Raw genomic sequence first — 72,089 nt, forward strand, 5'->3', positions numbered from 1 at the left:
AAATGCCGTCATTCCGTCAGCATTTATTGGTTTGTTGGTTCCTAATATTTGTCTTGTGGAGCATAGAAAAAAGAACCAAGCTTCACCTCCATCCTCAATGGATAGAGGAGAGAAGTTTGTCCCCAGAGGATTACACTGCCATTCTATTGCCAGGCACGGCTGGAAGCATGAAACTATTGTACAAGCTTGTTTACCTGGATGGTCACGAAGGTTGGCCAATTCCCTCTGCATCGTTAATGTTTCCCTTCCATTTCTATAGTTTCCTTATTAGGGAGTTTCCCACTCTCCAAACCTGAATCTTTGAATCACTCTTTTAATTGTCCTTAAATATATTGGAGCAGATTTCTGCACATTTCTCTAGTTATGTGGAAAAAAATTATTTCTTCTGTAGACAATTTGATCAAGGGTTTTAATTCAAACTACTCAGTTTAGCATTAAGGATTCCTTTCCTGCCCTAAGTTTGGCTCAGTGGATGGAGTGTCAGCATGTGAACTGAAAGTGTCCCAGGTTCAATTTTGGTCAAGGGCACATGCCTGGGTTGTGGGGTTGTGGGCTCGATCCCCAGGTGGGGGACTTGTAGGAGGGAGGCTATGATGATTATCTCTCATCATGGATGTTTCTATATCTCTCTCCTTCTTCCTTCCCCTATGAATTATATATATATATATATATATATATATATATATATCTATATATATATATCTATTCCATGTATATATGGGTTTTTTTTTAAAGCAAAAAACAAGCAAGTGTATTATTAAAAAAAATTTCCTGCCCTAGATGGTTTGGCTCAGTGGATAGAATGTTGGCTTGTGGACCAAAGGGTCCCTGGTTCAATTCCGGTCAAGGGCATGTACCTTGGTTTGATTCCTGTCAAGGGCATGTACCTTGTCAGGGCACATGCAGGAGGCAAGCAATTGATGTATTTCTCTCACATCAATGTTTCTATCTGTCTTGCCCTCTCTCTTTCACTCTAAAAAAATCAATGGAAAAATATTCTATGGTGAGGATTGAAAAAAAAAAAAAAAAGAATTCCTTTCCTTTCCTTAAGCTTAGATTTAATAAATGTTAGTTTTTAATTATTGTTGTGACCCTGACCACTCTGTTTGGCTTTATTATTAATATTATCATATTAAAATACTTCAGCATGAGTATCTTGATGTGAAAGAGCAACTTATGTCTATTCAACCCTCTAGGGTGATTAAATACCCTGTAAGGTATTCTAATCAGAATCAATACTATGTTTGTCTAATTAGTAAGATTAGGAATAATTTTAAGCTGATGAAATTTTTTGTCTTTAAGCTATACAGTTAATGAGAAATAGCACAACATTCTACCAGCCTTACATGAATAAGGTATAAGAAAACAACCAACCCGGAAATCTTTGCAGATTGTGGAGCATTTAATGTCTAGGGCCTAGCAGTCCTACCTCTACATTTCAGATTGGGTTCCGCTATCCCTTTTGCCTACAGAACCCTGGACACCATCCTCTGGGAAGGGAGCTTGGGGGATAGTGGAGGGCCCTGAGGCCGCCTCCCCCAAGCTGGAGCTTATGCCTGCTTGCTGGTGGCCTTCTGGGATTTGGTCTAAGACTTGACTAGAAGGGTAGCCAGGCTCCAGGGAGTGGGAAGGTATCACACCTATCTCCTACCACCGGAACAAAGTCTGATCAGACTTCACTGGGACACCACACTGGCTTAGGTTGGGTTTCTTTACAAATCTCCTCTATTCCTTGCCCATGGTTTGCTAATTCATTTCTCAATCAGTTCTTTTGTCCCTTACCTTCCTTAAGCCTTGGGTTAAAACTTAGCCCATATAAGAAGCTTTCTTTTTGTGCTTTATAAAGTCTCATTCTGATGGAAAGAACCTATGTGAACATAATGATTGATGGAAGATATTACAGGTGATTTACTGACTTTACAATAAATAGTAATAACATTTACTCCACATATTTATTGAGGAAAATGCCAAGATTCTGCATTGTGTTTAAAGACATTTCCCTTATAACTGAAATAGGAAGAAAACATTGTTTTCAACCTCAAGAGGATCTGGCCAATTCTTTTATACTGTTGGAATTAATTGTAACTCAGTGATTTAATGTAATTTTCTATCTCAAACAAGTAAATGAATAATATGGATTTAGGGATAACATGGACTTGACAAGTAACCACTGCAGTTAAAGTAGAATTTCACAGGACAGCTTTTTATAAACCAACTACTGAATTTTATGATGACAAGACACAGAATAAAGAACTTTCAAAGGAACGGGCTTAATGTTTAAGTTCTCCATAAATTCAAAGTAAATGTCATGCAAATACTTTTTAGTCACTACTACTATCTCTGTGACAACCACAACGACTTAGTGATTATATTTTCAGTCTTGTGCCAATAGCTCAACCTTACTGGGTCTTTTGGTATTACAAACCTGATGGCCTTTGACATCGATTTTAAGTTAAAAGAATTTGCTAAGTTAAAAAAATTTGCATCTCATTACTTTATACTCTATATTTTACAGTCACAAAGTGCATTTAAAATATATATTTTGACTTCAGAGAGGAAGGGAGAGGAGGAGAGAGAGAGAGAGAGAGAAAGAGAGAGAGAGAGAGATCAATGATGAGAGAGAATCATTGATTGGCTGCCTCCTGCACACCCCCTACTGGGGATCAAACCTGCAACCCAGGCCTGTGCCCTGACCAGGAATCTAACCATGACCTCCTGGTTCATAGGTTGACGCTCAATCATTGAGCCATACCGGCTGGGCACAAAGTGCATTTTACAAAGCTGCTCCCCTCCCACTCAGGAAGGCTGGCTGGAGTAGCCTCTTCTGGAAGTGAAAAGTGGGAACATTGACTCTTTCTGGTCCTCATTTACATAACAATGCCACTGCTGGCCCCTCCCCCCCAACCCTCCCATGGTTGATTGCTGGGGGCAACAGGAGTATGGGGGAGAAGGAGGCATGAAGATGAATATTTCAAGATATTATCTTACTAAGCACATGGGCTCACGGGCTCCTCACAGCCACGCAGCAGGTGTGGGGGGTCATCTGGTATCCTCCACATGTCTAAGCTCAGGGGCATCAGGGATGCTCAGGTTCAGAGAAGACAAGGTGTAACAGCCCCAAATGACCTGTGCTCTGATCTCTCTCGTACAAACTGCACATTAGCCACGTAGCCCGCAGGGACGGCAGGGGACATGAACTTCCACCTGCTGTCTACCTCAGCGAGGGAGTGAGACAGAGAAGGGTACCTGGTGAATGGAAACCTCCAGGAGCTCTGATCTACTGAGATCCTGTCCTGGGAGAGCCACACAGGTGCTGGAAAACATGCACATTAAAAACACGGACAACTCACGCAGCAGTCGCCTGAGACAAGGCATCTAGGCAAAGACTATAACTTTCCTTCACGCGGACCCCGAGAGCTACTATCATGGTGGTGCTGTAACACTCCAGGAGTCGAGTTTTTCGAGGCTGCCGTCTGATGCCTGCCCACTCTTCGAATTCTGCCAGGGCCTCTCCATTTTGAGGCATCCCCTGCGCGTTCTCTCTGTCTCTCAGGCTGCTGTTCCAACTCCGCTGCCTTTGATCGCTAGTGAGCTGGGCACGTTGTTTTCCAAGCGTCTAGTATTTTTGATCTTCATCACAAATTCTTCCAGCGCGCTTAATACAATGTTTTAAAATAGCCTCCCGGATTCCTGGGAGTTATTAACTTACAGGGTGACGATTAATTTACCCCCGAACCCTCATGCCTACGTATTTTTTTTCAAAGTTCTATTTTCAAACATTAAATAACTATGTGATGAGCATCTTTCCTATGGTATCCTGTTCCACAGAGAGGCTGTAGGATATCTGTCTCCTGCGCAAGTGGGGAAGGGAGTGGGCTGGGGTAAACGAGTATAAAACGAGAAAACAAATTGGCTTTTAAAAATCGTAGTAAAAACAATACATAAAATAAAATTTACCATGTAAGTGAATAGTTCAGAAGTTCATTGCATTTGTCAGCTCAGGCCACTAACACATTAGCGGAGACTGGGTGGCTTAACCAACAGAAATCTGTTTCTCATCTCTGGAGTCTGGGAAGTCCAAGGTCTGGGTCCCTGAAGGTAAGTCTCATTCTGAAAACTCTTCTCCTGGCTTGTAGGCGGGTGCCTTCTTGCTGTGTGCTCACAGGGCCTTTGTGTGGGTGTGATGGAGAGAGAGAGAGAGAGAGAGAGAGAGAGAGAGAGAGAGAGAGAGAGAGAGACAGAGAGAGAGAGAGAGAGAGAGAGAGCGCTTTCAGGGATTTCTTTTAATAAGGCCAATAACCCCAATCGTGAGGGCTCCACCCTCAAGACCTCATCTAACCCTAATTACTTCCCAAAGGTCTCATCTTCATATACCACCATTTCGGGTCAAAGCTGCAACATATGAATTGGGAAGGGGCACACACACTCAGTTCATAATAGTTATTTACCTGATGGCTATAAAGGACACATTAGAAATAGCGGGGACGGGCAGCTTGCACACGGCCACGTCATTGCCTTCACAGAGGCCTGGCAGGACCCTCAGGGCAGCATCAGGATCGTTATTGTCCGTGACCCCGAGTCAACAGGGTGAACAGACAGGCTGCCTGGTTCCTCAGCTATTTCCCACACTAGCTGGCTTATCGTCTTCCCCCTAGACCAGCTCCTACTAAGCTTGCATCCTATGGAATGCTGACGGACTACATCAATTCAGACGGGAGCACACTGAGTTGCTGGGACAAGGGGGGTGGGTAGTCGGAATTTCGTTGGCTGGTGCCCTCCATGGAGGTTGTGCCACCTCATTCCACTAATACCAAAGTTGAAGCACATCCCTTCCCTGACACCTGCAGTACCCATGGCCACCTATGTGCACAGAGTATGGCCCAAGTTTACTTATGCCTTTCATATGCAGGGAAGATGTATCTTGGTTTCATAGGTTTGCATTTTTATTATCATGAGTGAGGTCACACATGTTTTACCTATGGTTTATGTGTACTGTTTTTTTTTTTGTTTGTTTGTTTGTTTTTTAAACCCTCACCTGGGGACATGTTCACTGATTTTGAGATTAAGAGAAAGGGGGAGGGGGAATGGAGAAAGAGGAAGAGAGAAACGTTGATGGGTTGCCTCCTGTACACACAGGGCTGGGGGTTGAACTGCAACCTTTTGGTGTTCAGGACGATGCTCCAACCAACTGAGCCACCTGGCCAGGGCTCTGCACTATTTAGAGAGAAAGGGAATGAGTCCTTTGTCTGTGATAAATGTGAACAAGGTTTTCCCTCATTATGTCACATGTCTTTTGCATTGGTTTGGGATGTTTTTCAATTCAGAACCTCTTTATTTTTTCGGACTGTTTCATTTTGATGGAGTCAATCCAATCAGTCTCTTCTTTAGGGCTTACTGACTTTTGGGAGGGAGTAGTCATAATTGGAAAGGTCTTTCTCACTGCAGGGTTATTTTAAATTGTTTTTCATATTTTCTCAGTTTCTAGATTTTTAGTTTTTTAACATTTAAATCTGTTATCATGTAAAATTCATTTTGGCATTACAAGTGAAGTAGGGATTCCTCTTTTATTTCCATAATTGGCCATGCATATCATTAGATAAATGGCTCATTTTCTTCTCGGATTTGTGGTGAAACCTTTAGTACCTATGAAACTCACAAGTGTTTTGGGGGTTTATTTATGTGCTCCCCAATTTTGCCCATTGATCTGCCTATCTGCTCAATCATGAGTGCCAGGGATTGCGATTCCTGCAGCTTTATATGTTTCCTTAGGGCGCTGGTCCTGGTTCCTGCTCTTCATTTTAGCAATGCCCCAACCATCACTCATGCTTACTTTTCTACTTACATCTTAGAATATATTTTTTCTAGTGTTATTAAAATTCTATTTGTACCATTCATTGCGTTTATTATAGATGAATTTAGGAACATTTGAAATCGTTATGCTGTTGAGTGTTTTTAATCAAGAACATTCCATTTATTTGATTTTTAAAAACTTTATCAATTTCACTTTAGATTTTTCTTCATAGAGATTTTGCATATTTAAGTTACATCTATTTCTAGGTATTTTATCCTTTTTTGTTGTTGCTACAAGTAAAGTAAGTTTTCCATTATGTTTTCTAATTTCTTGTAGTTTATATGTCAAAAATTATTATTTATGTTTTTTTAATCTAATTTACTCTTTAATGTGGTTGGTAATAGTATTAAATTTTATTCTTTTGTGTTCTTTTAGAGTACAATCATGCCATTTGCAAATAGTGGTGAAGTTGCTTTCTTTCCCACCCAAGTTTTATGCTGTATTTTTCTTGTTGGTATTTAATTGTTTTAGTATCTTCAGATCAAAATGAAATAATGACAGCAATAGTGGACCAAATAAAAACATGTGGGCTGGCAGTAGTTTTATTGTGCTGTTTCTTTCGCTGCACTGAGACTGAGAATGGAGATACTGTCAGTACACGTAGGAACTGGATGAGAATTTCAGTGTGGTCTATTCTCTGACAAGTTCAGTGAGCCCTTCCAAATATCTATTTTGTTTCTGGATTATGAATTGAATATATAGAAATTAGATCTACTTTAGCATTTTATTGTTATATTTTCCATATTTTTAATAATTTTTGGTACACTTAATATGTCCTGAACTGAGAGAGGTGGATTGAAATCTCTCTTCACTACTGTATTTTCCCTTCGATTCCTAGTAGTTTCACTTTGTGATTTTCATGCTCTCTTACTTGGTGCTGTTATTAATTATCGAAGGAGCTTACTGTGAAGTCATTCTTCAGAAATATAAAGTGATCTTCTTTGTCTTGTGTGCTGCTTTTTGTCCTAAATTCAAACTTGTCTGGTTAAAAATTTATTTTGTATATCATATGATTGCATTTGCCCATTTTAAAAATATTCAACACTGCTTAATCACTTTGTTTTAGATGTGACTTTTATATGAAGTGAAGTATATAACTGAGTTTTACTCTTTGCTCAAACATGAGAGTTTTGTTCTTGATATGGAATCTTTATTTACATTTATCTATTTGATAGGTATATTTGGTTTTTAGGTTCTCACACTATATCTTTTTATTTATTCTCTTTTTCTTATTTAATTGAACAATTAGAGTAAAAATATTGTTCCCTTCGAACTATTTTTTAAAATATAATTATGGATAGTTCTTCCAGATCTCTTTTATATTTTGACTACAGAATATCTATCATTTAAGGCTATTTTGAACATACGTTGTGAAGGAGCAAACACACGTCGCACATTCCGATGCACAGATATGTAGCCAATGTAGTTGACACAGATTGTAAAGGAGATTTTGTTTACCTGATTAATTTTCCTTAATTTAATCTCAAACTTTCCTCTTCTGTTTCAGCGACAGAGAACCACGATTGGCACAATAAAGCTTTTTGCAGGTGAACAATACTTGGTGATATAAATGAGACCTTCCACAGCTTTCTTTACAGATCTCATTTAAAGGCAGCGGCACCATTTCTTGCATTAACTGAAAGTTTTGATTTCTGCCTGAAGATCTCAAATTGAAGGCTGATCTGTGTCTCACAGTGGGTATTGCGGTAATGAAGCAAAAGGACAGGAGCCCAAAGGATAGATAGCCAAAGGAAGGTGTGAAAGGGGAAAGAAGTGGTGATGAGAGTTTCCACAACAACAACAACAACAACAACAACACAACACACACACACACACACACACACACACACACACTCACAGATAGAGAGAGAGAGAGAGAGAGAGAGAGAGAGAGAGAGAGAAAGAGAGAGAGAGAGAGAGAGAGAGAGACCTCTTTGGGGGAGTTTGCTTCTCTTTTAAAGCCTTTTCTTGCCATTAAAATTATTTTGCATGTGTTTCTTTATATGCGAGTGTTTGTGTTCCTTCTGATAATTCAAATTCATTTATGTGTTGCTGCTTTTCTAGTACTTGTTTTTAGAAGTCTAACTTTAAGTTATATATTTAATTTATTATTTCTTTAGACAGTAGCTTTTGAATCTTATTTGTAACAGTGGTAATTAATACCTTTCCACTTTACCCTGTCTTTCCTTCATTTTCTCTAATACTCTGCTGCAGTCAACTATATTATTTTCTTAGTTCTTCCAATAGTTTCCTATATAATTCGAATGCACTTCTATGTTGATTGCTTTTTAAATCATTTGTAAGTGGTGGAGCTCTTCGTTCACTGCTCTATCCCAATATTGGGCATTTGTTAAATAAATGTTTGTGGAGTAACATGTACTTCTTCTCAGCTGAAATTCACAATCATGGCCTTGCCCAGTTCTTCCTATTGTTTATAAAATAATATCATGTTTTTCTCAATCTATTATATTTGTTACAAATTATTTTCCCAGTTGTTGTTATTACATAATTTTGGGTAATTTGCGACACACAGAAGTTTAAATATTTTTATAACACAGTCATATTTGCTTATTTCTTTGTAAGTTTCTTCTTTTAATTTTATGCTTTGTCTTTCTCCTCTTGACATCAGATGACTAGTCTGATATTATTTATGGTTGTTTTAAGGTTTGCATATGACTCTTTATTTTCTGAAACTTATTGAAGAGCATTCTTTGTCAGTAAAATTCTAACTTTTCTAATGTTCTTTATTATTTGAAAGTTTATTATTTGGTGATAGCACAAATAGGAGTGTGGGTATATCCTCGATTTTCTTCATTTTATGTTTTCCAAATGTCTATGACTAAACAATTTACTTTCTGCACTAATGAAATAAAGAACCACCAGGTTAGGACAAATTAAAGAGAAAGTCAAACTAGCTTCATCTAGTTAAATTTTAAAGTCTCCCACTGAAAACTGCAAACACAGGTTATGTTTTGGAAATTAACCCAAAACAAGACTTTCAACATTTGCTGTGAGAGAATGAAAATAATCCAGAGTCCAAACTCAGCCCTACAACTCTCACACATGGTTTTGAGCTAATTAAATATTTTTCTTGACAGCTGACCTAAAACTAAGAAGCTAATTTATGATTTGACTCATAGATCTTCTTACTACGGCTTAACCGGCATTTGGTTTCAGTTATACCATACATGACATGAGACGCAAAAAAGAACCCATAATAACCAAATGACTGCTGCTCCATTCCGTGCTGCCACTCACTGCCATGAGATTGCCACAGTGGACAGCATCCCTCAGAGTTGTCGTGTCCATTTGCCTCCAGGGCTGGGCTGACAATCCATTCCTTTTGCTAATCTCGGTATACTTTAAGGAGGATATAAATTATGGCAGCAGTGTAAACATTTTTAGATTAAACTTTGCGGACTAGGTTTGCCAGATCCTCCTGATGGCTAAAAAATGAGACGATTATGTTGTGTCACATTAATGCATTTTTGCTTCAAGTAATATAAAAATTGTCTTGTGACAGATAAAAAAAATGAATCCTCCCCCCCCCACCCCCCCCCTTTTTTTTTTTTTTTTTTTTTTTTTTACATACTAAGTAGTTTGAGACTGCTGGCATGCATTTTACTTGCTCCGTGATGTCAGGGCTGGCATTGCTGCAGTTGGTTTGGTCTCTCACTCATGACTCCTGCCCAGGGTCACAAGATGACTGGCATGTCTTCAGGCATCACTTCAAGGCTGGGAGGAAGGGCCAGGACAAGGGGCTATGCCAATGTCTTCCTCGTTATCAGGAAAACCAATGACTGCTCCAAGGTCATTGGTCAGAACTGGGTCACACTGCCGTCCCTTCGGCCAGGAGAGGAGCACTGGGGAGGTGGGCGAGAGTTCTGTCATGACTGGCTTGGACCCTCAGGATCCACAGCCCGGGCAGGAACACATGCCTTTCCCAAACCAAATAGGGGTTCTGGGGATGGAATGCAAATGGGGTAGGTTACTCACTGTGTGGGCCATGAAGAGGAGCCGTGGAAGGCTGGCTAAGCAGACAGTTCCCCAAAAGAGTCACAAGTACACAGTGGCAGCCCCTAGATTTCAAGACACGTTGCTTTGGTGATCTGCATTGATTTGGTGATCTGCATTGATTTGGTGATCTGTGCTCAGGCACTAACTTCATTTAAAAAATCACAGTAGTGCCTTTACTCATACTTTCTAATCGTTTATTAATGTTTTATTGCCTCTTTCTTGTTAGGGGTGATATTCTTTATACCACTGTGTGTTTAGAAGTGCTTGTATTTTATGGGCACAAAGGAGATGCCTATTTAAATCCCTGCTGTTGCACATGGATTAAGTCTGTCACGGACACAGCATACCGTGCTTGGTATCTTCACATTCATGGATACCTCCTCACGTGGCATGACTGCGAGGATAATCACCCCAACCCTAGAAGGCATTGGGATGTTCTTAGCAGGAGGGTTTGGCTAAAGAGTCTCTGGCTCAACCACAAAACCCTGCAATTATAGAACCCTGAGAAACATTCAAGAGCTAACTCTATTGGTGCTTTTGACTAAATAGAGTGAATCAAGAAAGTGAAGTATAGTAGAATAAGGTGATGTTCAGTGTTGTTGTTTTTGACAACTATTTGCTTGGTGTTGTTTGCACAGTGTTATGTGTCAGAGAATGAGTAACCCAGGGAGTGAAGAACATAAGTGTAGAAACATGCCTATTCATAAAGCCAGAAAAATGGAGTTCCAGGTCGGGCAGCGTGAGCAAGTGTGGTAAAAGTTCCTGAGTTGGGGTAAGGGATTGATCTGAGAGCATGAATTACTAAAGATGGATGCTAGGCAATTGCTCCAGGGTCCTCTCTGGCAACAACAAGTGACAGAAGTATGAAAGCAAAGAGACCCTTTGCTACAAACATCCAGCAAACAGGTTACTGCTACAGGACCCTTTTCTTGCAAGTTGCTTATAACCCAGCACAGTGGTTGGCAAACTCATGAGTCAACAGAGCCAAATATCAACAGCACAACGATTGAAATTTCTTTTGCGAGCCAAAATTTTTAAACTTAAACTTCTTCTAATGCCACTTCTTCAAAATAGACTCTCCCAGGCCATGGTATTTTGTGGAAGAGCCACACTCAAGGGGCCGAAGAGCCGCATGTGGTTTCCGAGCTGCAGTTTGCCAACCACTGGCTCAGCCCAAATGGCATTAACTGGAAAGGGAATTCGGTGGCTCACGTATTGGTAAGACTGGGGTTAGCTTGGTAGACAGGTGCCAATGCTGCCCACAGAATCGGACTTCCTTCCTCTCTCACTTGGTTCCGGTTTCCATGCTGCATTGGGTTCATTTTCTCCATGTTTGTTCTCTCACGGGCACAAGACAGTTGTCTTCAGTCCTGCTACCACACTCGTGGAGCTTCACATTGGGAGGAAAGAAAGATTTCTCTCCCAGAAGTGGAGCAAAAATTTAGAGCCTGGCTCATTAATCACATGACCTTTTCACACCAGGCCAGAAGTCAGGAGGTGGGACAACTAGTGAGGTCAGCTCAGTCAGTGCTTACCCAGGCCCAGGATGCTCTGCCAGCCTTCTCACTCCCTTCTCTCTGAACCATCTCAGCACATCCTCGTCCACACATCTGCACTTTGTACAGACCAGCAGGTCTCAGAGTCGGGTCTGGGCACCCTCACCATCAGTATCACCTGGACCTTTAAAAAAGAATGTACTGGGCCCAGCCAGACCTACCAAACCAGAAGGACTAAGACTGGGACATAGAGGCACTTTCACGAATCCCCTGGCATTACTGGTACTCATTAAAGTTCGCGAACTGCTGAGAAAAACTGCCTCCTTATGAGAAAGAGGCCTGGTTTGAGGGGGAATATATTTTCATAGCAATAATGGCAGTTTAGCCAAAGGTCAACTTAGATGAACTTCTAGCATCTATCAAATGCCAGAAAAAGAGAGAGAAGAAAAATAACTGTAAGAGAGATTGCTGTGTGCCGTCTGGACATGGCTATTTTGACCCTGAAAAAATGCAAATGCATTTTTGTTGCCTTAGCACATGGCCTGCAGTCCGGCAGCGATGCATTGTAAACAGACCCTGTTAAAACAAACAGTTCTCTCCAGTTCTTTTTTTCAATATTTTCTCTAAATAGTTATTTGGTAATACACATTTTTCTGTTTTGTAGAGTCCCTAAATAGCAGAGGTCTCCGCTTGGAGGGGCCAGCTCATGCCTCCTGGTGCCAGAGTATTCACGGCGTTTTCGTTTTGCTAAATAAAGAACTGGAGCGAATGTCAACCCCGCGGTGGTGCTGGGTCCTCGATCCAGGAGGGAGAAGGAGGAATTCGCAGTTCCTGTTCCCCCTTAAACCCGTGCTGCCCGGACACGCAGTGGCACCGAGAAGGAGGCCCATCCCCGGGCACCGTGTCTCCCTTTCCAGCCAGCTCTCTTCCGAACGCCCCAATCGATGCCTCTGGTGCCCAGATCGGACCCACGCTTTTCAAACCAGGTGATGCTGTGTGTGCTTATGCCACCCACTCAATAAAATCTTCTAAGGTAAAAAGTCTATCCACGCACCACTTCCCTGGGAAGGTTAACATTGAACGACTGGTCAGAGAGAACAGAAATGACACTTGCCTGATACTTGACATCATTTGGGGTTGGGAGCTTCAGACGTTTGTTCTTCAAATCCATCCATGCAGCAGCTTTTCCAGCCCCTGGCCTCCCTCTCTTCACCCTGGAAAAGGGACCATAGGCTCCCTCCTGGCCCGATGGCTTTGCATTCTAGGATGTGTAGATTCGTGGTCTTAGAGATAGAATGGACTTTGGAAATGGATCATTTATCTCGGGGTTTCCTTGAAGGCAGACTCCATGTTTGAATGCCACATGATCATTTAGAATCCCGGTTGTAGAGGGGGAGGCACTCCTCTTCCATGATTAGGGGGATCCTATCGCCTACTTTAGTCTCAAAATGCCTCTCGGATGTTTTCGGCCAGTGGGTGGGATCCTGACTCCAATACTCTGCTCGGTGTTTATAGTGCGTGGGCTCAAGAGACAGAGCACAGATGTTCACATTTCTGTTGGCTGTACTTTTTGGGCAAGTAATTGAACCTCTCTGGTCTCAGTTGTAAAATGAGGATCATAGTAGTATGAGAGGGTTGTGGTGATGATAAAAGTAATTAATAGACACAAGCTGCTTGAGCTTTTGCCTGGTTCGCGGTGAGCACCCCCGTGCTTGCTGCTGCCTGAGCCTCTGGAGTGTGCTCTTCTCCCACTGCCTCAGAGGTAGAAACATCACTCATGCTCCCCTGCTGCATGCTAAGGTCACACCTGTGGCAGGGGCTGTGGCTCATCCTTCAGTATCTAACCTCACAGTCTCTTGGGCTTCACAGGAGCTCAAGAAATGTGTTTGCAATTAAAGTAAAGCCCCCTTACTCCTACCCTGAGCCTATTTGGCAAATTCCAGAAAAACAGGACTTACTGCTTCTACCTAAAAGTGAAGTTCTCCTACTTAATCTGCTGCAAGATCCCTGCTGGGATTCTGATTCTTTAAATTCCTTTAGCAAAGTCATTCTTTTCACTACCAAAGCTGTCACTGCTCCTATGCTCTCTCCCCTCTCCACCAGCTTCCTGGGCTGCCCTGGCTATGGCTGCCTAGAGGAGCCCCACCCCACTAACAGAAAGGAAAACACTGACCGACTTCTCACTTGGGTCATCTGATAAAATGCTTTCCTCCCTTTGTGCCAGGGCCTGCTTTAAAAAACATTGTTAAAATATGTTTTGATTGATTTTAGAATGAGAGGAAGGGAATAGGATAGAGTGATTGAAACAATGGTGTGAGAGAAAAATCGATTGGCTGCCTCCTGAAGGGCCCTTACTAGGGATTAAGCCTACAACCTGGGCATGTGTCCTGACTGGGAATTGAACTGGTGACCAGCTGGGCAGGACCTGTTTTGTTAACCTAGAGGAGTGGCTGATGGTGACAAATCAGGCCATAGATGGAAGGGTGGAGGTTGGGTGAAAAGCTTGTGAGTTTGTCATTTCTTGTTATGTAGGCGGTGCAGTCACCTCTTTCTTTTATGACCCTCTGGACTCTAGCTATACGATGAAACTCACCTTACTCAGTAGCAAAGAGCCACCGAGAGATGAAGAAACCACATGACCACTCTTTACCCGACATCCACGGAGGTCTTCCAGTTGCTGGGATTCTGGTCCAGGTCTCCAGCAACACCTGATCTCCCTGGTGGGGTGAGCAGGGGCCTGCTTGGGCAGGAAGTCAGGCATAAATCCTCTGAAAAGACTCACGGCAAAAGCTTGGACATTTAAGGTCACCGCTTTCATTTCCAAATTTCATTCCTCTCCCTTGCTCTTGGTCCGAGGACCTAATGGACTAGGCCTCAGCAGAGGGGAGGTGGTTAGTTTCCTAATAACGACTGCATAAAAAGTACCACAGACCAGGCTGCTTAATACGGCAACAGTTTACGCTCTCATCGTTCCGAGGTCAGAAGCCTGAACTGAAGATGTTGGCAGGGACGCAGTCTAAGGCCCCAGGGAGAACCTGTTCCGGGCCTTTGTCTTAGCTTCTGGGGTGCCAGCAATGCCTGGCATTCCTTGGCTTGGTTCCATCCCTACAATCCTGCCTCCTCCTCACACGCTGTTCTCTCTGTGTCTTCACATAGTCTTCTTATAAGGTCAGCGGGCACATCGAGTTAAGGACTACCCTAGCATGACCTCATCTCAACAGATTCCATCCACAGAACCTCACTTCCAAGTAATGTCACCATCTGAGATATCGGGGTTTAGAGCTGCAATATATGTCTTCTTGGGAAACACAATTCAACCCTCCCATGGGAGGGATGCCTTGATGATAGACATGTTGGCATTGGTTTGGATTGGACTTTTCAGTGTCTACAGCTGAGACTGTCCTCTGAACCTGAAAGAGACTAGAAGAAGGTATTGTTTCTGCCTGATTTTGTTATTCAGGGAGGAGAAGGGAGATACGATGGAGCAGGTTTGGAGGGGTCGATGGAGGAGCATTAGCTCACAATAACCACACAGAACCCAGTCCCCTTACACCAGACCCACCCCTTCCAATCTCCTGCTCTCACACAGGTAAGGGAAGAAGGCTGGAGAAGCACAGGCCTTCCCTCAGTGGGGCTTAAACACCCTCGGTGTCAGTGATGTGTATAGTTCACCTTTTCTCTCCTTGACAAAAGGAGAGAAATCATCTTTTCAGGTTTCAGTCCCCAGTAGAAGGTGATGTCCAGCCAGAGGTCAAGACTCTGGTACAAATGGCAGAAACACATTTGAAATGGAAGTGTCCTGGAACTGAGAAGTTCAGGGAGCGGGAGCAGATTCAGAGGGGCTTGATGGAAGGGCTCCAACAGCATCAGCAGGAGCCAGCCTTTCTTGGTCAGCTGACCATGCTCCCTCTCTGGCGGCTTCTTTTCCTGTCACTCTGACCTCTTCCTTTACCAAGATAACTGGCAATTATCCTGACTCTCACCCTCTATTGATTTAGCGGGTTTAAATTTTATATTAGTGGAGTTATACATATATGTTTAGTATCTACTTCTTTTACCTACATTATGTTGTAGGAGTCATTTATTTTGTTACACGTGTTTGTAGTTCATTTATTTTCAATGATATTTTTCAGTTGTATGAATACACCATGATACACAATTTATTTTCTTTTATTATACATGAACCGTTTTCTCTTAGTTCCTGTTACTAATGGTGTTGCTATGAACCATTTTGTAATTTTTTTTTTTTTGCACATAAGTACGGATATATGAAGAGTAGAATTGTTGCATAAGAGGATTTGGAAGTATTTAAGTTTAGAAGATAATGCAAAACAGTTTTCCTTAGTGATCACATAAATTTGTACTCATACCAGCAGTGTATGGAAGTTCCATTTGCTTCACAAGGCCAGCCTTTTTCAATTTCACTACTCTGATGGTGTGTTGCGATTCCAAACATCAATGATGAGAGAGAATCATTGATCAGCTGCCTCCTGCACGTCCCCAACTGGGGATCAAGCCCGCAACCCAGGCATGTGCCCTTGACTGGAATTGAACCTGAGGCTCTTTAGGCCAACAACGCTCTATTCACTGAGCCAAACCAGCAAGGGTTATGGGTTACTTTTATAACCCTCCATGTGAACTTGAAAAAACAAGCATATCCTGGTATTCATATTGTTGAGTTTGTTGTTTGTAAATGTCATTAAGGTCAATTTGGTTCAAATTATATGTTAACTAACCTTTTGTCTCCCTGTTTATCAGTTAATGAATGAATTGTATTTAAATTCCCCTTTTGTTTGTGGATTTGCTAATTTTTTCTTTATATTCTTGCTTTTTGTTGTATGTCAGGACTTTTTATTATTCAATTTTTTCTCCTTCATTAAATGTTGATTATATATCCTTTTACTCTTTCTTTAACATATTCAGTGACAAAGCATACAAAGTTGGCACTTTCTTCACAAGGTTTTTCTCTTTTTTTGTGTTAATGTACACAGATTTTAAACTACATGAGACACTGTTATTATCATATTGTACAGCAAATATTCATTTAGATTTACCCACATACATATTCTTTCTGTTGGCCTTTATCTCCTCCTGCCTTTCCTCAGAGACTATTTCCTGAAGAACTTCCTTTAGTATTGCTTTCAGAACAGTTCTATTTGTCATGGATTATTTCAGTATTCTTCATCTCACCTTTTTTTTTTTTTAAGGAATATTTTCACAGGATACTCAATTGGTTTGATAATTATTCTCTTTCAGTGTTTTAAAGGATATTTATTGAGAAAAGCAGTCTTTGGCTCAGTGATCCCATTCTAGGAATATATTCTAAGAAACCCAAAACACCAATCAGAAAAAATATATGCATCCCTCTCTTCATAGCAGCATGATTTACAATAGCTAAGATCTGGAAACAGCCCAAGTTCCCATCAGTCAACAAGTAGAAAAAAATACTGTGATACATTTACACAATGAATACTATGCAGCAGTATAAAAGAAGGATCTCTTACCCTTTGAGATAGCATGGAGGAATCTGGAGAGCATTATGTTAAATGAAAAAAACCAGTCAGAGAAAGGCAAGTATCCCATGAGCTCACCCATGTGTGGACTCTAATGAGCACAATAAACAGATGAACAAAATAGATCCAGAGACATAGAAACATGGAACAGACTGATGAATCTCAGAGGGAAGGTGGGGGTGGGTGGGAAGAGAGTAGCCAAAGAACTTCTATGCATATAAGCATAACCCATGGACAGAGACAATAGTGTAGTGATGTAGGCCTGGGGTGGGAAAGGGGGCAGGTTAGAAGGAGTCAATGGGGAAAAAATGGGTACACCTGTATAACTTTCAATAATAAAGATAAGATAAATTTTAAAAAGAAAAAGACAGTCTTGAACATGCCATCTTTCAGGCCCCACTCAGCTGTATGAGAACGGGCCTGGGACATGTAGCTTTTCTAACTAACATACAGGAGGCCACCCAGCCTAAGCCACACTTACTTTCCTGGGGAACAGCCTCCCCTGTTCCATGCTGTTTGTCTCTGATTGGAGCATCATTTGGCACTTGGCAAACCCACTGCTTTGTCTGTCCTCCCCAGGAAGGGGGAAGGTTCCTTCTACTGTGGCTTAGAGGGTGTATGTAGGCAAATTGCCTGTGTCAGCTGACAGGAGAGATCCACTGGCCATGGGGACCCATGCCCACTCCTGAGGCTGGTCTTGCTGTCTCTTGTCCATGTGAACAAAGTGCTGTTCCATCCAGTGCTTGACTACCCTGTGCTTCCCCCGGTGACTCCAGTTCAAAGATGCATGGGCAGCAGTATGTGGAGTCCTTCTCCAGCGCACAATATCCCATTGTCTTCTGACTTCTATTGTTTTTTGTTTTTTGTTTAAATGTCATCTGTAAGTCTTCTCACTGATCCTTTGAAGAAAAGGTACTTACTTTTTCCTCTGCTGTTGGTTTTTGGTGGAGCAATGATAAGACAGTTATGATTTTTCTTGTTACAATTCTACTTGGTTATGATAGTATTTCTTGAATCTGTGGCTTAATGTTTTCCTTCAGTTTTGGAAAATATTTTTTTTTCTTAACTTTCTAAATAAAATTTCAGCTTCAGTTTCGTTCTTGGGTTGCATTTACACACTTACACTTTTTACCATGACCCAAATGCCTCTCATACTCCTCTCTGTACTTTCTATTTTTTCTTGTTATGTTTCAGTGTGGGAACATAGCTATGTCCTTTCATCCACTGTGCTTCCCCTCTGTTAACCCACTTGCTGAGTTCTTAATTTCAAGTATTAACTTTTTAAATTCTAAATTTTACATTTGATTCTTTCTTGTAGAATTTAGTTTTCTGCTGGAACTCTTCACATTTCATATATTTTACTGAATGTATTTAATGTTATTTACTTAACTTTTTTTCCTTGTGGTTTTGGTCTATTCATTGTATGTCCTTATATACCTGATAGTTTTTGACAGCTTACTGGACATGGTGTATGAAAAATTACATAGGTTCTTACCATTTTTTGGCCAATTAGCTTCTTAGTTTTTCAGCCCAATAATGTTATAAAGTAGCAAGTGACTTGAATCTCTTTTCTCTCTGTGACTTCGGTATACTTTCTGACTACCTTGTTACCTCTTGAAATCCTTTAAACAGATTACCCCTTATCCTTCAAAACAAAAACAAAAACAAAAACAAAAACAAAAAATCCCCAAAAACAAAACCTAGCTATTTTAGTTGTGATCAGTGAAATATATAATCTAACTTGTCATAGCCAGAAATAGAAGTAGAAACCTTTCTAATAGTTCTCATCTTTGAGATAGCAAACCCTTTTCTGTGTATCTTAGGCTCTTGGAACTATGGACCTAGTGCAATTAACCTCATTTCAATGTAATAGAAGACCTTAGAGGCTATAATTGATCGATAAGAGGACACTCATTTCCCCTTCAGCAATGCATTGATCATCTTTGGGGTGGGGGTGGGGGGGAAGTGGTCACAGAAATAATTTAAAAAATACGCCTCCTGGAACACTTTGAGTTTTTAAGGGATGTGATTTTCAAGCTTCCATGGCAACAGAAGAACTCTATTTACATTTACTAAATTTCTCTGTGGTTTTAAACATTTATACTGTTGATGCAGATCTTGTGGTGTCTGATAATGGACACAAGTGATGGCTCTCTCAGTGCTCTATGAGGTGTGAAATAATGGGTTGGTGGAAAATGGTTGTCAGATGTACGCAGAGCTTTGAGGAAAGTGATCTGTTTCTGAGTCTGGGCCTTGGACTACATCAAGCCTGTGTGGGTTTGATCTTGAGTTTTGGTTTCTTTGTAGAAATGTATAGGAGCCCACATTTTTTTTTTATAGGTCTCACTATACATACAAAATGGATTCTCTTCACATATAATAACTAGTCCAAACTTAGAAGTTAAGGAGAATAACTTTTCTAGAGGCAGGTCAGAGCTAAGCCTAGGCGCTCCTTGCCATTCTGCTGGCTAACAGGGCCTGCTGCTTTTATGCAGAATGAGGGTCAGGATTTTAGTTCTCAAATGGTGATTAACTCTGGATAATTAGTTCCAGATTATTAGAGCATTGTTTTTCCGAAGTAGCCTCTGGTCCCTACTTCCTGACATGATTAAGAAGAAATGACCAGGGTGTGAAGTGTGGGGTGCTAGGGAAGGGACATTTTTCTGATTAAACAACAAAACCAAGCAGCCAAGTTTATTTCCTGGGTCACTTCTCTGGGAAGATTGTGTGTTTAGAATACGCATTGTGATTTTCCAAGGTAGGGAAAGTAAATACAACATGCAGTGTTTCTCATGTCAGGCTGAACTCTGTCTACTTTCTTACTAGTTCAAAGAAAATTCACACTTAATAAACTGTACATTTAGTGATGATGTTGGGAGAGTGAGGACGTGTGGAACGAGACAGCCCTAGGGGAGATAATAAATTTTTCTTTCATGCTTTCTACTCATTTTCACTGTTAAAAATGTTTCTTGTTTGTGTGTGTTGTTTTGTTTTTTTGTACTCACCATAAGCCCTTGGCAGGAAACTTCCTACAGAAACTAAGCAACCAGCTAAACAAAATTCTCAAAGCTCCTTCCTCCCTCCCTGGGAGCTAAGGGTAGGTGATGGAAAGAGGCAGCATTGGCAGTGGGTTCCCTGGGGAAACCCCTTTGCTTGACACTAGATACCTCTCCTCGCTGGAGTTCACCTAATAGCTTGGTTTCTGGTGACCGGTGGATGGGGCAGGATGATCCTGAGAAGTTCTGAGCCTAGACAAATCTCTCCTAAGAGAATCAGTTCCAAAGGCAAATCCTACTCTTATTCCTATTTACCTATTCAAGAGCATCCATCAGGGGCTCTAGATGGTTTGGCTCAGTGGATAGAGCATTGGCTTGTGGACTGAAGGGTCCTGAGTTTGATTCTGGATAGGGCACATGCCCGGGTTGCAGGCTTGATCCCCAATAGGAGGCCTGCAGGAGGCAGCCAATCAATGATTCTCTCTCATCATTGATGTTTCTTTTTTAAAAAAAAAATATTTTATTGATTTTTTGCAGAGAGGAAGAGAGAGGGATAGAGAGTTAGAAACATTGATGAGACAGAATCATCATTCAGCTATCTCTTGCACACCCCCTACTGGGGATGTGCCTGCAACCAAGGTACATGCCCTTAACCGGAATCAAACCCGGGACCTTTCAGTCCACAGGCTGACGCTCTATCCACTGAGCCAAACCGGATTCAGCATCATTGATGTTTCTATCTCTCTCTTTCTCCTCTCTGAAATCAATAAAAATATATAATTAAAAGAAAAAAGAGTAGTCATAAGGAGAAAAGAGTTTACAGTCAGCCTGGTGAGAGCGATAGTGTTTAGCTTTTATGTAATAAGTAAATCTCTTTTAAAGTACTATTTGAATAAATGTTCTCTTTCTCCTGAGATTACATCATCTATGAGTTATTAAATGTCTATCATTGGTGGTGGTGGTGTGCGTGTGCGCGCGCGTGTGCGTGTGTGTGTGTGTGTGTGTGTGTGTGTGTGTTGGGAGGCTGGAGAGGTATGACCCCGTATTTAGTTTATCTAGGTCCTACATGGAATAATAGCTCCTTGTGGCTATTTGTTGTAAGGGAGGAGGAGTGATCAGAGGGAATCTTGCATCCAAGTTGGCAATAGTAACATAGTCACCTACCGAAGGTACATTGGATTAAAGAGACAAGTTGGAGTGTTGGGGAGATTAATTACAAATAATAACAGTGCACCAAACCACACCACAGCACCAGAGTCTGCTAACCCTGCCACTCTGAGCAAAGAGACTCCAATTAATTTGGTGGTAATGGTGGGGGTGGGGGGCAGGCTGTTATTTTCCTTGACAGTTTCAGAGACATTTCGTAAATAATGTGCTTGGTGTGTCAGCTTGTGCATCTGGGAAGCATAACGCGTCCTTGGCACCACGGTGCATTGTGACGTTTGTCCGTTGTCTCTTGCAGAAGGAAGGAGAGGGGTTGAGCCCATCTATTTAGAGTTTTGGATATTTTGGTGTCTGTAGAACTCTCTTCAAGCTGAGGTTATTTTTGCCCCCGAATAATCAAAGCCAGGCTCCTTCAGGAGGTTGCGGAGTGGTGGCTGGTGGACTTGAGTAGAACCAATTGCTGTCGTGCAAATCTCAACACCACGTTAATGAAGGAGAAGGGGCTTTGGATGATGAAAATTGCTCCACAGAGGTTTCGCCTTATGGTTTTGATAATGTATATGGCAACATTAGGAATGCAAATATAATTTCCCTGGGACAAACAACACAAAACTATGTATTCTTTGATGATGCTTTGGCTTGATTTTGGAAAGGGACATGACAAATTAGACATCGGGTAAGTCATAGTCAGGGGAACCTGGTTTTCAATTTCTTTTTCTACTCTACTACCAAGAAGCTTTACAAATTTGTGTAATTTTTGTAAGACTTTACTCTTCTATGCCATATACTTGCTTTTTTTCTTTCATCCAAAGCACAGGTAGGAGAGTACTTACTCCGAAAGTTGGGAAGATAAACTTTTAAAAGTAAAAGTGGATTTGTCCTTTCCTCTTTTTTCTGATGCTACCAATGGTCATTTTAGCCATCCTAATTATTATTATCTCCTAGTTATTATATTCTAATAATCACATCCTAATTATTATCACTTTGTAAACCACCTATTGACACTGGTATTTACTCTTAAATGTTCACTAAACTATTCATCTTATATATCATTAACAGCTCAAACTTTTTGAAACAAATCTATTTTTAAATTTAAATTTTATTGGGGTAACATCTTATATAATAAAAGCATACTATGCAAATTGTCCCCTCGACCTGGAGGTAATCCAAGAGTTCAACCAGGGGGTGGGGCTGACCAGACAGAAGGGAGGAAGGCCCCAACCAACAGCTGGCAGCCACTAGGGACCCTACCAGTGCACCAGTTTTGGGAACTGGGCCTCTAGTTGGTTAATAACATAGAAATTCTCTCATCTAAGTTTCAAGTTTATAATTCTATAACATATATTGCATTTGTGCTCACCACTCAAAGTTTAGTCTCCCTCCATCATGATATTTTTGACCCCCTTTACCCTCTTCATCTTCCCCCATTCCCCTTCCCCTCTGATAACCTTCACACTGTCATCTATGTCTACCAGTTTGTTTATTTGTTGCTTTCTCTTTTATATCCCACATAGCACTGATATCATGTGGCTTTTGTCCTTTTCTATCTGGCTTGTTTTGCTTATCACAATATTCTCAAGATTCATCCATATTCTTGCACATGGCAGTATTCATCCTTTCTTATGGCTGAGTAGTATTCCATTGTATATATGTATCATATCTTCCTTTTTACAATTATTCATTGAAAACCACTTAAGTTAGTGCCATGTGTTGGCCACTGTGAATAGTGCTACAATGAACATAGGGGTACATCTATCTTTACAAATAAATATTTTCAAAAATTTCAGGTAGATACCCAAAAGAGGGATTTCTGGGTCACATGGGAGTCCTGTTCTTAACTTTCTGAGGAGCCTTCACACTGTGAACCAAATCGTCGATCATGATGTCAGTCTACTCATTCACCTTCAACTGGATGTTCAGTCTCTTTGCATGCAGCCTTGTGTTCAATGTCTTTTACTATAAAGATCAAACCTTCCTCTCTAGCAGAGTACCTGGTGCCATTTTGAGACTAAACTTCCCTTGATTGCCATACATGCCCAGGGATTTATTACCTCTGCACCCATCAGCTCTTTATGTGTAAATGCTATTTCACTTCGTAGCATTTATGCATCCTCAGAATGCTTTCCTCTCAGAATGCTTCCATCTCCTCTTTATGTATAAATGCTACTCCACTTCACCCTGCAGCTGACATTACTTTCTTCACCCAGAGACATTGTCTTCCTATAGCATCCCATCTGCTCCTTCATCATGTCATGCCACATTTTTCTTACAGCAGACTCTAAAATCTGTATTTTACCTTGTCTACTGAGTTAGAACTTCCTTGAGAGCAAGGGTCGCATGGCTAACCTCTTGGAGTTTCTATGTCTAGCATAGTGCAGTGCCAAATGATGCTTTCATCTTAACTTTATCCCACACTAATTTCCCAGAGAGAATTATGTAAATTCTCAGTATTTCACTTTACTAATTTGTAAAAGACACCATATGGCTCTGTGTCACTACTCTACAAATATATCATATCAGTAATGGTTTTCCTGCAAATGGAGGGAAGGAGTGGGGGACAGGACAGGCCTGCAGCAGGAGGCATCCTTAGCAGTGCCTTTGATATGGAGCTATAGGAGAACAATTCTCTTGATGCAGCCAGCATTCTCCATCCCACGCCACTAGTCTCACCTGTGTACTGAGCTTTCCATATTTCCATCTCATTAAATTTTTGCCATAAGGAAGGTAAAATAATCAGTACAACCAGTCCAAATATGGTGGATAGATAGGACAAAAGGTCACAGAAAAGCCCACAGAGTTGCATAGCTTGTTGGTGGTAAAGCTAGGGAAGGATCAAACATTTCTTAATTTTTATTCCATAGATTTCTACAATACTAAACTAGCCAGTCGTTCATCATCTCCTTTCACATTTTTGGGTTTTAGTATGTCTGTGTAATGCTCATGCTTTCATTTATTTTATGTTTCTGTTTTAATCCATCCTATTTTAAACTTAAGTATATTGATTTTAAAGGAAACTTTAGTTTACTGCCATAAATGAAAGACCAGTATTATCATTTGCCATAAATAGAAGGTCACCTTAAAAGGAAGTATTTTGGATATAAATTTATGTTCTTAAATTCTGAGCCAAAAGAGCAAGGGCCAATGAGAAGCCATGATTAAGTAGGTGTAGAACTGAGCAGAAATTATGGGGAATTAAAAACTATGAGTAATTTGCATCTCTCTGAAGATTAGTGACTTTCAGCATTTTTCACATGTCTCTTGGCCATCTGTATGTCCTCTTTGGAGAAGTGTCTATGTAGGTCCTTTGTCCATTTTTAAATGGGATTGTTTGCCTTCCTTTTGTTAAGCTGTATTAGCTCTTTATATATTTTTGAAATTAACCCCTTATCAGATGTATCATTGGCGCATATGTTCTCTCATTCACTGGGCTCCTTTTCATTTCGTTGATATATCAACCTTTTGCTGTGCAGATGCTTTTTCTTTTGATGTAGTCTCATTTGTTTATTTTCTTTTTTGTTTTCCTTGTCCTAGGAGATGTGTCAGCAAACATATTTCTATGAGAGACATCTGATATTTTGCTGCCTATGGTTTCTTCTAGGATTTTTATTGTTTCATGACTTATGTTTAAGTCTTTTATCTATTTTGAGTTTATTCTTGTATATGGTATAAGTTGGTGTTCTAATTTCATTTTTTTTGCATGTATCTATCCAATTTTCTCAACACCATTTTATTCATTTAGGTACTTTGCCCAATTTTTATTGGATTGCTTGTCTTCCTTTTGTTAAGTTGTATTAGTTCTTTATATATTTTGGATATTAACCCTTTATCAGATGTTTTATTGCCAAATATGTTCTCACATACAGTGGGCTCACTTTTCCTTTTATTTCTTTTACTGTTCAGAAGCTTCTTTTTTTTTTTTTTTTTTTTTTTAGATGTAACCCTACTTGTTTATTTTCTCCTTAGTTTCCCTTGCCATAGAAAATGTATCTGCGACCATATTGCTACAAGACATATCTAAGATTTTCCTGCATATGGTTTCTTTTAGGATTGTTATGGTTTCATAACTGTCTTTACTTCATTGTATGCACTTGCCTCCTTTGTCAAATATTAATTATGCATAAGGTATCGCCTCACACCTGTCAGAATGACTACTATCAACAAATCAGCAAATGACAAGTGCAAGCGAGGATGTGGAAAAAAGAGAACCCTAGTACACTGCTGGTGGGAATGCAGGCTGGTGCAGCCACTGTGGAAAACAGTATGGAGTTTTCAAAAAAAAATAATTAAAAATGGAATTTCGATTTGACCCAGTGATCCCACTTTTAGGAATATATCTGAAGAATCTCAAAACACCAATAAAAAAGAATATATGCACTCCTATGTTCACAGTAGCATCATTCACAATAACTAAGATCTGGAAACAGCCTAAGTGTCCATCAATGGATGAGCGGATAAAAAAGCTGTGGCACATTTACACAATGGAATACTATGCAGCTGTAAAAAAGAATAAAAATTTTACTCTTTGAAATATCATGGAGGAATCTGGAAAGTATTATGCTAAGTGAAATAAGCCAGTCAGAGAAAGACAAATATCACATGATCTCACTGTCCAGTCAGGACACATACCCGTGTTGCAGACTCAATCCCCTATAGGGGGCATGCAGGAAGCAACCGATAGATGTTTCAACTCTCACTGATGTTGCCCTCTCTCTAAAAATCAATAACAAACAAAATACATATGTGATATGTGACTGATCAAAGACTCCTAAGACCTGGCTGAGTGCTAATTGGGAAAGGCCTGCAGTTCTGAGCCTGAACTTCCTGCTTGGCCTGAGGTCAGGAAGTAGTGATTGTCTGGCAGATGCACTACAAGGGGCAGAATGGGTGGAGTGGGGGGACTTGCTTTTAATGTGAACCAATATTCTGCCCCAAAAAGAGAGAATGGAATAGAAGCTTGGGTCAGGGGAGATCAATATTCTCAGCTGTTATCTTTCCCCTCCCGTCTTCCCTCCTGAGGTTCCAGCTTTTCTAAAACTCCCTCCTCCATCAAACTGCTCTTCTGCTGGCATAGCTAGGCTTTCTGGTTTCTCTGCCCCACCCTCATTCTTAGGGCCATGGAAAGAACCAGAACCTCTTTCCCTGGAGTTCAATCCATAGAAAATATCAGTGAAGATATAACAACACCTTATATTTGTATGGTGTCTGGCAGTTTATGCAATTCTTTCATGTATATAATCTTATTGCATAATTGATAAGGCAGATCTGTTACAAGTGGATCTCTATGATGGGGGAAGGCAGCAACACCTCAAATCATAAAAAAGCCAGGCTGATGGAAGACAGATTTCTTCTGTGTGATAATGAAGGCCCAGTACAGAGAGGATTGGCTGTCACAGGCGCTAAGACCTGCTCCCCAGTCCTCATCTCAGCCCTTTCGGGAGAGCTGTGCCCTTGAGACTTGAGGGTGCTTTGGATCCTGTTGTTAACAGATGTTGGGCAAGTCCTCCATACTTCCTGATATGAACCCTTTTGGGTGGCCAATGACCGAAGAAAAATGAACTTAGCAAACATTTACTGAGTACCTACTAGGCACTGAACCTTTTAGGGATATTGGAGACAGGATTCAGGACATGCATCTCCCAGCCCATCATGACCTCCTGATCTCAGGCCCTCCAGACTGACACTGACCTGTAGTATCCATCAACCAGAGCTCATCCAAGCCTTAGGAAGTTCTGGAGATGGAAAGTGGAGCAAGGTGCAGATTTAAAAAAAACCCACAAATACACACACAAAACAACAACAACAACAAACAAACAACAAATAGACAAACAAACAAATAAAAACTGACTGGAAATGAAGGGCCAGGGAGGGAAAGAATTTATCTTCCCAACAGCTACAGAGTTTCACTCGAGCTTCCTAAAACCAACCAAACATCTCCATGAGTGGTGGTGAGGACATGGTTCCAGGAGGGAAATGGCTGGCTTGTGTTTTCAGAACCCCCCATCCAAATGAGAAGGCATGCTGGCATATGGCTGACCAAAGGGAAAATCATCTGAATTTATGTCACACCCAGTAGGTGTGGTGTGTTGCCAACCGAAGATCCATCCATTCCTTGTCACAGGAGCCAATCTCATTGGGATACTAAAGGAGGGGATGGAGGGGAGGGGCGGGGTATGCCTTTCCCTCTCCCTGTTTCTGAAGGTTTCTCCCGCAGCCCTGCATCTTCTCTGTGGCTCCAGTTGCCAGGAGACAGGCCCACCACTCTTCTAGCTTCTGTGGGTGACCCATCCCTGGGCTTCCATGGCCCTGCCTCCTCCCCTGAGCCTCCAGCTTGGGGAACTTCTTACTCTTGCTAATCTTGAGTTGCATCACTATCTTCCTTCTGGCTTCTCAGCTCATCTATCACCTGGGAAACCAATTTCCTGCCTGAAAGCCCCTCTGTTTTAAATATTCTAGTGGTTTTGTTTCCTGGTTAGATCTGGATTGATAAACCTCCCTGATAAGAAAGAGCCAAAACTCTTGGGGCACTGTTTGGGAGATGCCTTGGCAATGCCTCTCCCCATAGCCCAGCACCCTTCAGAGGAGCACGGGCCCCGAGCTGCTGTAAGCCTTTTCTTGGACCGAAGGGTTGGAAAATTGGGCTCTGTGATTTGTTGGACACATGTTTACATGGAGGAACTGTACAGTCCTACAGATTTCATGACTCCAAGACATCAACTGACTTCCAAGTTTTATATATTTGAATGTTTAAAAAATAAATTTGGCTCCAAGATGAAAGGGCTGGAAATAATTTCCATGTCCTCATTTGTGTGCTTCAGATATTACTACTGACATTTTATAAATATTTTAAACCTTTCTTCACCTTCTATATGTCAAGATAAAAAAGGACATTTTAGATAATAGCTTGAGTTGTGGGCGGTGCCTCTTCTTGACGGGGGACTGATGACTCACTGTCCACTGCAGACAGCAATGTTTTCCAAAGCACACAGCAGACTCATGAATGTTTGTTCAATGGTCATAAAATTTAGTAGTGTGAGGATTGTTTTTTTCAATCCAGAATCGTCCTGTGCTGCATCTCCCTTCCCTACTGCCTCAGTCCTGTCATTTATACCCAAATTCAGCACAAACTTGCTCTACTTCCCTCTCTGACTCCTATTTCTCATCCAACTCAGTCCCCCAACTCTCTCTCTCTCTCTCTCTCTCTCTCTCTCTCTCTCTCTCTCTCTCTCTTTCAGAGTCCTTCAACTTTCTGCTTCTATTGTGACCCTGGGAGCATATCAGGGATTTTTAACCTTTTGGGGTGAATAGACAGACTCCTTTTAAATTCTCATAAAACTGTGACTCCTTGCCGAGACCAGTTTGGCTCAATGGATAGAGTGTCATCCTGTGGACTGAAAGGTCCCAGGTTCAATTCCAATCAAGGGCATGTACCTTGGTTGAGGGCACATCCCCAGTAGGGGATGTGTAAGAGGCAGCTGGTCGATGATTCTCTCTCATCAATGTTTCTAACTCTCTATCCCTCTCTCTTCCTCTCTGTAAAAAAAAAATCAATAAAATATATTTAAAAAACAAACAAAAACAAAACAAAACTGTTATTCCTCTGTAGAGGAACCTACACTAAACACTTGCAACTTTAGCAAGCTGATTCTCCTGAAGCCTACACATGATCATGGACTAAGAGACCCAGAGCTCCTTCTAGCCTCTGGCTTTAGCTGAATCACTTTTCTTTCGCCTCTGTTATAGAAACTCTAAATTGAATTCCATTTTACTCCACATTTAATTCCATTGTGATTGGAGAACATATTTGATTCATTTCGATCCTTCTAAGTTATTGAGGCTTGTTTTATAGCTTAGCTTATGATCTATCCTGGACAATGTTTCATGTGCTCTTGTGAATATGACATACTTTGCTACTGATGGATGGAGTGTTCTATGCATGTTTGTTAGGTCTAGTTAGTTTGTAGTGTTCACTTTTCCTATATTTTTGTTGATCCTTTGTCTACTTGTTCTACCCATTATTGTAAGGGGGATATTGAAGTCTCCAACTATCGTAGTTGAGTTGTAAGTTTCTCTCTGCAATTCTATCAGTTTTTGCTTCATGTATTTTTGGGGTTCTACTGTGAGGTACATATCCTAAAGAGATAATATGCAAATGGTCATCACACCCTTGCACCCTCCTATCCTTGTGCCAGGGCCGGGGCACCTGAGGGTGGGTGGGGGACCTGAGGTAGCACCCCCCACCCTGGTCCTGGGGTTGGAGGACCTGAGGCCATTCCGGGGGACCTGAGGCTGTGCCCCCTACCCTGTGGGGCTTCATGGGAGTGGGGTCATCTGGGTCTGGGTCTTGCGTGATTTTGCGGTGCACACTGGTAGGCAGGGACTTGACTCTGGGTCCCATGGCATGCCCCAAACTCTTACAGGAGAGATGTTCATATACATTTTACTAATTTTCTTTTATCTCCGACACTTCTATTATAGAGAAAGGGCAAATAGCGATATTAAAACATTTCCTCTAATTAATTCTCTTTTAATATGCATAAATTTCATGCACCAGGCCACTAGTATGTCAATAATCATTGTACCTTCCAGATGCTGGAACCCTTAATCATTATAAAATAACACTCTTTGTCTCTGACAGTATTTTTTTAAACTCTATTTTGTCTAATGCTATATACCTATTCTGACTCTCATATATTATTATTATTATTATTATTATTATAGTTATTATTTTCTAGTTTAATATTTTAATTTTAAGAATGTTTTTAAGTACATATTTTTAGTTTTTTTTTTTAAATATTGATTTTTTACAGAGAGGAAGAGAGTGGGCTAGAGAACTAGAAACATCAATGAGAGAGAATCATAGATCAGCTGCCTCTTGCACACCTTCTACTGGGGATGTGCCCACGACCAAGGTACATGCCCTTGACCAGAATCCAACCTGGGACCCTTCAGTCCGCAGGCCGATGCTCTATCCACTGAGCCAAACCAGTTTCAGCTTCTTCTTCTTTTTTTAAAAAAATATATATTTTATTGATTTTTTACAGAGAGGAAGAGAGAGGGATAGAGAATTAGAAACATTGAAGAGAGAGAATCATTGATCATTCAGTTTTTTTTTTCTTAATGGTTGCTCCAGTGTTCACAATATACACCTTAACTTATCTGAATCTACTTCAGATTTACATTAACTTAATTTCAGTGAGAAATAAAAAATTTACTTCTTCTTAAAGGCCACTGAACCTGCTCTTTCTTTTCATGGTAATTTCTACCATCCTTTCTCAGTTTTACCTGATTGTCTTAATCTAACACACCTTCTCTGGGTTTGCATGCTTTCTTTTCTTTTTCTTTTTCTTTTTACATGTATTTTATTTATTTTAAAGAGAGAGTAAGGGAGAGGTATAGAGAGATAGAAACATTGATGAGAGAGAAACATTGATCAGCTGCCTCCTGCACATCCCCTAATGGATTTGAGCCTGCAACAGGGGCAAGTGCTCTGACCTGGAATGGAGTCAGCAATTTCTTGGTACATGGGATGATGCTCAGCCAACTGAGCCACAACAGCCAGGACTGAATGCCTATTATTAAAAAATAAACTCTACCAGGTCTAGTCACAAAATACAATTTCTATCCTCAAGAAACTTTCAATTCAGTGAAAGAAAACAATCACTGGTGATATATGTAAACATGTAAATGTCATAATCTTAAATAATAGGTAGGAAATCACAGGGGAGGAAGATATGAATCCAAATTGGTAGAACCCAAGGAGGCTTTATGGGGGATACGATATTTGGATTTAGCTTTGTAGGATAACAGGAACCCAAGAAACCAGAAGGCTGGTGGTATATACCCATCTGTTTATATTTCACAGCAACAAATTAGAGAGGACAGTGGGTGATGAGAAGCTCCTAACCTTGGCTGAGGACAGCCTGTGGGCCTGTCAGCTTTCCCACTCCCCTGGGAGCCCCTTCTCTCCAAGTCACACAGGACTGAGCAACTTGCCTGAGGCCCTAAGTGTGGTTGGCTCTGTGCTGTCATTCCTGGGAGTGCTTTCTTTCTATCAGATTTATCTTCCCAAAAAGGCAGGGACTAGGAAGATAAAATGAAAAACTGGGGAAAAATCTCCTTAAATTCCCTCAAATGAAAGTCTGATGAGTTCTCCAGGGAGGTTACATGTAAAAATCTTGGCTTTGTCTGTGGGCCTATATGTGTATCACAGCTTTCTGGTGCAGTAGGAACATTTGATCATGGTTACATAAAATTTGTATCAGTGCATTGTTCCTCTCACATTGCCTTACATTTTCAATTAACAACCATGGCCCTGAGGTCTTTGGACCATGTCAAATATAAGCACAATAACAGGCTTGCAATGGCCCAGATAAGAGCAGAGTAACTCAACAAAATCTGGATGAGGAAAACAAAAAGATATGTGACTCAACAATTTCTATTCAGGAAGTGCTTGAGAGACCCAAAGAAACTTGTAGACATCAGTGCAGCACAGAACATGTCTGTATTTTTGATCCTAACAATTTTAGTGCAATAATATTACAATAAAAGTTCAAATCCATGACATGATGAGAAGTTGGCAATACAACAGGTGGTTGTATAAAGTTGAATTTAACTAAGTAACAGCACCATAGTCTAAAATTTGGCCTCAAAATACTAATTTTGTTAATATACTTAACTATCTTTTTTAAGAGCTGATTTATATTAACATATTTTTTTTTTAGATCAGTAGATAAAACTAGGATGACATCTGTGAATTTCAATGAGAGGTAATACACCAAGATGCTTCTCAGGTTGCCATTGGCAGTTATGTATGCTTGCCGCACTTCTCCACTCCCCATCTGCACAGGTGTCTTTGAATAGTTGGCCCCTTCTTATCAGTTGGCCTCAGGTTAAATGCTTATGATGCTATTTTCATTAGAATAATTTTGTAGGGAATAAACCAAACAACGTATAATGGCTCACACACAACAGAAGTTCATTTTTGTTTGTTCATGTAAGATGTGAAAGGCAGGCAAAGAGGTTACTGGGGAGATTGCTCTATGAAGTCATTCAGAGATCCAGAGCCACATTTGTTTATATTTCGCAGTAATGAAATTAAAGAGCAGAATGAATAGTATTAGCTTCAGACATGGTTTCTAAAGGTCATCCTGAAGGTTGTCTTTAGTCAGCCAGGACTAAAGGGAGAAAAGATAGGAATGATGCGAAGTATAATTTGTCAGAATTCTGGGTTTCCAGGGGACAGGCTTATATGAGTGCAGAGTAACAATAAAATGAAGAGAGAGTGATCAAATTTCTTTGAATACAGAATTTCAGGAGAAGCCAAATTGTAGCCAATGGATTCTTTGGGTGTGGGCAGTTACTTGAGAATTTAATAAAAGCAAGAAAAGAGGTCTATAATGCTTCCTTCCCTGTGATAGGTAAATTCTGGTTCTAAAGTTTTTCAAACAGATAAGATTGGGATGAGGACTGCCAAAATTTGTCACCATTATTCTTATTTTCCACTCAATTCATCAACTCAGGTCATGAGAACTATGGTCCAGGAGACTATGCAAAACTCTGGTTTTACTAATGATTCATTTTGGTCCATTGCACATTAATTTTTATAGTTGAACTCAGACTAATCTACTAAGGAAGTCTCACCCAGCCCAATGTGTGTGCTCTTAAAATACCCCATTCAGTCCTCATGCCATTGCTGGGAGGAAGACAAGACGCTATCATGGCCCCCATTTCAGAGATAAGCACAGAGAAGAGTGTTTCTCCCGTTCATACAGAAAATGGAGCCCATTGAGGTCACCATTTCTGACCTATATCCTCAGCCATTCCTTCTCCACTTGCTCCTTAACCTCAGCGTAACTATAGGCATAAGTCACCTTTATCTTATTTTTGTTTGAAAGTCCTTGCCCCTTAATCCTACCTCTCCTTCAATTTCTAATCATCAAAGGATTTCTTGCCTTCTCTTCACGTCCAAGCTTCTTTAACATGCCATCCCAGGTCTCCTAATAGCTCCTCCACATCTGGCTGCTGCTGCCTTCCTAACGGGGACTTCCTTGTCCCCAGCCAGCGAACAGTTAGGTGAGCGCTCTCTTTCATTGGACTGTTGATATGCACTCTTCTACAAGCCTGTCCCTTGAAAACACAGGAATTCTGACACTTCACGCTATTCCCATCAAATAAGTTAAGAATATATATGGTGAATTATTAAGTGTGTTTCTGACTGGAGAGGATTTCAGTTTGAACCAGGTGTTCAAGATAAATGATTCCTCTTATAAGTTTGCACGTTTGAAGGTTGGCAGACATTTAAACCTAATTTTTCTTCACCATTCACCTATTTCTGATATTGAATATTGCAAGTAACATACCTATTGTGATATGGACTCTAACATTTTCATTTCAAGAGGCCTGGTGAGTCAGCACAGTAGATGTGTTTGTAAAATCTATTCAGAGGCCAGACTGACAGGCGGTAATTTACTGCTCCTGGAAATGACTTTGGACCCCACAAGTACATCCCACAAAATGAAACCGAAATGCATTCACAACTAAATGTTTTTTGTAATAATTCTAAAAATGCCTCTCTAGTGCAATCTAACATCAGGGTAATTGCGATAGCAGGGGAGTCAGAGCAAAAGGAAGACTGCATTCACAGCTGGCTGTGCTTGCATTTTAACAAAACAGAGGCTATGTCTACCTGTTGCTAACTCCATTGCTAGGATGTGGAAGCTGCCTGTGTAGGTGATGGTCCTTGAACTTGAACTTCCTGGTGAATCTACTCTGGTGTGTACAACACAATCCAGGATGAAGGAAAAAGAACAAAACTGACTTAGCAGCAAAGTTGACTAAAAGCATAATAGGGTACAAATTAGTTTATATCTAGTGAATCCTTTCCTAAAGTTTTGAAAGCCAAAAACAAAATAGTTTTTTGTTGCTAAGGCCCTGTGCCAGTCCTGGGCCTGTCTGCCCTTCGATCCTTTCCTGGTCATTGGCCTGTTCTCTCTGCATCACAACCAGGCTACACCTCCTTCTTAGTCCCAGGCTCCAGCTCTCATTGGACAGGTCCTCCACGGTCTGGCTTCCTCAAGTGCCCAGGCTCCTTGTCTCCTAGGTCACCACCCTCCCTCCTGGGAGGGTGGGCCACCTTTTGCCTTCAATACTGCAGCGATGCTTCTTGGCATTGACTCCACGAGATGTTGAAAGGTGATGCAGGAATCTGAGACCATGCCTGATGAACAGCAGTTCTGTGAGATTGGCTCTTTTAACTTCGTATCACAAATGCTCAATTGGATTGAGATCTGGTGATTGTGGGGGCCGCCTAAGCAAGGGAAAGGCTCCCTCATGTTCTTGAAACCACTCCTGCACAATATGACCACTGTGGCATGGCACATTATCTTGTTGGAAGAAGCCGTCTCCAATGGGATACACCATCAACTTGATAGGATGAACTTGGATTAGCAATGATACTTAGGTATGGTGCTATTCAGACGTTGTTCCACATGAATTAAAGGGCCCAAAGCATGCTAGGAAAACATGCCCCAAACCATAACACTGCACCCCTCCCTGCCAGCTTGAAGGGTTGTACTCATGCATGTGGGATGCATGCTTTCATGCTATTTCCGTGAAATTTCACTCTGCCGTTTGCATGATGCAACTGGAAATGTGATTCATCGGACCACATGACTTTTCTCCAATGCTTGACTGTCCAATCCTTGTGTTCCTGTGCGAAATGGAGACATTTTATCTTGGTAACTGCAGATAATAAAGGTGTTCGAACAGGCCTTCGGCTTCCATATCCCATACTATGCAGTGTACGGTAAGCAGTGCCTTCAGAGATCATTTGAGAGGATCCCTGATTAAGATCTGCAGTAATTTGATGCACTGTTGCCCTTCTGTTGTCTTGTACCAGTCATGCCACTCTCCGTTCTGCCCTAACATTGATTAGTTGCATATGGCGACAGTTCGCACATTCAGACCCAGATTTCGACTGAAAGTCCAGTCTTTAAAAACTTTAACAACAGTTTCTCTGGAACATTTAACGAATTCAGCTGTTTTGCTGATACTTGTTCCATGGCTCCAAGTGCCAACAATCATCCCACATTTAAAGGCTGTTAAATTGCGTTGCTATTCATATCTTCAGAAAAAAATCACTTCTGTGATGGTAAACAACCTGCTTCCCTATTTATAATGGTCTGGCCCTCCAGCAACTTCAGCACAAAATTATAGCTAATGTCAGGTGGTCATAATAATCTGACCACTCAGTATAAGTATATAATAAAAATTTATCTTGCCTTGCAAAAATATGAGAGTATATATTTAATATGTGATATAGATATACAGACACATATATTCACATACAGTTGAGGAGAAAGAATACTAAACATTCCATTTATTTCCTTTAAAAGCTATGAACAGTGTGCTAGTGTGATTTATAATAAGAATGTATGTTTTGTCTTCTTCCTGTTTCTGGCACAGAGCTCCTAAAATGTAGAGCTCCTTTGGAATTTTCTAATCCATGAGAGCTCTAAAGGTGTCTTTGGTTTTGCTAATGAAGTATTCTTTGGAAAGAACTGAAGGAAGGATGGGGGCTTATTGCCAGGAGAACCAGCCTTGTGATTTAAGGTTGAAATGTTCAGTCCCCTGAACCTCTTGCCCCCCACCTCCAGGGAGGAGAGAGGGGATGGAGGCTGGTCAATGGCCAATGATATAATCCATCACACCCCTGTAAGGAAGCCTCCCTTACACTGACAAAGGATGGGGTTTGGGGAGCTTCCAGGTTGGTGCACACCTGGGGATTCTGGGGGGCTGTTGTGCCTGCAGAGGGTACGGAAGTGATATCATTGTAATTAGCTACTTGTTAACAGCAGGAAAGAAAAAAAAGGGAGGCCAGACATTATAAGCATGGCCAGCTGGGCAGCTTCAGCAGCAAGCTGCAATTTACACTCCCCAGGGAACCACCATTCCATGTCACTCACCGGGGAGGGGCCCAACGGGCAGGAGACAGGCACATGTGCAGCCAATGGGTGTCCTGTAGGGAAGGTGCCTGTCAGTCTAACTGGGAACGGGGGTGGGGCCACTGCCAATGTGCAGACATTTGGGCACATTTAATCCCCCAGACAAAGGAGTTAGCACTTTCGGCTCTTGGTCCTCTGATTTTGCTCCCGCTCCTTGTACTCACCCATGTCCCCTCAAATAAATCTGATGAAAATGTAAAGGAAAAAACAAGAAAGGAAAAAAGAAAAAAACCTGAGAGAGGTTTAAATATTAGAAAGAAGTCAAAATTGTCATTGCTTTGCAGGTAATTTACAGGAAACCCAAGCAAATCAATGAAAAAAATTACATTTGTGAAAAGAGTTCATTAAGGTGGCCAGTTACAAAATAAGTGTATAAAAATCAGTAGCTTGTCTATATGCCAGCAGTAAACCTTAGGCAATCTCATTCTCAATAGCAAAAGCAATATAAAACATTCAAAATTAAACTTAAGGAAGAAGTGTCCAGGGTATACAAAAAATATGGCCACACATTATTAAGCTATATAAAATATTTTACTGCATTGAAATATATTATATGTCTGAATGATAAGGCATAGTATTGATAATTACTTTAAATTAATTGGTATGTTAATATAATTTCAATAAAAATTCTAATTTTTTTAAGAGTTTGACAAAATAGCCAAATAATATTTTGAAATAAAAAATAAAAATTGATACCATATGATCCAGCAGTTCCTTTTTGGGTATTTACCCCCCAAAATAGGAAATCATTTATTCTTTGTAAAGACACCTCTATATTTATTGTAGTATTATTTACAATAACCAAGACATGAAAATGACCTGTGTCTATTGACAGATGATTATATAAAAAAGATGTGGTATACATGCACAATGGAATACTCAACCATAAAAAAGATAAAATATTGCCATTTGTGACATCATGGATGGATCTTGAAAATATTATGTCAAATGAAATAAGTCAGACAAAAAAGAATAAAAAGTGTATGATTTCACTCATATGTGGAATATAAAACAAAAAGTAACTAAGCCCTGGTTAGTTTGGCTCAGTGGATAGAGTGTGGACCTGTGGACCAAGGGTCCTGGGTTCAATTCCAGTCAAGGGCACATGCCCAGGTTGCAGGCTCTGTCCCAGTAGGGGGCTTGCAGGAGGCAGCCAATAAATGATTCTCTCTCATTATTGATGTTTCTATCTCTCTCTTTCTTTCCCTTCCTCTCTGAAATCAATAAAAAATATTTTTAAAAAGTAAAAAAATAAACTTATACATACAGACAACAGAATGGTGGTTACTAGAGGGGAATATTAATAGGGGGAGGGCAAAGTGAGAAAAGCAAGTCAAATATATTGTAACTAGATGCCCAGTGCACAAAATTCTTACACAGGTAGTGTCCCTAGGCCTGGCCAACAATCAGAGCTGATCTGTGGGATAACCAGTGGGGTGCACCCGCCTTGGCCTGGCACCGCTTGCTCACCAGCCCTGCTCTCTCTCCACCCCCTCTTCCCCCCAGCTGCCACTGCTGGTTGCCATCTGCGGGGGGACTGGTGGGATGATTGGGCCCACTCACATGCACTTTGACCTGGTGCTGTCCGTTCACCTGCTCCACCATCCCGCTATGGTCTCACTCTCTTTGGGGCCCATTGGGCTGGCAGCACCTCCACTACTGCCTACTGCCAGCTCCACATCGCAGACGCCTGCCATGTTCTGCGCTGCACCCTGATGGTCGGTCAAACTTCCACTTTGGGGACAATTTGCACATTAGCCTTTTATTCTATAGGATGGAAGGAGACTAGGCTTTGGGTGGTGAGCATGCAACAAGGTACAGAGGTGACGAATTATAATCTTGTATCTCTGAGAGTGATGTTATTAACCAATATTACTTAGTATATTTAATTAATCCATGTCATAAAACTTTGTGAATCATTTAATAATTATGATGGAGAAACCATTAAAAAATAATTTGAATACTACTTTATCTCAAAATAAGGTACATTCATATGGATTTAAAGTTTCAGTATAAAAAATTCTAAAGGTTTATCTCAGAGGAGAAATCAGAGATATGGACTAAAATTTGTGCAAGGATGATCTATGCATGATTTAAAAAAAATTTTTTTTATTGACTTTAGAGAGGAAGGGAGAGGTAAAGAGAGATAGAAACATCAGTGATGAGAATCTTTGATTGGCTGCCTCTTGCACACCCCCTGCTGAGCATCAAGCCCTCAATCCAGGCATGTGCCCTTGGCCAGAATTGAACGCAGGACCCAAATGCCATAAGCTGACTCTCTATCCACTGAGCAAAACCAGCTAGGGCTCCATGGGGAATTTTTTTAGAATAGTGGAAAAATTAGTAGCCAATTTCAGTATTAGAGTATAGATTAAGAAATCATAGAAAATCCATAAGATGATTACCGTATGGCTACTAAAAATGTTATCTTTATTTATATAGGACATTTTTAGTTTTATATTATTAAATAAAATAATTTAAACACTATGTTCACATTTTGCCATCTAATAATATATATAAAATTGCACTAAAAGATATATACTACCATGTTTATAATATTTTTTCTCTTTCCCCCTCTCTCCGCAAGATTAGCTCCTATCTCACAGATCTTTTCACTGTTCCCTCAAATTTACATGGACAACAGAAAGATAGGAAATCAGCGATTCCTCCAGAGTTTAACTAGTCACTATGCATTTTTAAATTGAATTTATTGGCATGACATTGGTTCACAATATCATACGGTTTTAAGTGTACAACTCAACAAAACATCCTCTGTCCACTGCATTGGACTCCCATCACCCCAAGCATAGTCTTTTTCCATCCCCATTTATCCCCATATGCCTTCCTCCAACTACCCCCACCCCCCATACCTCTGGCTATCTGTAGTCTCTGTCTTTTATCCAGCTCCTAACACCCCTCCCCTCTGACAGCTGTCAGTCTGTTCCACGTATCCATGCCTCTGTTTTATTTTGTTTGTCAGTTTATTTTGTTCATTAGATTCCACATGTAAGTGAGATCACATGGTTTTTGTCTTTCTCCCACTGGCTTATTTCACTTAGAGAAGGGAAATCTTACCCTTTGTGACAGCGGGGATGGACCTGGAGATCATTGTGCTGAGTCACTTTGCATTTTTAAGTGGAAGTGGTGTTAAGGTGTAGGTGCAGGATCTGCAGGGAAGCTCATTTGGTTGAGTGCATCCAGAAAAGACGTAAGCTTCAGTAAAATGAGAGCTGGGCCTGACCTTTTTCCTACTCAGACCACAGATGCCTGACAGGACATGATTTGACTGGCAGTTGTGCCACCGACCGGATCTTTGTGATGCTTGGACCAGCAGTTCTCACACTTGAATGTATGCACCAATGACCTGGGAACTTTGTCCAAGGGCAGAGCTGGCTCAGAGGCCTGAGAGCCTGCATTTCTCACTTGGTCCCCCGTGCCGCCGGTCCACCTGGAGTAGCTAAGCACTTGGGACATTTCTGATCACTCGGTGTAGCTTGGTTCTAAATGATTTTGATCTTTACAGTCATCCTCTGTTAAACAGTCATCTTGTGTTTGTTTCCTTTCTTCTGGGGTCTGACCATGGACTTTGTGTTCCTAAGAATGTGTGTTACCTAGCGTTTGAGTCAAGTGTGGAGTTACTGCCTCGTGTGTGCCAAGAGCAAATAGAGAATAAAAAATGCATGGAAAAAAGAATATTTTTTATCCTAGGCAAATACTTCAGTCAGATAAAACAGAAAATATCTTTATGAAACTATTAATAAATCCCCAAGACATCTCAGATTAAACAATGGCAAGAAATGTTATGTTTGTAGAAATACATAAAATTCATTTGAGGTCAGGACAATTTATGGTGTCAGCCAATAAAACAGATGGGAGATTCCACTCATTTGAATGGGCCTGGATAAAGCTGCAGGTCCATGGGACCAACCAGGGGACTGGAGTCCTGCGGTGGCCCAGGTAGCTGAGGGGCAGGGGTGGCAGCCACCCTCGACGGTTGGTCTGACCAATAGGCTCCTGTGTTCAGGACATACTGCAGAATGGCTGCAATTCAGTTTTGGGAGAGGCCCCTGAAGTCAGACTCAGAGAGGGGACTTCGCAGACCATGGGGATGGGAGTTGTGTTCTCCTGGTAATGCGTGGCTGTCACCCACAGACCCAAATTGTCCAGTGGCTCAAAGACAGTAGATGGTTTATCCTTCACTCACATAACAGTCTAAGGTGATTGGTCCTAGCAGGTGGACTCCAGGCGGTGACTCAGGGCCCCAGGCTCATTTCATTTGCATCTCAATCAAACCCAAGGGAAGACAAAGGGAGCAGGGAGGAGGCTCACCTACTTCTTAATTTTATGTCCCAGATGCTGTCACATGGCAAAAACCCAGTCTGAAGGCCACATTAACTGCAAGAACACTGCTGGAACTGAGGACCGGCTGTGTGAAAGGGAGAGGATACGGTGCCTGGTGAAAATCTTCATCTGAATTGGTACTTATTGGGCAGGCACAGAGGATGACCCTTGCCCCAATCCATAATCTCAGACTTAACAGAGAAAGGATGACTTATTAAGTCACAAGTAGAAATAGCCTAAGGTTCTTCTCAGTAAGAAACATTACCTACAGTACATTGGGTGATTGGGGGGTGGGGGGAGGGAGGGGAAATTACCAATTTTCTGGGGGAAGTATAATTTTAAATTTAGTTTCAGGATGATTCATTCCCTCTGGGGTACTTTACCTGCAATTACAACAAGCCCTCGGCAGGCGGTGATGAGGCTTTGGGTACCGAGATACTGGCACTCATTTCCTTAGAAAGAACCACTACAAACATTAAGAGCAGAGAAGCGAAAGCCCACACTATTACAGGCGATAGAGATCTGCTAGCTCTTGGGAGTGATGGGTGGGCCGTGGGCTGCGGCTCCCGTGCTGGCTGCCCGAGTCCGCACGAATTCCATCTCCTCTCACACAGAGCTCATTACCACCTGTGTCTAGCTTGGCATGAAGACATCTGGGAAGCACTTGTATGTAAAAATGTGCGTAGTGTTTTCTAAAAGCCTCACATGTGTCTAACCTCAAGATTAGATAACTCTTCCGTGTCTCTTCCTAGCATCACTGTAGCAGAACATCTTATTTTATTTTATTCTCGCACTTCAACCTCACCCTCATTCAGCAAACACATATTCAGCATCTACTGTATATAGACACTGTTCTAGGCACTCTTTTTTTAAATAATATATTTTATTGATTTTTTACAGAGAAGAAGGGAGAGAGATAGAGAGCTAGAAACATCGATGAGAGAGAGACATCGACCAGCTGCCTCCTGCATACCCCCACCGGGGATGTGCCAGCAGCCAATGTACATGCCCTTGACCGGAATCGAACCTGGGACCCTTCAGTCCACAGACCGATGCTCTATCCACTGAGCCAAACCGGTTTCGGCTGACTCTGGTTTTGACCAGAAGGTCATTTTAGCATCAAAAGACTTGACAACTGTTTTGATTTTAGTCTCATGGCTGTCTCTATTTTCTTCTTCTTTTTTTTTAATATATATATTTTATTGATTTTTTACAGAGAGGAAGAGATAGGGATAGAGAGTTAGAAACATCGATGAGAGAGAATCATTGATCAGCTGCCTCTTGCACACTCCCTACTGGGGATGTGCCCGCAACCAAGGTACATGCCCTTGAGCGGAATCGAACCTGAGACCTTTCAGTCCGCAGGCCTACGCTCTATCCACTGAGCCAAACCAGTTTCGGCTTTTTCTTTTCTTTAACTTTGAGTATGTTTCCCATTTGAGCAGATATCAAGTGGCCCTTAATTATGCTCCTGTCCCTGAGATGGCCTGGGCGTCTTCTCTGAGGGGCACACACAGGACACGTAATGTCTGGGAAGACGTAGGTCTATCCTGGAGGGAAAAAAATGAACCCCAGTGACAGTGTTTTTCCAATCAAAAGGGAGGAATTTTCCAACTAAAACAAAGGGAAAGCCTCCATCTGTTGACAGGTAGATACTCAGTGAAAGGCCCGCAGCGCTGCCAGGTTTTTACATTAAACACTTAGTTTCTGTGTAATGTTTCCTTTACCGAGATTCTTAGGCTCCGTCAGCCACGCGGGGCTTCGGTGGAGGAGTTCCTTAGAACTGAGCAGCTCAAGAGCTCGCCTCTCTTCCAGAACCGAAGATGTTTAAACAACATTCAAACAAAACAAAACAAAACAAAAAACTTAACAAGAATTTTTAAACAGAGATTTATAGTGGTTTCATCACGGGCTCATTCCTCCGGCTCTCAGCCCTGGTGGCCGCCCCGCTGCCAGAGCCTGTATGGCTGGCTCTCCATGCGGCCCCACTCCGGCCCCCAGCCAGCCCGCAGGCCGCTCAGCACGCGTCCCAGGGCAGCCTGGTCCCAGCATCTGTGGCCAGAGGTGCCAGATCCAGGCTCAGAGCATGAACACCCATGTGGAGACGCAGCTGCTGCTCCTCACAGACACTCCCGGAGGAAAGGGCTTCGGGAAACCCAAGTGGGACACTTCTAGTCAGCCCTCCCAGCATCTGCAGAGGCAGTGAGTGTGCTAGCTGTGAGCTCAAGGCCAAACAATAATGTCTGGAAGCCGGAGGAAGCCTGTGAGATACACATGGACCCTGTGTTATCACCTGTGCTCATTCAGGGCAGCTTAAGGCATTAGAGCGTGTCTCACATGTTTCAACGTGAAGTGCCTTCAGCCTAACCAGCTCATGTGGGCCCTGGGTGGCTTTGTTCTCTCTTCTTGGACCACAGATTTACCCATCTCTTCCAGGTTCCATCTGTCTCTCCGTGGTAGTCTAAATATTGATATAACGATTCTCTCCCTCTTGACTAGTCCTTCTTTATCAAGTCTCTCTCATTCCAGGCTCTCGCTAATGAGCTGGGCAAACTCTCCACAGCGTCTGCTCCATTTCCCAAGACTTTCCTAGTTGACCTTGGAGTGGTTGATCTTGTCCTGTGTCTTAGGATCTTGCAATGCTGTGACTCGCCGCATCTCCCATGGCCCCGTTTTCTTTGATTTATTGCAAAGTTCTCTTTGACTCTTCTTCCTTGCCCCTTGCCATCCAAAGCATATATTAGGAAAAGGGTTTCATCACAGTCCTCACCAAATCCTGTTTTCAGTCTTTTCATTTGCAGTGGCAAGAAAGGATATTAACATGTGGCTACTTCTCCATAAGTCTAAAACAGAGCGATAAATGAGGTTTCATAGATTTGAGGCAGGTTTAACAAAGGATCTAGTTCAATTACTTGTTTTGCAATAGAGTCTGCAAGATTTGGAAAACCCAGTACATTTAAGACTGCTTGTTTCATTGGTTTCTGTTTAGAGACAGGGGTCCTCAAACTTTTTCAAGTGGGGGCCAGATCACGGTCCCTCAGAGAGCTGGAGGGCCGGACTATATGAACTACTAATTCCTACTGTAACACCTCGGCTGCGCTCACTGCCCAAAAAACCTGGCGGGCCGGATCAGACTCCTCTGCGGGCCGCATGTGGCCCGCGGGCCGTAGTTTGAAGACCCCTGAAAGATGTCTTGAGGGGATTTATGCCCGGGGCTGGCACTGAAATGAATTGGAAGACTAATGCTGAGCTCCATAATACACCTAGAAAACATTTGGAAAACACGTCAGCTGCTCTTCCTGCCTTGAAAGAACATATAACCTGAGCAGGAAAGATGGGCATATGTGATCAGGGAACAACACAAGATGACAGGATGCTTTTAACCAGTGTCTGCTGTGGGTTGGTAGGCTGGTGTCACTTCCTGAGGAAGTTGGTCTTGGGCTAGACTCCAGGGGTTTTAAATAGGTAGGGTGGAGGGTTGTAAGCCATTTTGGGAGAGGGGGGACCAAGTAAGTCTTGGAGATAGAAGCAGAGCATGGGTAGAGACCTAGGAGAACCTGGGCTTGGATGGAAGGTAAAGCCAATTGGAAGTTGGGAGACATATGGGCAGAGATAAGATAGCGCCAGATGAAGGAAAGTCTTTGCTCTCAGAAAGAACTTCTTGTTTGGGTGTCTGGATTTCTTAATTTTTGGACGTACTTTGGCTTCAGGATGAGCAGCTAAAAGGAGAAAAATGTTGCTTCTTGGCACTTTAAAAAAAATGAGATAGAAACAAGATGTCATCATCTTAATTAGTGTTTTATCTCACCTAGTCTACCAAGATGTTCACATATTTTATCTATAGTTCATGTTTGTGCTTGCTCTTATTTTCTTTGGAGGAATATATTTTAAAAATTGTTTTTCCTTGACCCTTCATGTCACAAAGTAATACTTGGATTTAGGTTTGTGTATAATTATTTTAATCAAAGCAGTATTGGTTACATTAAAAATTTTATTCTATTGTACAGACATGAAATCCTTGTTGTCTTTTGTTGGGAACTCTTGAGATGGTATTTCAGTGAAGAGAATTCATATAAGACTTCAGGAAAATTTATATAAAGAATATTCCTTGCAAGTGTATTTCTCTTCTGAACCTGAGATTTATTCACAAGTTAACTTAGGAATATTACAATGCAGAGTACTGGATCCCTGAGCCTTAAGACTTTAAATTTTCTGTTAATCATTATTTTCACCAATAAAATGAGATGAGTAATTACAATAGCTGGCCATTTTTATCCTTTAAATGCCTAAGCTCTATGGTCTACAGTGTTTTGCAGCCATATCTAATTGCTTCAAACTCAGCCATAAAAACCAAGCCCCATTTCTATCAGTCTTGGACAGAGTTTGAGTAGGTGGGCAACAAGAAGATGTTAGAGGTTTTCTTAGTAGAGCTGTGTCTAAAACTGGTTTTCCTAATTCTTTTACCTCCACTATTACATGTAGAGAACTACCACAGGAATCTTTTTAGGACAGAACTTTCAACATGTCATATAATACTCTTCTACCAGAGCTTCCACAGTGGTTTTGACACCTTTTCCAAGGTTAAACTCCTTTTGGGTTCATATCTCTAAACCTCACCCATATTTCAGAGTCTAGTCCAATCCATCTTCCTCTAAACTGCTTCCTCTAACCTCGCATCACACTGTCCTACCTTACTGTATCTTACTACATGCATAATCAATCCAATTCTCTTCCCCCCCCCTCTCTCTGAAGGGGGTATTATTTTCTTTATTTTTTTGCAGGTTAATTTCCCCTTCCTCCCACAACTTTCTATTTCCCAACTAAATGGATGGATATACACGGTCTTTTAGTTTAGGGTTTATGCTTTCAGTTTTCTCAAAAGTCCAAGAAAAATACTTGGGCTCCTCTCAGCCTCTCAGTATTTACAGATTAATTAATTGATTGATTAAGCTATACAATAATAGGGGTAGTAAAAGCATAAAAAAAAGACAAATAGATGTTTAAAGTTCCAGATTCAACTATCTACTGGGTTAGGATATCTATACATGTGGGTGATTCTATTTCAGCAAACAGTCTTTTTACAGCTTCATCAAGACAAGGAAATGTTCTGAAATAGAGGTGGTGCCAAGCCTGGATTCTGAAGACCACCCACCAAGGCTTCAGTGGAAAGGAGAGAAGACACTGGAGAGAGATGAAACAGCTCTGAGGGTGAAGAGTCTGGACAGAGGGATGGAGGACCACGAGGTGACCCCACCAGGGACAAGAAGGAAGAGAATAGGCTGCTGTAGGTCTTGGGCAGCAAGAAGTTTACATGGATCAGTTTATACTGTTGGATTAATACTGTTTGGCTGGAAAAAATAGTGTAAATAAGATGAAAATGAGCCATCTGGTTGGTATATTGGTGCAAAATGGGAACAATAATTGGGAGACATGTCGGAAACAATAGGAAATGCATCTTGGCTTTTTAAAGAAGTCAAACAACTTTGCTATTTAAAATTTGGGGAAATTTGCCAGATTGGTATCATAGCGATAACCACACAGAAAGTAATTAAGTGTGCATACCCAGGACCCGTCTTGCCACCATGACCGATGTTCTCTGACGCTGGGAGCAGATGATAATGCTTCAGGGACAGCTGACTCAGATGACTGAGCATGTGCCAAGTATTTTGTGTTGCAATTAATTAAAATTTACAACAGTTAATCTGGCAGCATCCACATATTTAACAATATGGATAATTGTTATAGTGCTGGGAGGCTCTTACAAATGAATGGTGACCAGAACACATAAATGCCTGTACTTTGAGATTCTTTACACAGTTAGGCTGAGTCTTTACAGATTTTCTCCTCTTTGTTAGGGTTCCAATAACCCAGAAGCAAAGCCAATGTTAACAATTTTCTGTGACACTGAATTAATCACACACACACACACACACACACACACACACACCTTAAAAGACAAAGGTCCTGGTGCGATTACTTGAAAACAGACTCTCCTTGCCCTGACTACACAGTTGGGGCCCAAGTTCACTCTCTTTGGGCAATCCCCAGGTGCCTCAAGTCTTCCCAGTCTTTCCCTACCCATAACAGAGCCCCTGATTTCGACAATTGCTGGAGGTCTCAATCCCATTGGGGAGCACTAGGTTGCCAAGTTCTGAGCCCAGCCTGGCTATGGAGTGGAAGCTCCAAAACCATTCTTAGGAGGTCGAGGAAAATGGAGCCTGAGCTTGTGAGACCTGGCCCAGCACTGCAGGCAGTGAGCAGGGAAGTTCCCTGCCTCCAGGGTCTTGAAGAAGAACAAAAAATTGGCCTTTAACTGGTCCAGATACCTTGTTTTTATGTTTCCCCTTCTCTAGTATAAATACATAACTTGGGGTAAAATTAAAAAAAATAAAGTTATGTGAAAAGAAAAAACAAACAAACAGGACATATTTTTGTAGTTCCAAGTGATAACCACTTTAACTGTCACTTACCTATGCCTGTATTTGCATACACGGATTGTTCCTAAAAGGGGATCAGACTTTTTAATCTACTTTTTCTTTGAAGATAGTATGAAAACCTCAACAAGTTAGGTCATATGCATTCAATGCATGATTTTAATAATCATTAGTTGTGTAGAGTGCATGCTTTGCATTGGATAAGTTTAGAAATGTGCTTTTTAGGAAAGCTAGAATTGACACCACAAATATATAAGTGAGGTGAAGCACAAATTTTAGAAACTTTCATATATTGCAGAAGAACAAAGAATTTTAAAAAAATCCAAGAGAAGATGAGCATTTTAGGGACAGACAGTTATCTCTACTCAGAGCTGCCATCTCCAATGAAGATTTTCCATGCTTTGTATTTCATATGCCTTTGTGGAAGGATATTGAGGGCAGTGCTAAGCTTGTGTCCCTCATCCTCTACCTTTCTTTAGAAATCACAAACTTGTTCCTTTGACATGTTGGTTTCTGACATCTGGAGTAGTCCTTTAAGGGGAATATAGCACAAACCTTCACAATAAGTGTCTTTGAGGTTTATACTCACTCAAGCATATACTTTCATTTTCTAAGGTGAATAATTGCAACATTGTCATTCTACTTCTATACAATAGACAGGAAGTTGTGGAGAAGTCTGTACCACCAAAGCAAGACCTAACTTCATTTCCCAAAAGAAGTAGAATTTGAGATCCATACTTGAGGATAGAAAAGTAAAAGATTGTCAGTAGTAAAAGAAACATGTTGTATATCAATTACCTATTACTGCATAACAATCCATTTCAATAGTCAGGGCTTAAAACACTCACCATGGATTCTGATTAACTTATGAGTTGGTCAGTTGGGAGTTGACTAATCTAAACCATATCCAGACTGGCCCACCGGGGCGGGGCTTTTTCCTGCAGGTCATGCAGGAACCCAGGCTGAAGAGGCAGCAGCTACACTGGGGAAGGATTCCTTTCTTATAGGAATGGCAGAAGTTCAAGAGCTCAAAAACCACCACTCAAGCTTATTTCAAACTTTTCTTGTGACATTTCTTCTAGAATATCATTGGTCAAAACAAGTTACATGGCCAAGCCCAAAAGCAAGGGTTGGGAAAGACTTATACTGACTAGCTCATCCCAATACGTTGGGAACTTTCCTGGTTTTAGTATGGAAAGCCACATCATGGGAAAACAAGATGGTTGGCCACCCTAAGGGAACTACCCTTTGGCTTCAGTGGAAAGATTTACAAAGTTATACAGCGAAGGACATAGATGCAAGAAGGGGTAAGGGACTGGAGTCAATGGTTCAATCTACCACAAGATAGGAGATACAGTTCCAATGCTAGGAGTTCTGTTGGGAATGGCCTCAGACTGTCTACCTAACATATGCACAGCACTTTATATATTCACAACATGTCTGCACCCTCATTTGATCTCTACAACAAGCCTGGGAAATAGGAAGGACAGGCATTTTAGGTGATCTCAGCTGACAGTTAAGGAAACTGTGTTAAGGGCTTGCATGACTTGCCCACATTGGAGTGAGCCTGCTCAGAGCCTTGGTTAGTGAAGAGTCGATAGTCCTCAAGCTCAGGTCTTCTGACTCTTAGCCTTCATTCTTTACATTCTTCTGAAAAATAATTATTTTGATAAAGTCTTTGGGTTCAACTGATGACAGGATTAAGCTGTGAAACCACATTCTGTCCTTCCAAACTCTTCAATTCTAGCCATGTTTGCAAATATGTGCAATCATTCTTCATCACTTGCAAGCCGCAGGGAGGGGAGGAGGCTCTCTGTCACCTGAGTAATTGGCAATGCAAACTTGCCCTTTACACGTGGGGACACTTGAGAGCAGCCTGTGACGGATTCCGCATGGGAAGGGCTCTGGCAATGGGACAGGTGAGTCATGTTCACTTACTTACAGCAGGATCAATAGGAAAACCTGCAGAGATGGAACTACCCCAGGAACATGGTCCCCTGCTTTTGTCTTTCCTATCCAGGGCCTAGGGACGGTACCTCCAGTGGTCTGTGCCTGTGAAATGCTGTGCCACCCATCTCTTCGGCAGACTCTGTGGACTTACTCTAACTTGTCTGGCGTAAAGGGATTGAGAGGTTGCAGAGCCGGTACCCTTGTGTGCATCCAAGTGTTTGAGTCAATATTTTAAGTAAGTGAAACGCAGCCGTTGGTGGTTATTTATAAGGCACTGATGTAAGTCGCTCCTTACAAATCATTTATTACTATTTAACTGGAAGCGATGAGATCATGCCTAAAAAAATAAAAGGCCTTAATGAGATGATGGACCTTTGGGGAGGGCCTCTCCCGGAGCCAGTTTGCTCTGGATGGAAGAGGGAGGGAGTCAAGGAGCAGAGCCTCTCATCCCACTTCCAAAAAAATGTACCACAATCTTATAAAATAGGGGGTTTTGGTTACATTTCCCTGTACGCTTGGTGACTTCATTCACATGGCAAAGATTTATGAACAAGTCCGCTACCATAGATGTCTATGGCATTGCGTGCCTTTGACCTCACAACTATTCTCTCCCTGCTTGAAACGATTTTCTAAGTTTGAACTCTGAATTTTGAAAAAAAAAAAAAGAAAAGGTCCTATTTAAAGAGGAATTTTGACTAAGAAGTCTAAATATGATGAGAAGTGAGTTTCTTGTGGCCAAAGCCCAAATATTCACGATTCGTTACAAATACTTGAGACCCAGGGATAATTCTGGCATCTTTTAAATTGAGAGAGTGACCTGTTTTGTCTTATCTGACTGAACTTCCCAATTGACATAACCTGCTCATGGACTTAAACAAAAGTCAAATCCTGAGATGTTTATAATGGCTTGTGTTGAGGTTTCCAGAAACACACGCGATCTATTATTGTCCAGAAGAAAAATGACAACATTGTTTTTTATTAAAACAAACTAAAAGAAAAATAGAAAATCATAAAAGATTTTCAAGTTTATCCAGGAAGTCAAGAACTTTTAAAAACACATATATGTAGTAGATTATCCATCCACAATTCAGTTTAGTACCGTGAACAGGTAAGAGAGACAAGAACAATCAGACCACACTGGCAAGTAGGAGAAATGTGTGGAAGGGAGTGGTGGACAGTGGAGAGGAGACATTCAGGGGAAAGTAGATAAAATACAGAGAAGGTGAGTGGTCTTAAAGGCTGCTCAAAACCTATACCTGTAAGCTTGTGGGTTCTTTGAAACTCTCACAGCCCAGTCTTTGCTTCTAATTACAATACATAAGTTGAAATATATTTACTTATGTGTGATATAAGGCTGCTATATATATCAACTTTATTTAAATACAAATTGCACTCCAAACAATTCATTCACTTAAAGTGAATAATTTAATGGGTTTTAGGGTATTCCCAGAATTGGGCAGCCGTCACCACAATCAACTTTAGGACATGTTCAAATTTGTTTGTTGTTTTTTTGAAATATACTTTATTGATTTTTTAGAGGGGAAGGGAGAGGGATAGAGAGTTAGAAACATCGATGAGAGAGAAACATCGATCAACTGCCTCCTGCACACTCACCACCAGGAATGTGCCCACAACCAAGGTACATGCCCTTGACCGGAATCAAACCTGGGACCCTTTAGTCCGCAAGCCGATGCTCCATCCACTGAACCAAACCAGGGCCAAATTTGTTTTATGAGAAGCTGCCTATCTGTAAGAATTCACCTCTGGAGCCTTTCCTGTTGTCCACGTTTACATTTCTGTTTGTAGAACATCTTTTTCATGTTGCCTTTCTCTTTATTGTCTGGACTTGTTTGTTCAAGCTCCTGGCCTATTTGCTGTTTATTTTTATATCCTTATAGTGATTATAACAGCCTCCGCATTTCCAAATGATGCTAATGAGTTTTAGTACAACCCTTTCTTTTTTTCCTCCTTACCCAAACCCCACATTTCACTATGGTTCTTCTCTTAGAACCTGAAACACCTTCACAAGAAGATCTTTTCTGGGATAGCCTGTAAAAATAGGATATTGAACTTTATTGCAAAATTATCAACATTTCAGAATGCTAACTCTCTGAGAAAAGGCGCCATTTTTTTTGCACAATAGGTAATTTTTAAAGCTCTGAGGGGGAGCTTTAAAATTTTTGGGAGAGGGGCTCAGGGACTCCCTTTGGGTTAGTTTTCTCATCTGTCCTGCAGCAACTTTTGGGAATTAATCTGGAAACTGAGGTCAGTCCAGAAGCTTGCAGCTCTTTCGACCTAATTTAAATTTCCCTGAGAATTCTTTATAAAAGCTTCTAGAACAACAACAAAGGGAGAGATGGAAAAACCAACAACAACAAAGGGAGAGATGGAAAGAAAGCCGCATTTTATTTTTCTAAGCCAGTTATATATATTTCCAAAGGGTTCGTACTAGAAAAGTTGAAGGAAACTATGTGTAATTCAGATAGCAAGAGCCAAGTAGACATTTATTTACCTAAAAAAAGGGTCTACTTGAGAAAGTAGTTTCCAGTATAGTTCCTATTCTCGTGGTCCAACATTTTTTAACATTCTAAAATTAGCCAGGCAAACCTGATCACTTGATCCCAAGAGGAATTTTATTATCTTTTCATGGCCTGGAGCATAAGTGGAGTTAGAGTGATTGGGTTCAAGCTGCAGGTTCACAATCTTCCAAGAAGCAGGTAAGCCCCCTGTGAAACTGCAAGCTCTCAGCATGGGAAGGCCCCTAACCCCCTCCTTTCCATATGTGCTTACAAATGTTGTTTAGGATTTTGTTAGCACCTCTTTAAGTTCACCTTCTCACGGAAGCCCCCAGATCAGGTGCTCCTAAAAGAATGACCCTCATCCTGCTCCATCCTCTCATCCGGCTCATTGCTCCTGACGGCAGTTGTATGCAGTTCACATGGCTTATATATTCATGAATGTAGCTGCTGCCTGCTCTACTAGATACTAGTATACCCTGTGTGAGGAAACGAACATGGAAATCTCTCTTTCCAATGTCTACAAGTGTGCTTGGAACATATTAGGAGCTCAACAAATATTTGTTGAGTGTGTATGTGTGTTGTGTGTGTGTGTGTGTGTGTGTGTGTGTGTGTTTGTGTGTGAGAGAGAGAGAGAGAGAGAGAGAGAGAGAGAGAGAGAGAGAGAGAGAAGCAGAGAGAGAAAACAGTGAGACAGAGAGACAAGGAGTGAGACAGAGAAAGTGAGACAGCGAGTAAGACACACAGGGAGAAACTACACACTGGGAGAATATTATACTTTCAGTTTAAAATTGTCCACTCATTGGCTTGAAGAATGCTATTAGACTTGAAGGGGACTGGAGTAGATGCTGAAAAAACATTTGAGAAGTTAGCATGACAGCTTAGGGCAGAAAGTCTATGTGGGAGAGGGTGCCCGTGATTGTAAATGAGAGAAGTGGGTATGACTTGAGAGAGATTGTTGGATGTCCCTGAGGAAGATGTGGTGACGGACTGACCATGGAGAAGCAGAACGAGGTGATATCAGTATCTCTTTTCTCTTTCTGCTCCTTCAGACCAGTGACCCTCGCTCGACCTAAACTATTAAATGTAGGCTGCTCATTGTGCAGCTTGCTGCAGGTCTTCCTTTTAAATACGTACTCCTTTGAAAGGAATATTGTAAGACATGATGCAGTACAAACATTTTTTACTGGCTCTCTGTGCCCAGAGGAGAAAGAACAGTCACTAGCGCTTCTTCCATTCTGCTACTCTGAGTTCCGTGCTCCTAGCACTCCTTTCTGAGGAGCGGCCTCCTCTCTCCCGTGGAAATGTTGTAAATCTGACCACCCCCATGCCTGACCAATGCAGCCTTCAGTGAACCTGAAACCATATACTATTTACTGCTTCGCTCATTCATTTGGCATCAAGCATTCCGTTCACTTGAGCGGACATTTATTGGGTACTGACCATATATTCAGATACAGTACTTGTTCCAAGTAATGTAAGGATAATAATCCTTCTATAGCACTTTATAGTTTCTGGTCTTGTGATAATGGATGTTAATTGCAATGATGATCTTGCCATTGCTGAAAAACTACTATGATTCATTTAATTGTCACATTTCTTCTTTTAAAATAATTTTTTTTTAAAAAAAACACCACCACTTATCTTTATTTTTGAAGGTATTACAGATATTCCTCTCCACCCCCTCCATTGATCCCCTCTACCCCACTCTTGCCCCTCCAGGCCTATTGCATTATTCTCTACATCATGGACTATGCACAAATCAATTCGCATTCTTTAGCTAAATCCTACAAAGCTAAGGAGGCATGTTCTTTTAATATTCTGAAGAATTATTTTTCAGAATATTTTATTGAATTTTTGTTTTGTTTTGTGTGTTTGTTTTGCCTTATACTTTAGATTGGCCTATCAGATATCTTTTCTGCTACAGTACCATAGTTCTTTTTAATTCAAACAATGAATCAGGACACTGAAGAGTTTACATATTCCTATGAGCTTTTGGACCTTGATTCATCAACTCTCACCTTAACACATTTTCAGCTCTGGGTCTTGTTAAATGGCAAATTCTTTGAAAACTTTTTCAGTTCCTTTTAGTCTAGTCAGGTTTCCAGGGTTTGGGAGGAGGTCCTTCCACAATTTAACTTTTTCCATATTTTCATAAATTGCATCAGCTATAGAAACCTCATGCATTGAGTAGAGCATGGTAATTATTTATACTCTTTATTTATTGCTATGCTCACTTATTGATTCTAATTTCATTTTCTTTAGTTTTACTTCCTTTTGCCTGATTAGACTTGTCAGAAGTCTGCCTACTTTATTGTTTATGGTCCTCTCAAATTAAACTTGTTGATTTATTTATTACTCTTCTATTCTATTTTTTAAACAAATAATTCTAATTTTCATCTGTGGTAATAAAAACATTTGGGCTATTAATTTTCTTGAGTATAGCTTCCACTGTGATACATATTTGGTATTATGAGTTCTTTTCTGTTTTAAAAAATCTAACTGGATTGTAATTTCAATTGTGATTTCCTATTTCTTTGATCCAAGAGTTATTTAGGAGAGTGTTTTCTTATTTCCAAGTAGTGAAAGTCTTTCAGTCATATTTTTTATTTCTAATTTTATTGGATTATGATAAAAGAATGTAGTCTAAGAAGTCTTTGTGTTTTTGAATTTGTTAAGCTTTCTCTGTGGCCAAGTATATAATTGATTTCTGTAACGGGTCCATGAATGTGAAGAAAAAAAGTACCTTTATATATAATTCAATTATTTTGTATAAAAAAGAAACTTTTATCTTTTTGTATACTCAAACTCTCTGATTTTGAAAGAAAACCTTAACAATTTTCAGGGAAGTTGTTTAAAAAAAATCAATCTCTGATTATTATTACTATATCCTTAGGTGCCATGATCATGTTTTGATGATCTTTTCTTTTTCATAAATTGCCTTTTATTATTACGCAGTGTTCCTCCTTACTTTATTTAGTGCTTTTAACCTCAGGTTCTACCCTGCCTGATATTAATATTGTCATTCCTGCTTTCTTTTGTTTGCATTTGCTTGACATCTCTTTGCTCATCCCTTTATTTTTAACATTTCCATTTTTAAGAGTGTTCCTTATAAACAACTTATATCTGGGATTTGTTTTTTAATTCAATATGGCAATCTCAGTTTTTTATGAGATAATTCATCCTGTTCACATTCAGTTTAACATGGTACTTAATTTTTATTATCCTTATCTTTACTATTTATTTTACTTCGCAATTCTCCTTTGGTTATTTTAGTTTTTAAAATAATTTTAGTTAATTCTATTTATTATTCATTGTATGTTTTTCTTATCAATTTAAAAGTTCTGGCCCCTGCCCTAGCTGGGTTTCTAAGTGGTTAGAGCATCAGCCCACAGACCAAAGCGTTATGGGTTCAATTCCAGTAAAGTGCATGGACCTCAGTTGCAGGCCTAATTTCTGGCTCTGGTTGGGGTGCAAGCAGGGGGCAACTAATTGATGTGTTTCTCTCTCATCGATGTTTCTCTCTCTCTCTCCTCCTCAACTCCACTCTCTCTAAAAAATATCAATGGAAAAAATATCGTTGGGTGAGAATTAAAAAAAAAAAAGTTCCATATGTTTTGAGAGATTCAAGATGGTCTTCCAGGATCAAACAGAAAGTAGAAATAAAATGTAGAGCAAGAAACCTGGATAAACAACTGAAGACTAGCTGCAAAGAAGTCTAGTAACCAAGGATGTACAGAAGAAACCACATTGAGACTGGTAGGATGGGTGAAGACATTACCCCACTCCCATGGGTGGCAGCTGAGATATCTCAGCTGCAGAGGTTCCCCCTGAGGATCATGGGATCTTAACACCAATGTAAGATCCCCAGCCCATAAGACCAGGGCCAGGAAGAGATGCTCACCAAGTATGAGTGTGAAAATCAGCTATAATTTTACCTGCCAGGGAGAGACAATAGTTTGCTGGAGACATAGACAGCTTCCTAAAGGACCAACACATAAAATCTTGCTCACAGCCACTTACCTGGGCTCTTGCAGAAGGAGGGAGTGGAGTCATATGAGGAGAGATTGGGGTTTGTGGCTCTGGGGAGAGAGCTGAGGGGATAGCCATCAGGACTCCAGTATTGAGTCCCTCTCCCACACTGTAGACAACACCTTTCTTGTGTGGAGCACCCCTTTCTTTATGGCAGTGTTTTTCAACCTTTTTTGGGCAAAGGCACACTTGTTTCATGAAAAAAATCACGAGGCACACCACCATTAGAAAATGTTAAAAAATTTAACTCTGTGCCTATATTGACTATATATAAAGTAATTCTCTTGAATAGGAATCAAATAAACACAAAGAAAGTATTTTATAATTACTTTATTATGAAATATTAAGTAAACAAAATAGTGAAAAATTATAAAATTCTTGTCTTGTCTGCACCTACGGCACACCAGGCAACATCTCGCGGCACACTAGTGTGCCGTGGAACAGCGGTTGAAAAACGCTGCTTTATGGCATCAGCCTGGGGAATGCAATAGTCCCACCTTCTGGATACCCTCTTGCCCAACCCTATGGAGATCACATCCTGGGCTAGGGTCAGCTGCCTGGGCTAGGGTATAGAGATCCGGGAAGACTCTGGAAGTGTCAATGACTAAATGGTGTGACTTTGGAGCAGGGGCTATTCCCCCAGTTTCCTATGAACCTGACTGGCTCACATTCCTCTTGGGAGGCCCACTAGCCCCACTCTTTAGGCGTCAGGTGACCCTGCACTCTCAACTCTTGGTAGCATCACCCGCTAAAATCTGAGTAGCATCCCAGACAGAGTGGTATGGCTCTGGAGCAGGGGCCACTACTCCCATGTTCCCCCAAGCCTGACCAGCACCACACCCTCATGGGAGATCCACTGGCCCCACCCTCCTGACCCCCAGCAGCCCTAACCTGTTGAGTTTGAGGTCCTGGAAGAATCTTGGACAGACTGAGTTGAGTGGCTCTAGGGTAGGTGACATTCCCTCTCCCCGCTTACATGCCTGACTGGTTCAGAGCTCTCCCTTCACATGGTCAAATCTTGGTTTGTTTGGTCTGCTGTCCTAGTCTGATGGCTTTCCAAGACCCTACATCACCACAAAAGTCTGTGGGCAACTTGTAGGTAGCAGCTAGACTTGGTATACACTGGGAAATTTGCTGAGTGGCCTCAGACCCAACACTGACCCTGAGCTTGAATCTGGTGAACACCACTTGCCTTAACTGGTGACTCACTGAGAATTTATCTCATATAAATCAAATAATGCCAGAGGCTCTTTAAATGACTGAGCCTATCAGGCAGCCAACAGGTAGAGGCAGGTGGAGGTGGATCTCAGGGTGCCTTGGGACTTGTGATGACCTGCCCCTGGGACCAATACTGGCAAAAGCTGGCTGTGGTGTATAGCTTCATTTTCTTGAACACACCCAGGCCCAGCAGAGGCAGACACAAACTGTGGACACTTTGTAGCTCCAAACAGGTTGCCCAGGGCCAGTCATAGGTAGCATCTGACATTGGCCTGCATCAAAGTATCTTCCAAGGGGCCCAGAACCAACACACCCAGTGGCCAGCTTCAGAAAACATCTCTGCAAGATCCAGTCAGCTTCACAAATGGCATATCCACAGGGAGATCTCAGCAGGCAGCAGACCCTGCTGTGGTGAATTCTGCTTCCTGTGGTCAGCACCTGGACAGCAGCTCACACACTGTGCTCAAGGTTGATCCTCATAGTCAGCCAGCCTGAGGGTCCACACAACAAATGAACAAGCCAATAACAATGAAGACTCAATTACAACAGGAGGGTCCAAATAACCCAGCAAAAGGACATCCCTGGAGCACCCAGAGCAGATGATCAAGAAGACTGTGCCACTTGGTCCTATAGGACACCTACTGTATAAGGCCACCCCACCAAGACTGGGATTCATAGCAGATTTACCCAATATATAGAAACAAACATAAACAGGCAGCCAGATGGGTAGGCAAAGAAATATGCCTCAAATTAAAGAATAGGAGAAATCTAAACAAACAAACAAATAAATAAATACAAAAAACACTAAATAAAATGGAGGAAAGCAATTTACTAGATATAGAGTTAAAGATTTGTTATAAGAAACCATGAAAAAGAACTAGTCAGAAATGAAAAATACATTAGAAGGAGTAAACAGTAAGTTAAATGAAGCAAAGTATCAAATCAATGATTTGGAACACAAAGTAGCAGAAAACACCCAATCAAAGCACAAAAGTGAAAAAAGAATATTAAAGAGTGAGGATAGGTTAAGGTACCTTTGGATGATGTGAAGTAACACCTGCATCATAGGGGTACCCCAGAAGAGAGCAAGGGATTGAGAACCAGTTTGAAGATTGTCTCCCTAATATTTTATCTAAATTACTGTACATGTGTTAATGACAGATATTGGCCTATAATTTTTCTTTCTGAGATTGGCCTCATCAGCACTAAGGTCATACTGGTCTCATAACAGGAGTTATGAAGTTTCATATATTATCAATGATCTGGAAGAATTTGTAAGACTGATTTATTTTATCTTTGCACTAGAGGCCCACACAGGAGGGGGTGGGGGGAATAATCCTCAGCCCAGTCTGCACCCTCTTGCAATCTGGGACCCCTTGGGTAGCGTCCCTAGGCCTGACCGGTGATCGATGATCGGGGCCTATCAGGGCTTTTCTTCCCCTGACTGCCAGCAGCTGGCCTGGCACCCATCGCTGCCATTCCTTGCCATCTGTGCAGCACTGCCACCCCCCTTCCCTATCCCCTCTACCAGTCACCTCCCTCTATGAGCAACAGGCATGAGGTGTGATCACTTGGCTGGCCTTGGCTTCCCTCTGTGGGGTGATAGTTAACCTTAACCCTAACCCTAACCCTAACCCACCACAGTGTCACTGGCCAGTGGCATGGTCCTTTCTCTTTGGGGTGATTGATCGTGGGGCTCCATGATTGATCGCCCAGCAGAGGGAGGCTCCACTCAATCGGCTGGGGCTCTGCGATCGATGGCCGTGCAGAGAGTGTACTGGGCCTCCCTCTGTGGGGTGACTGTGGAAGCCCCCCTGACCAATCGCATTGCTTCTGCCTTGGCTGGCCTGGCACCAGTGTGTGTTATAGTGTGGTCATCTGAAGGTCATTCTGCTGTTTGGTCATTTTGTCGATTTGCATATTATACTTTTATTATTATAGATATTTAAAAAGATAAAATGCTAAAATTACCTGAATGAGTTTTCTGTGCTGAAAGATTTTTAGTTACAGACTCAATTTCTTTAGAAGATATATAATGATTCACATTTAAAATACATTTTATGACAGTTTGATGTCTTGGTTTTATCAGGAAATTCTCATTTTTATCTAAATATTATAATTAGTATATTATAATTAATATATAATATTATAATTAATATATAATATAATTAATATATAATATTAATATATATTTATATATATTATATATATTAATATTATAATTTAGTGTTATAATTGGCATATAGTGTTCATATCATTTTTGTATTGTACTTTTAACCTTTTTATTTGCTTTTGCACTTTTATTGAAGATACTTCCACTCTTCCATTTCATTTGTATTAATTTGTGACTTTTTCTGGCCTTTTGTGATAGATCACTAATTTATTTTTTAGTCTTTATTCTTTTCTGATGTGTATATTTCAGGCTGTAAATTTCCATCTTGAGGTCTGAGGCTGGATCTGGGGAGAGGGGCTCCTTCAGGAGTGCAGGGAATAGTCCCTGTGGTTGGCATTCCCCTTACATGGTTGTATCTGTCCTGGGTTTTGTGTTACTCAGATTGTTTGGCCTTTCCCAGCCATGATCAAACCAAAACAGAAACAATAGCTACTGGGCCAAGAGTTTTATTGTCACCAAATTGTCTCCTTTGCATCACTGGCTAACCTGTGCAGAGCCCTGAGGGCCTTACCATTTTACAACCTTTAATTGCCCTCTACTTAGAATGTGACTTACTGGGACAGTTGAGGGACAGGAAGTGATTGGAAGAATTGGTGCAAGAACTGCCAAAGGAGAGCTAAGAAGAGGTTAATAAATAATATTTTATTTACTCAGTAAACATTCCCTAATTGACTATTGGGGCAACTAATAAGTGGGTGGGTCAGTGTTGTCCGCAGAACCAGTAAGAGACAGTAAGTGTCTATGTGAAGGTTACAATCTCGTGGGGTGGAGGGGGCGGGTTTTGACATGCTTCTGTGACTCCTATTGTTAAGAAATAAAAAGGATTGTCCTTAGCTACAATATTTTAAAAGGTGACAGCTTGAGGATACTTTGCAAGAAGGGCTGTCTCTCTTTCTGTTCCTGACATTTTGTATTTTAGCTGTGTGACCAAAGGCAAATTATTAAATACTAGAGGCCCAGTACATGAAATTCATGCATGGGTGTGCGTGTGTTCCTCAACCCAGTCTGCACCCTTTCCAATCTGGGACATCCCTCTCACAATCTGGGACTGCTGGCTCCTCACCACTCACCTACCTGCCTGCCTCCTGATTGCCCCTAACCTCTTCTGCCTGCCAGCCTGATCACCCCCTAACAGCTCCCCTGCCAGCCTGATTAATACCCAACTGCTCCCCTGCTGGCCTAATTGCCCCCAACTATCCCCCTCACCAGCCTGGTCACCCCATGCTGCTCCCCATGCTGGCCTGGTTACTACAGGCAGCCTGCTGTTCAGTTGTTTGGTCATCCCTCACTAACCCCCTGCCAGCCTGATCTCCCAGGCAGCCTGCTGGTTGTTACTGTTACTGTGACAGCATCCCAGACAATTTGCATATTCCTTTTATTAGTATAGATCTTTATTATTTAATGTGCCCTAGTTTCTTCACCTGTAAAATGCTTTCCTTGATCCTTAAATTACAGAGGATTTTGGGGTGAATAGATAAGTGAGAAAACCTCTGTGATGTGTTTACCATTTGGCCTGACACAACCCATGCCAGGTATTATTGTTGATAGCTCTTGTAGTGTTTGTGTTGTTATATCCTTTATATGTCCCTTCTTCTCTGTCTCTTTCTCTTTTACATAACTCACTATAACAAGGACAGGAGAATTATTATCAGTCTTTCTAGAAATTTTTTTGAAAAAGGAAGAAGTGATGACCACAGCAAGGGGCTGCCTGAGGTACCTCCCAGAATGTGAACCTCCTGGCCTCTGTCAGGTGGTGATGGAAGAAGAGGGTGGCTGTAGGACTGAGCAGGGTGCAGAGCTCACGCATCTGGAGAGGCATCATCAGCACAGGAAAAGGGGCCAGCCCCAATGGCCATTTAGGAAAAGAAAATTTACACAAATCCCTCTGAGCACCACTACACACAAGTCTGCCTAGAACCTCCAGATCACGGAGTTGGACTGAATGCGGCACAGTTCAAACAGGTGCTTATTTAACCCGAGGGACCTGGCTGGGGCAGTTGATGCTGCCTGACCCCTAACCTACCAAGAGAAGACCATGTCAGCCACCATTAGAATATGTAGCGTGGTCATGTCACACTGTGAAGCCCGTCCACTCTGTTAGCATCCTGCAAAGGCAAGAAACGTGTTTTCTGAGGGTGCAGCCTCCTCCTTTTCTCCTTGCATTATGTGGGAATAGGAGGTAACAAGTGTTGGACTGAAAAGTCTTCAATTTCAGACACATTCCTCTGCTCTCAAATGTACTTTTTGGTGCCAGCACAATGTTTGAAGACTGAAGCAGGCTCAGCTCTCGGGTTGATGGAGTTTGAGGGTGACAAAGATGTTCCCAGCTGCCGTCTTTGGTGGGGTGGGCTTCAGAGGAGCATCTGCCAGAGCCAGCAGAGCTGGGAGGCAGCACTTTCAGCAAATGCACCTCCAAGCTGGAGACAGGGCTGAACTCAGCAGGGCCATCACACGGAGGGATGCAGTTGCCTTTTCAGAATCCTTTGCGTTTAAATTGAGATTTTGCAAAACACACCAAGTTAGGAGAGACAATTGTGCATGGAGTTTTGATGAGTGGACTCATTTCCCTTCTCTTAGGTACTAGCTTGCCAGGGCCAGGCTGTATCTCTTTCCCAGGAAATTAACTCTGCAGCCCCTTTATATGATGGAGAAGTGGTTGTAGCTTTGCAGAGGTGAAAGGCTGAGGCGGTTCCTTCTGCTATTGCCGTGTCATGCTTTGTAAGAGAAAGTGGAAAGACTGCTATGGAAGGCTGAATTAGGGTTATAGTCTTAGAGCAGTGTTTCCCAACCTTCTCTCATGATGAGAATCACCTGGTGGAGTTGTTAAAACACAGATTCCTGAATCCCAACTAAGAAGTGCTAAACTAGAATTTTTGGGAACATATAGGTAAAATTGTATACTTAACTAGTGCTCTAACACAGATGTTATATACAGAGCACTAAGTTAGGTATGCAATTTTACCTATATGTTCTCAAAAATTCTAGTTTAGCACTTCTTAGTTGGGCTTCAGGAATCTGTGTTTTAACAACTCCACCAGGTGATTCTCATCATGAGAGAAGGTTGGGAAACACTGGTCCTAGAGCTCTCAATTTGTGAACTATGTGTTTAAAGATGCAACTTAAGCATCAATGTTGCTGTTATTGAAGAGCCTCTGAGGAGAAGGGGTTGCTGCTCTTCCATGAGGAGTGGCCAGCAGACCCAGCAGTCCATGTTGGGGAGGGGAGCAGGTAGGGAGGTGTTCACATGTCAGCTTCACAAGTTGGTCTTAAGCTTCACATAGACTTGAAGATATTAAGTATATGTCTAGGTTTGTAAAATTAAAAATATATTGGGAAATTTATCATTTAGCTAAAGGTTCTACTTTTAGGATTTCAAATCTATTTAGATTTGCATTTGAATAACACAAACCCACCTATATCTGTCTAGAATGAATTTCTCACTAAATTTATAACTAGCTAGAAGTTGGGTAATCTTTAAAAATCTATATTTTAGCGGTAAATATTCTTAGATACTGTTCTCAGTGGTTTCTGAGTCAGAGTTCTTTGTAGTATGTTCCTGCTTACACCAAGATGGCATCTTGCTTACCCTTCTCATGGTACTTGTCTTTCAGATGGGTTTCCCATTATCAGAGAAGGGTTGATGTGCAGATTTAGACTCAGTAGTTCTGTAAACTTTTGGTCTAATCCACACAGGTGTGTTGGAGATCACACTTATGAACAGCCTGTAAACAGTAGCCACTGTTATTGTTAATTCTCCCCTGTGAATGAGGTTTTCCTGAGTTTAAAGCTAATGGACCACAGGTAAACAGGCCAATCATTTGGAGTATCATCCAACCTGTGGTTATTCTACATGTGGAATAGATCTTGAATGCAGGGTTTCTATTTTAGTAATCCAGATTATTTTCTCCCTTGCTTGAAAATATTATGGATTTCCCCTTTAAATAAACAATATATGCTTTGTAAAGAATATAAGAAACACAAAGAAAGTTAGGTTTTCTGTTTTTGATTTTAAAATTATGTTTGGTTTTTTCCCCACTTATGTTTCACATATAAGTAATATCGTGTAGTATTGGTTTTTCTCTGTCTGGTTTATTTCATTTAGCATAATGCCCTCAGGGTCTATCCATGTTGTTTCAAATGGCAGGATTTCCTTATTTCTCATGGCTGAATAATATTCCATTGTGTGTGTATGTGTGTGTGTGTGTGTGTGTGTGTGTGTGTGTGTATGGGGTGTGTATGCATACACATAAACCCCACATACACTATTATCTTTTCATCTCATAGGTACAAACACAGATATTTATACTTGGAGGTGATGAAAGGTCTGATTTTCTAGATGTCAGAAATAGAGTGGCTTCAACATGGACTTGTGAGCTGCTGTTGAGCTCATGGTGGAATCCATTCCCAGTGTGCCCAGACAGTTCATCAGGCAGTCATTGGACATAGCTCAGCATACCCACGAAGGGACATGGATGAAGTTGTGGAGCCATCATCAGTCATGAGATTGCTCCCAAGCTGTCAAAGACTGTGTAGACATCAAACCAGAAGGATTCAGAACTGTTGTTATTACATATTTTCATGTAAATGCAACTTTTCCCTGTGATTGTCCAGAAAAACAAACAAACAAACAAACATACAAATTTGAAGTATCCCAGTAGAACTCCAGTGTAGAGGGAATATAAAAATCAGTTTTAAAAAAATGTAATGTGGCCAGTTTGTGGTCTTTTATTACCCAAAGATTTATCACATTCACTATATAATTAAATCTCTACATCTGTGGGGCACAAATGTTTTGTTTCCAACATTTATGGTTTGACATAGGAAACATCTGTGCAGGCCCAGTATGCAACATCTGGAAGACATTTCTGAGCTTTTATGACATACAGAGTGATCTTTGTTTTGTAACAAGTGTGTGGTTTTCTCCAGTAGCTCTTCCTGCTGGTAATGTCCTTCTAATTGGCATTTCACTGGAGGATTGAAAGAAGCCTGGCTTCCTGACCTCTGCTGTGTGTAAGAAGATGCTCCAGAAGAATCTTCCTACTCAAGATTCACAGACGGAGGAGATGCTGAGTCAAGGGTGTAATTCACTTAAACCATGACTCATTGATCAGGGGAGCAGGTTGAGAGGAGGGAAGCAAACTGTCATTATTAGCTCAGAAATTTCCTAGATGCTTTTTTTCAGATGAAGGCATTTATAGCAAAGTGAACATTACTGCCCCCATTAACTAAGGAGGAAACTGTGTCTCAGAGGGGCTAATTTACTCAGGGTCATCCAGTCAATTAGTGGTAGATGTGTAACTTATCTAATACTGTGTTAGAATATGGTATCCTTGCTTGGAGAGTGGGCAAGATAGTTTAATATGATATAAATATTTATTGAGGACCTACTATGTGCAAGGAAGTGTTTTAGGTTCTAAGGATAGATCATTGGACAAAATAGACAAAATTCTCTGTCCTTATGGCACTTATATTCTAGTTCAATAGAATGAGCATAAACAAAATATGTAAGTTACATTGTAGGTAGGATTTCAATGAGTGCTATGAAACCAACCAACCAATCAACCAACAAACAAACGGTGACGGATATGAAGTTCAGGAACATTTGCTTCAGTAGGAGGATTTGCTTCAGTTTGGCTTCCTCCCAGAAGACCTGACACCAGCACCTGATAGTGGGGAGTTTATTTTGGAAGTGGTCCCAGGAAGCAAAATGAGGGGATAGGGAAAGTGACCCAAGGTAGAAAGAATGGCCAATAAGGGCACACTAAAGAACTGATTATCCCAAAAGGGAAACCTCTGGGAACTATGTAGAACACACCTAGAGTTGTCTTGTGGCAAAATGGAGAACTTGGGGCTTTAGTCTTTCATTGATTGAAGGTTGCTTCTGGGGAACTCTAATTCCTCTCAACGGCCAGGTTGTACCTGTGAAGGAAAGGTCTCCTGTGGCTCCAAAAGCAGCAATGCATTGAGGTGTCAGAGCATGTACTTGGTGGAATCCTGGAAATGATTCCAATATGCTGAATTCAAGTGGGCAACAAGCAATGGCATTGTATACCCCAACGGTCTCCATTACATGGTTGAAATTTAACGTGGAAAGGTCATTGCAGCCCTTGCTGTACAAGTGCTATTTAAATAAGGATTTAAAGAGGTTAGGGGTGAGCTGATAAAAGAGGAGTCTATGCTAAGGTAGACCAGTTTCAAGGCCCCAGTGTGAGAGGATGTCTAGCATGATCAAGGAATATTAAGGAGGCTTGCCTGGGTAGCTGGAATGAAGTAGTCATGGATGAGAACAATAAAAGATGAGGTAAAGGGTAGTGGAACCAGATCATACAGGCCTTGGGGATTACCATAAGGACATTTGGTGAGCCATTGGAGGGTTTTGAGTAGAGGAGTGATGTAACTTGACTTACATTTAAATGCATCATTCTGGCTGCTGGGTTGAGAATGAGGATGGCTGGGGCAGGGTAGTCAAGGTAGAAATGGTAGGAAGTACATAGATTCAGGATATGCTTTAAAGGCAAAGCCCACAGGATTTCCTTGTAGACTGTGAATTATGAGGCAGAGATAGGTGAAGGACAGTTGTAAGTATTTTGGCCTCAGCTACTGGAATAATAGAGTTGCTATTAAGTGAGATGGGGAGGCAATAGAAGGGACATATTTGATGAGGAAGATCAAGTGTTCTGTTTTGGACATTTATAGTTTGAAGTGAAGAGTAGACAAAATGAAGATTGGCAAGTAGGAAGTTGGATCTAAGCCTGGAGTTTAGGGGTGAGGCCCAATTTGAAGATGTAATTGTGGGATCTTCAGCAGATGGATTTATTTCAAAGCCATGAAACCACATGAGATCACCAGTGGATGAAGAGGAAGAAAGTGCCCCGAGGGCTGAACATTTATGAGTAGGGAAGAAGAGGAAGCAAACACAGGGAACAGAGAAAATATAGCCAGAGATGAAGGAGGAAAGCCAAGAGAGAGTTGTATATATGAAGTCAGACTGGCTCAGGTTTTAAGAGAAAATTGAAGGAGAGTTATTGGAGACAAGGAGTAGAAAATATTTCTTTGAGTTATTTGGCTACAAAGAAGAGTTAACAAATAGAGTAATAATTATATGGAAAGTGGATCCAAGAGAGGACTGTTTGTTGTTGTTGTTGTTGTTGTTGTTGTTGTTGTTGTGAGAAATAATTGCAATTTGTCTGCTGGATGGAATGATCCACTGGGTAGGAAATGGAAGATATAGAAAAGAGAGAGGAGAGTTGCTGCCTCAATATTCTTCCTACTGCAGTTAAGAGGTAAGGGTATAAATCTTCAGGAATAGTTCAGCCTTACATAAGAACAAACAAAGTTCATCATCTTAACAAAAGAGCTATAGGTTATGGATGCTGGTAGACGTGGAGATGTTTTGATGGGAGTTTCTAAAAGTTACTTCTCATTGCTTCATTTTTTTTTCAGTGCAGTGGGACAAGTTATGACATTGGATGCTGAAAAGAGGGAGGATTAAAATATTGCCTAAGTAAGTAAGGGAGAGAATAAATGATTGAAATATTCTGTGACTGCCTGGGAACAGCATTAAGTGTCCATCTGAAGTTTATACTCATAAATTTATTTTAGCAAGCTAAGACCCATGAATCAGTCATTAAAGGATGACAGAGATGAGTGAGGTGGTATTGCCAGTACTTTAGGATTCCCTGTCACATGTTCCCAGGGCATACTTCTATCCTACCAATCATCAGATTTATGAGGGAGCAGAAAAAGGAGCATTTTCATACACGAGTTAATGACAATAAGAATTGATAGAACCTTTTGGGTGAGCAGTTTGATAACATCAAAATTTAAAACTATCTAGCTCCCTACATCTCACAATGTGGTGTACAACCCAGAGCTTCCTCCCCGGGACCATGTGCTTCCACAGGACTCCTGCACTCACTTCCCCAGCTGCTGGGAGTCCTGACTCTACTGCTAGTTCTTAGCTGACTTGCTCTTTGGGAATTGCCCTCAGACAAAGAGAACCAACCCAGTTGGGAGCAGCAGGCACCCACTGACTGTTCAATGTGGGACAATTTAGAAGAGTCATGGTAAGTCTAGAGCTCCCTGTGTGATCTGCTGAGGTCTTTGTCATGACTGCATCACAGCTCCACACCGTCCTTTTTCCAGTTCTAGTTCCTGCTCTCCTCAACACCCAACAGGTGTCCTGCATTCTAACAACCTTCCTGCACTGACACACACTCAGGCTATGTCTCATGGCACCCAACCTAACAACTCTTTGATTCAGAAATTCTACAATTAGGAATTTATCAAGAGGAAATAAGCAAGAGTGCAAAGATCTTGTTGATATTTATACTAATAAAAGAGAAATATCCAAACTGACTGTACCACCACAATGCCCATCAGCCAATAAGGAGTGAGTATGCAAATTAACCCAACAAAGCTGGCAGGTTAATTTGCATATGCAAACACGGAGCGGCTGGGAGGGATGGAACACCTGCTATGAGAGTGAGTGTGGGGGCAGAGAGAGCTACAGGAGCAGTGCTCTGGCCTGGAACAAGGACTTCCCAGGATGAAGCCAGGGGAAGGAAGGCCTATTCTTGCACAAATCTTTGTGCAATGGGCCTTTAGTATTATTTATAAAAGTAAAAAATTGAAATGACTTAAACAGGAAAGATAGCATAAGTTATGTATGGTTTCTCCATATGAAAGAGGCATCTATCTGCTTAGAAGCATGTTTAAGAACATGAAAAGATTTTCACAATATTTTTTTGAGTGAGAAATGCCAGTTACAAAAAAAGAGTTCTGAAGAACCTTTTAAAAATGATCCCTATGGAGACTTGTGTATGAAATACATTAGTAGTGAGACATCTTAAAGAAAAATTATCAAGGTCATTAAAGTGGTTAACTGGGCATTGGAATTATATAGGTGGTTCAAATATTTTTCTTTTTGTTCACTTTGGTTGTCTAATTTTAATATGCTGACCACAAATTGCTTTTGTAAGACAATTTTTATTTATTTATTTATTTATTTATTTATTTATTTATTTAAATCAATCTTTATTGTTCATATTATTACAAAGGTTCCTCATTTCTTCCCCCCTACACCAGGTTCCCACCCCACCCTCCGCTCCCTTCCCATCCCCCATTGTCCTCATCCATAGGTGCACAGTTTATGTTCAGTCTCTTCCTCCCTTCCTTTCCCCGATAGTAAATCCCTTTTCAGATAGTAAATCAGTTACTTAGCATTTTCTCATATCAATAATACCTCCACATGCCCAATGATACACTTCACACAAAAGACATTTTCAAATAGGTCAACCAGCCTCATCCAGGCCCCACCCAAGGCACTCACAGATCAATACCCCAGTGCTATACTAACTCAACACATCCAGATCTAAGCCTTCATCACTTGATTCAGCAGACCCTCAAGTTCCCGCAAAAGTTTCCAGCCATGTCTGAGAGGCAGCCTTGGGGCAGGGGCAGACGAGGAGTGAACTGTTCCGGGCCTGGATGCTCCGGGCCTGGCCTCTGTTGCTCTGGTTCGTTCCACAGCCAGCTGCTCCGGGTCTGGCCACTGCCGCTCCCGACCTAGTTGCTCTGGACTTGGCTGCTGCTGCTCCGGGCCTGGCCGCACCCGACCCGGCTGCCCCGGGCCTGGCTGCTCCTGGCCTGGAAGCTGCTGCTCTGGGCCTGGCCGCACCCAACCTGGCTGCTCCGGGCCTGGCTGCTCCCAGCCTGGCAACCACTGCTCCGGGCTTGGCCGCTCCCAGCCTGGCAGCTGCTGCTCCGGGCCTGGCCGCACCCGACCCGGCTGCTCTGGGCCTGGCTGCCCCAGGCCCGGCCGCTCCTAGCCTGGCCTCTCCCAGCCTGGATGCTCCGGGTTTGGCTACTGCTGTTCTGGGCCTGGGTGCTCCCGACCCGGCTGCTCTGGGCCCGGCCACTCTGGATCTGGGTGTTCCTGGACTGGCCACCCTGGGCTTGGCTGCCTCCGCCTTAGGCCTGGCTGCCACTGCCCCAGGTCTGGCTGCTCCAGTGCTGGCTGTTGATGCTCTGGTTCTTGCTGCTGCTGCTCCGGGCCCGGCTGCCACTGCCTTGTGCCTGGCCATTCTAGGCCTGGCCACCGCTGTTCCAACATTCTGTCCTTTTTTTTTTTTTTTTTTTTTTTTTTAAAAACAAAACAACGCATTTATGTTGCAATGTTGGCTGCTGAGTTGAGTTCTGACTTAGTCTTCGATTTTTCAAGATCTTCTTTATATTCTTTCTTAAGTAATTTTACTATCTTTTGCTCTCACTTGATTTCTTCACATTGAGAACTTCTTTGGTTTCTTCCTCCTTGTCCTGGAAGCTCAGCAGGTTGGCCTGTGGCACCCCTTTGTTCTCCGTGGGCTCCTGCGTTGTTTCAGCCTGTTGCCAGAGTCGGCGCCGCCTAGGAAGCAGCCCTCCGGCCTTGGCTCCATTGCCCGCGCTCAGCGGTCGAAGGCTCAGGGGCACCCCCCCCCCTTGGGGGCCCCGTCACCCGGCTCCTTGCTGGTGCCCGGCTGGTTGATGTCTGGCAGGGGCTCCTGCTCCTCGTCGCGTTCCTCCAGTCTGGAGCTTTTTTTCTCCTTCCCGCTAGGGGAGTCTAAGATCAGAGTCAACAGACTGTCCTCTGCGAGCAATGTGCGCGACTCTGGGGGCTCTGCTTTTCACTGCTCCCCCAGGACTCCACCTCACAGCCCCGTCTCCCTCTGCTTTAGCCTCGGTCCCCAGGGATTGGCCTAGAACTGGAGGTCAGGGCAGTCGGGAGTGGGGCTCAGCACCGCCGGAGATTTTGTTTCTTCCCGCCAGGGCAATACAGCATCAGAGTCAACATTCTGTCCTCTGCACGCATTGTGCGAGTCTGCGCCCAGTTCTGCGCGACTCTAGGGGCTCCGCTTTTCACTGCTCCCCTGGGATTCTGCCTCACAGCCCCATCTCTCCCTGCCTGAGCCTGGGTCCCCAGGGTCTGGCCTAGGACTGGGGTTCAGAGCAGTCGAAACTGGGGCCCAACACGGCCAAAGCCCAGGGTGGCCAGTCCAGGAACACCCAGATCCTGTTTCCTTCCCTCCAGGGCAATCCCGCATCAGAGTCAACATTCCTTCCCTTGCAAGCAATGTGCAGGACTCCAGGGGCTCAGCCTTTCGCTGCTCTCCCAAGACTCCACATCACAGCCCCATCTTCCTCTGCTTAAGCCTGGGTCCCCAGGGATTGGCCTAGAACTGGGGTTCAGAGTAGTCTGGACTGGGGCTCAGTGCCGCTGGAGGCTTTGTTTCTTCCATCCAGGGTAATCTAGCATCAGAGTCAACATTCAGTCCTCTGCGCGCAATGTGTGGGCGACTCCGGGGGCCCTGCTTTTTGCCGCTCCCCTGGGATTCCGCCTCACAGCCCAGTCTCCCCCTGCCCGAGCCTGGGTCCCCAGGGTCTGGCCCATAACTGGGCCTCAGCGCTGCTGGTTCGGGGGTTCAGCCCAGGCCGGGGGTTTTATTTCCTTCCTTCTAGGGAATGCCAGGCAGGCCCCCAGCCTTCTCCTCCTCTCCGGCTGCATCCTCTCCGTGTGTGTGCGCGGGCACGCAGCATGTCTCTGTACCTTAGGCTTTTTTTCAGCTCCTCTGATTTTCCTTCTGGTTTTCTCTTTCCTTCTTGTTGTAGAATTTTCAGTCAGTCGACTACCTGTAGCTCTGGGCAATGCCCACTCTACATTTTAGTTGTATTCCATTGAAATTGTTGTGTGCTGCTGCGGTTAGGTGTCTACCCGAGCAGCCATCTTGGATCCTCCCCCCTAGTAATACAATTAAGCAATTATTTTAATTTGATGAAAATGCATTAAACTCCTGTTATCTTCATTGTGAGAGAAATAGAAAACTCCCATGGGTAGATTGGTAGCACTACACAACTAGAATAAACTTGAACTCGAGCCCTCATGAGCAAACTTTTGAAGACTACATGGATGTGACTGTACTGAAATATCTAAATTTCCGGGACACTTCAGTGATTTATGGGGACAATACTCACAATGTTTAGAATCAAGATTGAAAAAGGTGATCTACAGAATCACCATAATGTAAGTATTTCCACACTTACCACAGCTATGGAGACCACTTCAGAGATGCTGACATTATGCTGCAACTTTTGGCAAAATCATCACATCAATGGTTCCAACGCTGCATCATGAATGGGCCACGCTCATGATTTTTTACATTTATGCCATCTGTAAGATGACAATCTTTTTCCTTAACCAGACTCTTTGTGGAACAATGAGAATTTTATTAACCTGATTCTGAGTACAATGTTGAAGGTAAATTGACTTAATTTGCTAGTAATAATTTTTAGACACACATTTAATTAAGAGCATAACTATCAAAATAGAAAGCGCTTGTTCTTGAACCTGCTTGGGGAACACCCTGCACGGGCTGCCATTATCTGGAAGAACAGATGATTCTGGGACCCATGCTGTCCTGCTTAGCTGAGGGGAGAAGCAGGGCATGCCCGCTACATTTGCCCGGCCTCTTCTCAGTACTAGCACATCCATATTTCTGCCAAATATTTATGTGTAGTTCAGTGAAGTGGAAGTTGATAGATGTTAAAGAGCTGATGGGAGAAAGTGATCACCACATAGAAAAGTGTAAATTTTTATGACCTGTTATCTCTGAGGCACGTGGTGTCACCACAGACATGACTTATGTATTTATTTTGACCAAGGATAACATACCAGGGCCTGATACCAGGTTGGTGGTCGACAATGATTCTTGAACTTAATTGACTAAAACCTTTTAAAATTTTTCTTTGATATCCTGGACATTTCAGAAAGTGAATGATCCCCAAGGTCCTCCAACAGAGAACACATGATCTCTGTTGGAGGACCTTGCTTCATCTTAAAGAATAGGTTGTGGTAATTCATATAGATACCTAAATTATGTGGAGCAATCAAATCCTTGACTTGAGATGCAGGACCAATGTCTGGAAAACCTCCCTGGTTCTCATCCCCTCTTCCAAACTCTGTCACTTGGAATTGATTCAAAAGTGTTCAGCCTGGAAGAGACTCCTTATGTTTCATTGTCTAAAGCAGCTCTGGTCAGCTTTCTTTCTAATTGGAACTTGAAGAATACAAACAGAAAAGCTAGTTTACTGCCATTTTCATGGACTTCATCCTGATTCGATATGCCATCCAAATATATTTTTCATTTATAATCTATAAAAGTAATAATAGTGATAGTTCTCTTTTATGTAACATATACATAAACTTTTATACCTGTTCGAACGTCTTATTCTCCTTACTGTGCTTGGGGAAAAGCAGTGTAAATGTTATTATCTCTGGGCCATAAATAAATGAACACTGTTAGAATATTACTATAATCTGAATATTGTACTAGCTATCTTCAGATTTTAAGC

The sequence above is a fragment of the Pipistrellus hanaki genome (assembly GCF_964339955.1).
Source record: "Pipistrellus hanaki genome assembly, chromosome: 16".
Lineage (NCBI taxonomy): Eukaryota > Metazoa > Chordata > Mammalia > Chiroptera > Vespertilionidae > Pipistrellus > Pipistrellus hanaki.